Here is a 72,089-nt window from a genome sequence, read left to right as displayed (position 1 = left end):
ACCACACATTGGAGCCAATAAAAGGACACTGGATTGAGGTCTATATACCATTTTGCATTGCTTTAGTTCCCCTGTCCAGTATTTGTCTACATGCCTCATTTAGTTTGTGTTTCTTTACTTCATGTACCAACGAACTTTACTTTTATTAGAGATGATAGAACAGACTTAAATTAGGATCATAGGCTGCTGAGTGCCTGTGGGAAAAGGAAACTGAAGCCTGTACAAGAAACAAACAGTAACACTGAGCCTCCAGTCAAAACTGAGAATTGAAATTCTTCTCCACAGAGTACTGAAAAGGGCATACTTCATACCAGTGTGGCCAGAGGGAAAAAGTCAATGACCTGAGGGGTGCCAGATTTAGTTACAACATGGCTCCCGATTTTGTTGTAAAAGAATCACATGGTGCTAGAATTGATGGGAGTTGCATCTATTCCTGCTGCTACCAGTCCAGACACATTTAGGTTTTCTATTTTCTTTGGCATTTGATAAAGTGACTGTCCTCTAAATAGAGCATGTACAGTATTTCATACATTCTGTTTTACTCTGTGGCACAATAAGCAATACATTAATTTTTACAAGTATATGTGATGTTAATATTCCATATCAAGGATTTCTCCATTAGAAAACCTGGATGCAGAAAACAGGATCAAAAGGGATTAATCAATTGGTCCAGCAGGTGCTAATCAATATTGTGAATAAATAAAAACTACCATAAGAATGCCAAAGGTGAAGTCATCCAAGAATGAAATTGGTGTAATAACACAAGTGTATTGTATCCTTCAAACACATGTAAAACATTAAGTAGGTATCAGTGCCGAAATGTGTACTCTCTCAACTGCATTAATATATCCAGTTTTACAAGGCTAATGTATTTCTCTAATTTCAAGTGTTCAAATGTTAAATTCAAGTCGCATAAACAATATGCTTGTGACATTTTTATCTAATATGCACTGGATATTTGCTTTTTAAAAATGCACCCTAGATTTTAATTACTATTGTAGACAGCTTTTTTGCTAGAGCTTTGAACTCCAGCAGAAAATCCCTGAAGATTTGCATAAAGAGCTGGCATCCCCTTTTATTTGCCCATTGAACTCACATGCAGTGACAGATTGTCAGGATAGGCAATGCTTATCCAATTTTAATGTCTGAGAAAGACTGGTTTACCAAAGCAGTATTCATTTTTACAGAGCTACAATTTTAACAAAGTTTAACAATTTTAGTGACATTATAAACATTTTTACTATAGAAACTATATACAGCACACTTGCATAAGTACAGACGGCTTCTGTCACACTAACTTCTCTACTAATCTCAGCTTTTAAACCTTGAAACTTGTGATCCTTCCTTTTGGCTGACTTAGTTTTGGAATCCTGGAGAAAGTTTGTGCCAGGCTAAATAGCTCTTCAGGTTTGTCTACATGAGATTAGATGGGTGCCAGCATTCCAGAGTTTGGGCCCAATCTGACTCCTACTGGATAAGAGAAAGGCTGCCATTGACTTCAATAGGAGTTGGATTGGACCATTAGGGCGTGTCTATGCTAGGAAATTTCAAAATAACTAAATTTAAAAAATAACTCCCGAAATAACATGTCCGCACCATTAGTCTGAGGCGGGCTCCATTACTGCAGACTTAGAGCCCCAGGAAGCACTGAGGAAAAACTACTTCAAAATACTCTAGGGAGTAGCTATTTCAAAATAGCAGCAGTGGAAGGTCCATGCTAACGCTATTTCACAATAACGGTTTTGAAACAAGCATTATTCCCTGGGGAAAGCAGCAGTACAGATTTTGAAACAACCAGCCTATTATTTTGAAATAACAAGTGTGGTAGTGTGGATGCTCCACTTATTTTGAAATAAGGGGGTTATTTTGAAATAACTCCCTAGTGTAGACCGAGGCTTAGTTATTTCTAAAAATTAAGGGCCCAAACAAATGAATGTCCCTAAAGTGGAGCAGGCTGGCTGGACAATATTTCCTTTGTCCTTATACGTTTATTTATTTGATTTGCCACTCCTTGGATTATTTGTCCTACCAAAAATAAGACGCTCACTGTAGAGACTCCCCATGGACAAATTTTCCTGGAAACCAAGGAATTGAATCGACAGCTTATTAGAAATTTAAAATCGTTTGTGTGTGTCTCTAACACTGCAGGGGAAACACTGAGGTACAACCGCATATGCTCCAACCCCTCAGACAGAGACCTACATCTACAAGATCTTCAACAAGCATTCTGTAAACTCCGATACCCACACAAGGAAGCGAGGAGACAGATTAACAGAGTTAGACGTGTACCCAGAAGCCTCCTGCTACTGGACAAGCCCAAGAAAGAAACCAACAGAACACCACTGGCCTCCACCTACAGTCCTCAGCTAAAACCTCTCCAACACATCATTAGTGATCTACAACCCATCCTGGACAATGATCCCTCACTTTCACAGGCCTTGGGAGGCAGGCCAGTCCTCGCTCACAGACAACCCGCCAACCTGAAGCAAATTCTCACCAGCAATTATACACCACACCATAATAATTCTAACTCAGGAACCAATCCATGCAACAAACCTCGGTACCAACTCTGCCCACATATATACACCAACAACACCATCACAGGACCTAACCAGATCAGCCATACCATCACTGGTTCATTCTCCTGCACATCTACTAATGTAATATACGCCATCATGTGCCAACAATGCCCCTCTGCTATATACATCAGCCAAACTGGACAGTCCCTACGTAAAAGAATCAATGGACACAAATCAGATATTAGGAATGGCAACATACAAAAACCTGTAGGGGAACACTTCAGTCTCCCTGGTCACACAATTGCAGATCTAAAGGTAGCCATCCTGCAGCAAAAAAACTTCAGGACCAGACTTCAAAGACATCATGGGTGCTCTTAGGGCTGGAGCACCTACACGGAAAAATTAGTGGGTGTTCAACAGCCACCAGCAGATGAACTACCCCTTCCCTTTAGCACCTCTTACCCAGCAGTGGTTCTGCTGATGAATTCCTTCCCCTCCTATCACAAAATAGCTGTTCAGCAGTGTTCAGGAGGGAGGGGGAAGAGGCAGCATGGTGGGCAAGGTAGGGGTGAGGTGGAAGCTTGAGGGAAGGTGTAGAATTGGGGCAGGGTGGATAGTGTATCCCCCCCAGAAGGGAAGTTGGTGCACTCTTGACCTACAACGTTGCAACATTCTATTCTAACCCACACCCCCAAACCTGCTATGGGGAAGGTCAAAAAAACCACTTAGCCTCCCTCAGCCAATTTGGAGGCAAGAGAACAAGGAAAAAAGGCGAGTAGCAAAATACCCACATCAGATCATGTAGAAGCCCAATTCTATTTTAGTTCCATGGGTGCAAGAGTGGGTATTGCCAGCTCAATTCTAGTGAGAGAACAAGTCTTCAAAACTCTGCATGACAAAGACCCACCTCCAGCCACCCAGAAGGGCAGTGACCCACCAAGGCCTCAGCCTGGACCAGCCACTTCCTGCTCTAGACTTTTTTCTGTGATTGTAAATGTTTCCTCTTCCAGAGGGAGCCCTTAAAGCAGCAACACTCTATTTTCTTCCTACCCTCAGGGAACAGCTACTACACTAGATGGGGAGGAATGTGTCTCTTTAGCTAGCTTTGGAGCTATTCTGCTGTCCTTATGCAACTTGGAGATTCAGTCCAAAAGGAGGAATCCTCCATCAATGGGTTAAGCCAACATTACAGCTACTTAGTACTACAGGAGCAGCACAATGTTGCCACAGTGAGAGTTCTGTATTTACTGACCTTCTAAAATGTCCTACATACCATGTTTTTGTTAGTTGAAAAGCCTCCTATTTTCGGTATGTTTTTATCAGCAACACATGCTGCAGCAAATCTAACCACAGATATGCTATGTTGACACAGATATAATGACTTGCAGCAGGAGTGCAAATCAGCTTAGCCCTCCCACAGGTATCCTACAAGCTTTTCACAGCCAGATCTGCAGTTTCTGGACATATATAACAGGTGCAAAAGGATTTAGGATTGCTCCTGCATCCCTGCTGATGTATGGTGATTTGCTGGCTTTATGGCAGGCATTTAACAATCACTGCATGTGCTTTCTAGCCTGAAAAAGAGTAGCTGCTGGATCTTAAGCAATAAGTGGATCCAACTTCTCTGGGAGTTGTTTGTGCCCAGCATTTTGAAACTCTGCTATTTTGATGTCTAAATTTGGATTTAGAAACCTAATTTGAAACACCCTTTTTTGCTAGTGTTGGTCATTTTTCACTGATCTGATATCTAATTCTACATTATGACAAGTGAAATGGTAAGTTACCCTACTAATGCCATAGAGCCAGCAAACAATGGACAAAATATTTTGTCCAAGATAAAGATTTTCTTCCACAATGGAATTATGGACTTCAAAAAACTGGACATTTGTATCCTGGGTTCCCACGAGTTGAACAGCAAGGTTTCCCTTAAATTGCTGCTTTATACAAACTCATTCACAATATCTTTTAAACTAATCCAAACTGACACAATTTGCCATAACAGGCATAAAGAAAAATTACACATTTTTAATGCATTTATGTGTATCCAATAAACTAGTAACTGAATGTGAGATTCAAGCAGACTAGTAAATCTCTCTTTAATTGCAGCATCACATATTAAAGAAAAATATAATGGGGCCAAAGCATGTTTTCAGTCTTCTGAGGATAGTGATTTTTCTTTCAACACAGTGAAACGAAGAGATACACAAGTGCAAGCACTTTGCTCAAACAATTATTTCAAGTCTGGGTCCGTGTGGGGGTGCGTGCTCATCCCAGCATGTATCTATGGCTATCCCAAAGTGTGGTTGCCACTTGATTGGTTGCTGGACCCACAGCAGACTTGCTAATCCATAACTCACTTGCCCCATGCGTAACTCACAGTCCATAAGTAGTCTGATTCGCAGGGCTAACAGCCTGCTGGCCAAAGTCAATAAGAGTTCCTGACCTTAGGATAGTAGGGTCTAATGGTCAGAGTCAGAGAGAGTCCCTTCTTCAGGGCAGTCGGGCCTGAGAGCCAGAGTCAATGAGTATCCCTGGTTGCAGGGCAACGAGGCCTAATAGCCAGAGTCCAAGAGGCAGGGATTTGCCCCAGTAGGGTTCCCGACCCAGGGCCCTTTGAGTATAGGAGTTGCCTAACACTCACTCTCGGTTGGGACTCTGGCCGAAACACGCCAAGAATACCTGGATGGGAAGGGTGGCTCCTGCACCCTCCCTGGGTTGCTTCCTACCAGTCTCGTTGAGGCGTTGTCCCACATAGCTGTTGGGTCCCCCAGTTCCCCGGCTCTGGTTTCTCCCTGTCTCTGCAGGGGTTGAGCAGTCACTGTCCTCAGGACATTCAACTCTCTATCTGGGCGACGGATTGTAACAGCACTGGAGCTCCATCTAGAGAACCTTCCCCTTCTCTGGCCAGCCCAGACTGAACTGCTCCCTGGCCTTTTATACTGCCCCCGCACTTGGAGCATTTCCAGTCTGCTTGAAGGGGCGGGACTTCCTCCGCCCACAGAGTTTTCATCCCTCCCATTCTAGTGTGGGGTATGCCCACCCCATCAGTCAGATTTAGTTCCCAAACTGATAGACTGATTTGCTTCTCAGCTCAGCATCATTATGGATATAGTTCCATTCAGAATCAGTTTCTTCATGAGTTATTGCAATGAAATTAACCCGGGGAACCTGCAGTTTTAGCTGGAGAGACTGTAGACATTTTGACTACCCTAAGAATATTTTATGCCCATCCATATACAGTATTTTAGAAAAAACCTTCAACATTCAGCTTGATTAGTGTCAGCTTCATGTTTTCTGAGAGGTACCCATCAAAATCTTTGGGACATCAGAGAATACATTCAAAGTATTGCAGCTGCTACGGGAATTTGAATCACAATATTATGGCTTGCAGAATAACTTCCTGCATAGAAGGCGTACCTAAAAAAAATGGTAAAAAATCTTCCATTTGTATCAGTCAGGACATTAGACAATGTAACTAGAATAAGAATGTCACAGGATTACTTCAAGGAAGACTGGTGGGCTTAAGCATACCTATTATTCACTACCCGAGAAACAGGCACCAAATAACTTAGCCCAATAACTAAATCTACACAATTCAACCACAACCCATTGGGGCCTCAACTAGTTTGGAAAGGCCACTGGTACAGTAAGTATGATATTTGGGTGAGAACACTCATTCTCTCTGGCTGTGTCTACACTGCCCCCATTTTGTGCAAAAAAATATGCAAATGAGGCAAACTGTGGAATATCGCTGTGCCTCATTTGCATAATTAGGCTTCGTTTTTGCGCCAAAAAAACCCTCTTGCACAAGAGTCTTGATTACGACAAGACATCCTTGCAACAGAGATTAGATCACAAGAACTCAACAACATGAAGGGGACATATTCCTCACATCAGATGGAATGCTCCTCCCTTAAGAGCTAATTTATTAGCTTCAGATGGAACATACAAGCCAGTTGCCGAAGGATTTGGATGTACCCCTTTTCCACTGGAACAGAGCCTTACCTGGGGCCTTGTAGACACGCCATTATGGCAGATGTACATCTACTAAGTTCTAGTATTGTTTTGGTGTTCTGGCAACGATGACACTTATTTTCTGTAATGTGCACCAGCATGCAGGGTCTACTCCATTAGATAAGGATATTTAAAGAGATACCAAATACCGTACATATAACAATCAAGGTAACGGATGATGTTTGCTTCAGCTAATAGCTTAAGAAAAACACTACTACATTAAGCATTTTGTCTAAGGACCACTATGGTAGCCAGAGACACCATGTCTAGTTACACACTAGCCATGCAATGCAACTTTTAAATAGAATGAGGAAAGGCGGCCAGATTTCTGCAACAAAAGAAAGAAGTATGTAGCACTTTAAAGACTAACAAGATGGTTTATTAGGTGATGAGCTTTCGTGGGCCAGACCCACTTCCTCAGATCAATATGTGGAAGAAAATCAGCACAACCATGTATACCAAAGTGATACAAACAAGCACGTGTTCTTTTTTTGATTGTATCACTTTGGTATACATGGTTGTGCTGATTTTCTTCCACATATTGATCTGAGGAAGTGGGTCTGGCCCACGAAAGCTCATCACCTAATAAACCATCTTGTTAGTCTTTAAAGTGCTACATACTTCTGTCTTTTGTTTCAGCTAAACCAGACTAACACGGCTGCATCTCTATCAGATTTCTGCAAAGTACTGATATTTCATATGTAGTCAAACCAACTAATGCTCAGTGTTTGGTGTTGACACTGCATATGGAATGCTCTAGCTAATCCAAGTCTGCTTGCAAGAGGGTCCAGGTTATGATCCTTGTTAAATGACAAAGTTTTAAGCTGTCCCAAATGAATGGCTTAAATACTTTCCATCTTAAATATTTAGAATTGTTATTCCATGTGCCATTTTTATAGATTTAATTTATGAGGTATTTTAATATATACCGCATATGGCAACTCTATTTTAAGAGTAAAAAGAGCACTTTGGTAATAGTGCTGTTGACTATTGGAATGTAAATCTCTCATCTTCTTGTCTTATGAAGTCTTTGTGTGCATAAAATACAACTTAACATTAAGTATTTTCTACTAAACTGGGGACAAATCCCAGTGTAATTTTTATACAAAGCTCTTTTAGGTGTCTAATACCCCAGTAAAATTATAGCTATGCTTTGCTTTAGAGTTGAGGATCTTTCAACATTCCCAGTTTTAACCCAGTTTTACTCAACCCAGTTGAGTTTATAACTCAATGCTAAAATTTAGTTCATAATAAATCTTGGCCTTAAAACGCCATTCTGAAATATCTATAAATTGTTCTTATAGACATGGAGTATATTCAGCTGGAATGAGGTTCAGTCTCTGGTTTGTGCCTGGATGTTGCACTCACAGAATTTGCACTTGTATTTTTACAGAGGTTAATTAATTGTACATGAAAATCTCAATTGCACCTTTAACTCCCTGATTTGCAAGTGAGAGTCAAAGTAGTTAGGGATGCACCCATTTAGAATTTACCCTCAATTTAACTGAGGACAAAAAAAAAAATGCAGGCACCCTCAAAGGAGGGCCAACCTTTCTGAAGATTTAATTGAAATTGCGGCGCTCTAGAAAGTTATATTATGGTAAAAATAAGAACTGTGATGTGAACACTTTTAAGGTTCTCTAATTAAGAAACTGACTTTCTAAATTTAAATTTGATATGAGAAGTGAGTGGCTAGGGAGGTCAGCAAAGATCAGTCTTTTCTCCACCCTCTCCCCTCCATCCCAGGTCAGTAGCAAATAAAAGTTGCCATGATCTGAAAGTAGACAGTTGTGAGTAGTAAAGATGGAAAGTGGATAGTCGTATCAGGGTCTCTCTTCTGTTCTGTATTGCTCACAAAGGAGTGTTAATTCAATAGCCAGCCTTGTGAGCACTTTATGCTGCTCTCCAGCAAAGGAAAATGGTAAATTGCTGAGAGGCTAGATCGGATCCTAAAACTCTAGGAAATGACAAGTGACTCTGAGAAGAGCCAAGGGACTGTCTGGCTTGCTATTTTAGCCAACTGCACATGTATGTTACTGCTTTCAGCTCACAGTTGCTGAATTAGTCAGCAGGTAGAGGGAACAGACATCTTTAAAGGAAGGGGTACAAGCTTCAGCCACTGAATTCAAATTTCAAGCATCTCAGAACTCTGATAGAGCCAGAGTCAGGACTTTGGTTTAGGCACACCTGCTTTCTCTTCTCACAGTTGCAGCAATCAAATAGTGCAGCTTAATGGTGCAACACCTTTCCAGCATGGCAGCCTACTTGGTTGCAATTAGCATATGGTGAAGTAGCTTATTTGTTACTCTCTGCAAATGGGTTTCCAACAAATTCAAGTTTCTGGGATCTTCTGATGTCGAAGGCATCTTTCTGGGCTCTTCTGATGTCTAAGTTGCTTTCTAGGGCTTTACAAGATGTTATCACTGCTGTGTTCATATTCTACACAATCGCAAATACTATCTGCCACACACAGCTTCAGTCAAATTTAAGAGGCAACAAATAAGTGTAAAATCCAGCAAGAGGAAAGGAGGCAGGACAAGAGTAAGATTACACACAGACACAGCAACTTGAATAGTCAAACCATATTTTAAAAAAAAATCTTTGTTGGCAGAAAGCCATTGGTTTTTATTTAACTTTGGCCACTTTAGACCTCCTCCTCCTCCCCACTCTCCCCCCCCCACCCCCATTTCTATAGTTAAAAGTCCATTTCTATTATTTCCTGTGCTTTTTTGGGGGAAGGGATGTGATGAGGAGAGAAATGCCGATCATAATACTTTTCTATGCACCAAATGCAAGTCACTAGCAAGATATTATTTGCCATTGCTTGTGGAAATGTTGCAGTGAAGGGCATGGCCCCCAAAATAATCAGAGGAGATGCTATTCTTCTTCCTCTGCTGTGCCTGTTGGGAGGCTTCCATACTCCTGGGTGTACTGGGGACACTGCCATTTGGGTCATGTTCTGCTCTTTGTGGCTTGCAAAGGCTTTTTAATAAAATATACTCACATCTGACATTTGGATCTTACTTGTTGAGATGCATAACAATAGACAGGCCCCTACCACATCAGGAATTCTTAATCCCTTTCCAGAATTTGGGATTCTGTCAAACAAGTTATCAAAAGGAGGAGAGGCTCAACAGGGCAGTAGAGATTTTGGGACTAGAGACAGATCCAAACCAAACTCAGATGGATGGATGGTTTGGGAATTGTCTAAAGTCAGTCCAAGAACCAACTCTTATTTTGTTCCTTAAAACTCACTTCTGCTTAGCACTTGATTGTAATCTGATAATTTGTTGTATTACAGGGGCTAACCATATGCTCTATGGAAATACACTTATGAATATGAATTGGCATAACTGGAAAATACTTGATACATTACAAGGTATCATTCTGTTACAAGAGTATTTTGTATAATTTGAAAAGCTGTAATTGACTGAATACGATTTCCCATTGGTGGGCATGTATCATTCTGTCACAGGCCTGCCTCGCCCCTCGTTAGAGGGGTAGGAACCCAAGTCCTGGGTCTATCAAGGTCTACAGCCTGCCTCCACAAGCTGAAATAACCCACTGGCTCTTTAAACAGGGCCAGCGCCTCCCCATACAGAATCAAAGGCTGGCCCTTTAAAACAGGGCCCGGTGGCCCACTGGCCAGAGTCTAAGCTGAGACACTGGTAGGTCATTTAAGGTAGGGCCCGCTGGCCAGAGTTTCTATACAAAGTCAGTGGCTGGCCCTTTAAGGCAGGGCTGAAGGGCCTGTGATGGCAAGTCCCTAGTGGGGTGGGGGCTGCCCCGTGGTAGGGAGACCCAGGACCACCCTACTCCACCAGGTCCCGGCCTATGGCCCTATGAGTGGCAGGACAACCCACCACTCCCTCGGTAGAGAATCTGTCCAAAATGCACTGAGGATTCCAGGGAGGCAAAGACTGCTCCTGCACCCTCCCTGCACCACTTCCTACCTGGTCTGGTGGGTTATCTTCCCACGTGCTCACAGGGTCCTCTAATTCCCTGGGGATGCTTCTCCCTCATAGACAGCTGGGGAGATGTCCCAACTGGCACTGGAGTCTCCACCGTCTTCCCTCTAGGAGCTGGCTGGTGCTGGTTAGTAGCTCCCTTCTGAGGTCCTTCCCCTCCAGTGGTCAGCCCAGACTGAGCTTCTCCCCAGGCTTTTATACCTGGGCCACAAGCTGAGCATGCCCAGCAGAGGTGTGGGGATAGGGCTCTTTTAGCCAGGGTAACCTGGCTAAACCCTGTGGCTACGGCTACACTGTAGCCTTCTTGTGGAAAAGTTTATGCAAATAAAGTGTGGCATGGAATATCTCCACGCTTCATTTGCATAATTAATTAGCAGCTGCTTTTGCACAAGAGGCTTTTGCACAAAAAGGAACTTGTGCAAAAAGGAACAGTCTACACAGTTCCTTTTTGCACAAAAACCCCTTCCGGCACAAGAGCTGTTCTTCCTGAAAAAATGAGCATGGCTCTTGCGCAAGAGGCATTTTTTGCACAAAAAGGAGCCATCTACACATCTACTTTTTGCATAGAAGCCTCTTGCGCAAAAGCGGCTGCTAATTATGCAAGTGAAGTGTGGTGATATTCCACGCCATGCTTCATTCGCATAAGCTTTTCCGGAAGAAGGCTACAGTGTAGCCGTAGCCTGTGAGTTCAGTGCGGGGCTGGCTCGCCCTGTCTCATATTCCAGTATCTGAAATTACAAATTAAATATAAAACAGTTTTCCTAATATAAACAGGCTATTTCAGAAATTTGATGGCTCATTGATAAGGTCAGTGATCTGTAAATAGGTTTGTTTTTCCTATGGACCATAAGAGTCTCCCCACAAGGACATGTGTTTAGGTCACCTGATGCGGGGATCGATCTTGGATAGTGTATTTTTCCACCGAAAGTGAGAAAAAAAAACTTTAAATTGAACTCAAAGGATTTCTTTCTTTGGCAAAAATCTATATGAAGGTGGGAAGCCAGACAATAGGGGGATGCCAGACATCAGGGCACACCTGCTTACTATCCAAGATGACTACTTGAAACTGAACCAGAGTTGGGAGGGAGAAAAAAAATCAAGCCCAGATTGGAAAACTGTCCAGTGTTTGAAATAAGCTTATTGGAATAATTGAGGAAGAGATATTCCATATAACCCATTTCTTAGCATATTAAGCTTATCTGGTATGCTTTGTTTTGCTTAGTAACTTTGTTCTGTGGGTTATTAGTTAAAACCACTTCAGTCCTACTTTTTATGCTTCAAGAAGTCGCTTATGTTTATTCATAAACCCAGTGTAAGTTATTGTAGTGTGGAGGCAGCTGTGCATCTCTTTTATGTAAGAAAAATTGTTATACGGGGTAAGATGGATTTATCTGGGTGTTCAGGTCCCATTGGGGCTGTGCACTTGGGTACTGAAGAAAAACCCTTTAATAAAGCCGATCTCAGTGTCTGTATTACCCTGCATAGGGCTGTAACCCCATCTCTGTATCGATGCTGGAAGGCCTAGCTCAGCCAGACAGAAAATAGGAGCACAGAAAAGTGGGCTCAGTGGTATTACAGAACATCAAGTGATAGTCACAAGGGGATCTGGCCAAACCCATGAGACATTCGTTTTCTCTTTTGGATTTCCCCCCTTTTTGCCATTGCTCTGTTCATTATGTTAGATGTGTCATTTATTTAATGTCATTTCTCATATTGCAATGAGAGAAATGGTCAGGATCCCTGTAGCATCCCCCAATTTTCAGGTTCAGTATAAATCATTTTGCATTGTTCTGACATTTCATTTGAGAGCTACAATAGCATTCCAGTACTCTCATTCATCTGAAGTATCCCAGAAATGTATTCTAGCCTTCTTTATTTGGGGCTGGACACTGTGCCATTGTATTTTAAAAAGCAGAGAATTAAATTGAAGATTCCTAACTTTATGAAGCGTTAGTAGGTTTTCCATCATTAAAGATGGTCACTGCTTATTACAAAAGGAAGCCATGATAACTCTAAAATCCTTAAAAAGTGTCTTTCCATCTAGTCCACTCAGAACAAGTTTCATCGATGTCGTGCTTTAAGGGATTTGGGGAAACAGACCGTCTACACTAGGGTTATCAGTCTCAATATAGGAATCACTGGGTGAAATTCTGTGGCCTCTGATTTGCAGGAGGTCAGACTAGAGGATCCAATTATCCCTTCCAGCCATTAATTGATAGGAGTCATCTCAGTAATGAATTGTGATTTACTGTATGTTTCTATAGCACTTAGCAAATAGTGGCTCAGACCTAGTGGTCTCTAGGAGCTGCTGCTATACAAGTGCTTACTAAGAATTAGGGAAAACAGTAGACTACACAGTGTCTGAAAGTACAATATTCTTAAGCGCGATGGATAATATATACAGTAGACTTCTGATAATCCGGAACCTTTGGGACCTAGGTGGTGCCGGATTATTGGATATGCCAGACTATCAGGAGGTACCATAAGCTGGTTATATATATACACTGTATACATTATATACTGAATATAAAGTGTTCTTAACACTTTTATAGTACATACTGTATACAGTATACTATGATGTTTTCATTTTTTTAACCCATTTTTACCCTTTTCACTTGGTTCAGATGCTGCCGCTGTTGCCTTGTGACTCGTTTTTTGCCGAAGCTCACTCACTAGACTCTTGCCATTTTGATGCTGGACTATCAGGAGTGCCGTACAATTAGATGCCGGACTATTCGAGTTTTACTGTATATGAAATGAACACTGCCTCTAAATGGCGTTCCTGACTGTATGCAGGGTAGTGCAATGGGGTAGAGTTAAAGATGTTTGGGGTACGTTAATTGTGAATTCTGAACTCTAACTGAAGCATACATTTAAGGGTGGAGTCTTTGGTGTGTCTTGGGAGGTTGCGTTATTTTTTGTCTAGATGGGTTTTGAGTGGGGAGAGGAGCCAGGTTTTAATTCAGTAAAACATTTGTTAATATTTACACTGACAATAACTTCAGCTTAAATTGCCTGGGAATTGGTTCAGTGGTTTAACGATATATAAGATATTTTTGTAAGGGCTGTAACATCAGTTGTCCTTTGTACCTACCACCAAACTTCAAAATAAAAATAAAATATTGCATGAGTGGACATATTGCATAAATGACCTCTCTTCATTCTAACCCTGGATTCTATTTTGAAGTTTAAGGTTTATTCTGAGGTGAGAGTTATCAAAAGCACCTAAAGGAGGTGCCCAGCGCCTTTGAAAGCCTTTGGGAGCCCAGGGCACATTTAAAATAGCTTTTCACAACATTTAATAGTGTCCATTTAGCGACCCTAGAATTTTAATACAGGCAGTCCCCGACTTACATCAGATCCCTACATATGAAGGGGGCTTTTCTCGCCACGGAGGACATGGGCAGCAGGACCGCCCAGACGCACCGTGGTCCCACCGCCCGTGTCCTCCGTGGTGAGAAAAGCTGCTCCGTGTCTCCCTGGTCTGCTGGCGGGGGGGAGGGCCCCAGCAGACCAGGGAGACACGGGCGGTGGGACTGCCGAGACGAGCCACTGTCCCGCCGCCCGCATCCTCCGCGGCTTTGCTCCGCGTCTCCCTGGTCTGCTGGGGGGGAGGGCAGCTAGTTCAGCTAGTGCACTTCCCCCCCAGCAGACCAGGCTTTTCTCACCGATGCCTGGGGTAGAGCAGCTGGGGCGCTGCCGGGATGGTCCTGCAGCGCCACTCCTCACCGCTACTGGACCAACCCGGCAGCACCCCAGCTGCTCTGCCCCAGGCGTCCCCAAGTCAGCTGCTGCTGAAACTGACCAGCGGCTGACTACAGGAAGCCTGAGGCAGAGCTGCTCTGCCTCGGGCTTCCTGTAGTCAGTCACTGGTCAGTTTCAGCAGCGGCTGACTTGGGAACACCTGAGGCAGAGTAGCTGGGGTGCTGCCGAGTTGGTCCCCGCAGCGCCGAGGTGCGGCGCTGCGGGGACCTACCCAGCAGCATCCCAGCTGCTCTGTCCCAGGCGTCCAGATTCAGCCGCTTTTGAAACTGATCAGCGGCTGATTCCAGGAAGCCCGGGGCAGAGCAGCTCTGCCTCAGGCTTCCTGTAGTCAGCCGCTGGTCAATTTCAACAGCAGCTGAATCTGGACGCCAGTTCCGACTTACATACAAATTCAGCTTAAGAACAAACCTACAGTCCCTATCTTGTATGTAACCTGGGGACTGCTTGTACATATGCCTACTCTTTACAGTAGATAAACTTAGGGTATTGCATCTGAGAAATGTTAAGTCTTATCCAAGTAAGAAAGGTTCAAAACAGTGTCATTAGAATGTCTACACATATGCACGTCTTCTACAACTGGCATGTAATTTAGTTTACCAGTGTCACTATGTTATATTAAGGGCATATATCCCACTATAAAATAATGCTAAGAATAAACCAAACTAAGATGAAGGTTGAGAGTAACAAGAGATTAAACTGCAAAGTCAGGCCAAAGCTTCCTTCATAAATTGCAGTAAGATTGCTGGGTGACATGAACAAATGTAACTTCTGCAAACAGAAAGATTTCCCAGTAAAGCTACAGTAATTTAATTAGAAAAATACTCCCAGTACTCATGGCCATGAAATCATTTCGGCTAAACGATTGAATGTAAGAACAGGAAATTGATTACTGAGATGTTTGAATTGTAGCCAGATTAAAAAAGATATTACACTGAATTTTGGTATAAGGTGCATAATGCAACAATTATTTTATGTTCAAATCTGAAGCCCTACACTACACATAATTGTAAGTCATTATTTTCAGAGTACATAAACACATTTTAAACAGATGTATTCAGAATCTAGTTTATTACATGCCCATCAGTTTATATATCAGCTATATTGCTTGTTTTAATGATAAGCAATATATCTGATTGATATATATAAACAGAGGTGGACTGTTCCACCAGTCATTGAGGAGGACATTAGAGAATAATGATTTATCAAGTACAAATCACAATTCCTGCAGATAGCAACAACAAACTTTTCTTAACACCACAACTACAATGCCACTGGTAGCCAAAAAATTAAGTCCATGAATGCTAAGAAGTACCTGCACAACTGAACAGAGCACTAAACAATCATTGTTTAATGTACTTTTTGTATGTGGGTGTACCTCTTTTCAGCTGACGAAAGAACATGCAGTTTTATGTTACTGGGCAGCATCCAGGTTTTTATTTAAAACAGGAATGCTGCAAATAATAACTTCAAAAATGTTACATGGTTTCTATTCTGGACCATTAATTTCAGTCGGATTGAACTATCATTTAAGTGGATCCTGATGCTAAAACTTGGATTCTACATTAAGTTTGAAACTGAAGCCTATAGAATAATTTGTTAGGCTGAGCTATTCATCCCAAGATGTCAAGAGAAAATAAGCCAGTCTCCAAATAAAGTTGCCAACCTTCGGTGATGACATCAGATTAATACCAAGGAATAAATCTATTTGCCAAGAATCTAAACCATTAGTATTTCCATACTAAACTTCCAATTCATGTTTAATTTAAATACAGTGTCACAAAATGACATCGAACTTTTGTCCAGCAGGAATGTAGCACCCATTGGGACCACCTACAAAAAGACTTCCCAAGAAAGCATAGACTTTCAACATCAATTTGCAATTTTGGTGGTGTTTCAAGTTGGATGCCCTGATTTTCAAAGGCCAACTACTCTTTCTGAAAACCAGGCTCCTTTCATGGTATGTCAAGTTGTGCACCTAACAAAAAACAAAAAAACAACCACACCCACCACAACCACCGCAGTCACTAGCAGTTTCTGAAGAACTTTGCAGACATGTACACAATTTGGCAATCAAGAAAATTTCACTTCTGAGGAAAGGCTATTTTCTCGTATTGAAGTCACCCTGTCAACCTTCTGCTTTCATCTCTGAACAAAAAGCCTCAGAACCATAGCTACAATGTACCACCTCTGAAGCCTTAATTAGTACCTTGTGGATTTGGTCTTAGGTAAAGTTCAGAACCATGTCATTGGGCCATATTCTCATTTACTCCAATGAAATCTCAGTAAAGGCAATGACATCCACATAAAGAGGTTAGTCAATGTTTATTAACAGTAATGAAAAAGAACCAGGAAGCTTAGGATGCTAAAAGCTTCCTGGTTACATTAGCTGGTGTAGCTTGCAGTTTTAGAATGATTCAAAGGGCCACAGATTTTAAAGGTAAAATATCAGAAACCATGTAGGATAGAGGCTAATGCTATACATCTTGGATGCCTGGAAATCCCTGTTTCTGATGGGGGAAATCCCTCTTGATAATTTTAGTACAATAGTTCTTTCTAGTCTTGATCTTCTATAAAACACAGGAAGAAGGAGGGAATCACAATTCTCATTATCCTCTTGCTTTTCTCTCTCCCCATTATGGCAAATCTAGTCTCATTGCAGTGATATTTTATATAAAAATTTTGGAACTATAACCAATGCTGCATTCTACCAAAAGCTTATAATTCTATTTGGCAAATAGTATAAAGTATCCATCTCTAATTTTCACAATTCATATTGAATATATTGTATGTTAATAACCATGCTGGAACTGAAAGGAAATGTAGAATTGGAGCTGAAAGCAATGTAGTTATCACAATCGGATTTGAATGTATAAACTCCATAATTGATTAATTCCTCTCCTCCCTGTTTGTGTTATTGAAACCAATAGGAGCACTCAACATCTTTGAAAAAAAAATCACTTATTAGGTACCAAAATATGGCATTCATTGCCAAAAGTTAGGCACCAACATTTGAAATTTTTTGGCTGTAATTTCGGATTTTCATAGCAATTTATGAGAGACTAAAAGATAGACATTACTACTTTTCATTCCTTCCTGTAATGTCACAGGCAACACAGACCTGGAGAAGAATATATTTCAATATTTGCCTAACAGGTGATCTTTACACACCTATCCCAAAAGATGCAGAAGTCTTCAGATACCCAATTGATATTCTAGCCCAGACTTCAAACAAGATGATTTTCTAATAGCATGTGTTGAATTAGTTGTTTCTTCTATTCCTGCAAGAATATGCAGATTCTTTAGCCTCATAAAGCTTTTTTTAAGTATTTAAATTTGAATCAAAAGAATACTGCTTCTAATAAATATTAGAGGGAAATTTTACAGTTCCTAGGTAAAGGGAGGGTTTTTTTAAATAAAGTCTGAATGCTATCTTAGCATATTTTAAGTCAATTATATACTAAAATTGAAATTTACATTGCATAGAAACAATATTTCCTCATATTACTGCAAAAAGTATACTGCTTTAGCCTCAAGGGAAGAGAAGATGGGGAGGAACTTAACTGAGGTATTTAAGGTAATGGTATAATATGAATTTATGAGGATGACATACCACATTAAAATTTCCAGTTCCTTGCTTTTCTCATAAACATTCACTACCACTTTGTATCTTGATTAGTCATTTGCACAGGTGCAAATGCTATTAAATCAGAACCAGCCATGTTCCATTTAGCTTTTACAATTTTAAGGTCCTTACTACTAAAGGTACAAAAAGATAATTGAGCTGTACTCTGGGTTTTTACAGTAGGTACTGAAGAACTGAAGTTTCAGTTTTGTTTTTAAAAATATTCCACATTGTAAACTTGGGTTTATCTACCCTTGAAGATCCTAGGACAACAGGAGACCTAGAAATGGTCAAATCACAAGAGACAAAATGATAGCTGAGCAGCAAAGAGGAATGGGGTTTAGTCCAACTGTTTAAAAATCTGTTCATTCTTTGTTTTATTGATAAACATTTAAGTTGTGTACCTAATACACACTGAGGGTATATTTACAATACAGAGTTTTTTGGAAAAAATAGCGGTTTTTCCAAATAAACCTTCAATTACGTCCAGACTGCAATCGCGTTCTTTTGAAAATAATCAAGAGAACAGAGGGGGTTTTCTGACATTGGTAAACCTCTTTCTATGAGGAAGAAGCCTTTTTCCAAAAGAGTTCTTTCGGAAAAAGGCATGCATGGTTGGGGGAAGAGGGAGTTCTTTCACAAAGAGAGAAGAAAAAAAGCACAGGTGCCCTGGTGGCCATTCCGCCCATAGTAATCATAGCTTACATGTGAGACAGCGTCCATTCAGTCTGGACGCTATCTGTCGAAAAAGCAGATCACTTTTTTAATGTGCCTTTGCAGTGTGGTGCCAGACTAAAGAGGTTCATCCTGTATTTCAGAGAGGCTCTAATGCCTCCATACTTTGGAACAGACTTGAAACACAGTATTGCAGTGCCACAGGCATCAGGGATGTGCCTGTTTTAGTCCCCGTGAAAATTCACCTAACTTGGCTTAGGTATATGCCTCAAAAGGACTCTGAAGGATTGTCTCTTACTGCAAGTGAAAAAAACTATTGTGCAGAATTAAACAGAGAAGAAACTACAATCTCTGATTAAAATCTTTCAAAAAGTTAACATGTGAAAGAGAGGCTTCTAACTGAAATTTTGCAGCCTTAAATGAGACACATTACCAATTACTCAAAAACTCCAGAGTACTAGAAAGGACTCAGTCTAGCCTATTAGACAAATTATACTCACAGAAAACCCCGCATCAAGTATCTGATGAAATTATCTACAGGATTTGAAGGGGCATGTCTAGTGTAAGGCAGGATTGTTTATCTGATTGTTCAGTTACTTTGGGATATGCTCATTTATTATGGTTACTCTTCAGGGGTGGTAAGTTCTATCAATGATCTGCTTGTTACATGTGTTCTCATACGGACCTCTACCTCTACGGACCTTCTGCAAGTTCACTCCCAATGGAGCTATCCTAAAGTGACTAGATTTACCAGGGCTGCATTCTTCCTGCCTGAGACTCAGATGAACATACAAATTCACAGAACCATGTCTGAGAAGACCAGGTTAACCATTTCTCCCAAACTGACCCCTTATGTGTCCCTGGACCCAGTAGGCTGGACTGAGCAGCATTTGCAAGCTGCCACCCTCCTATACTCCAGATTTAACACATCCCTATCCCCACTTTCACATTACAAGTATTCAGGCAGCAACCCACTTGATGAGAAAATGGCACAAGATTTTTGGGTACAAGGAGCATTTTCACAGAGCAGGGGCTCAGACAGCATCTGCAGGCCCCTAGACAAGGTGGGAGGCAGGTCTAGTCTTTTGAAAGGTGAAGGGCCTCAGGCAGAAGGGACTGGGACAGCCAGCCCTCAGTACCTACCAGACCATGGCACTGCCCCCTCTCCCCTCCCTCCCACCCCCACTCCTCCACAGAGGCTATGGCATGCTGCTTCCATGGCAATTTAAAATACCCAACATTCTGGCAGCTGGGAGTCCTGGGACTTTTGCCCTCCCTGTTGGAGGGCCTGCTGCAGAGTGCATAGAGAAGCCAAAAATGCAAATAGAATGGGGAGGGAGAGAAAGAAAGAGGGAAGCAACCAGCTTAACCATGGAAGTTATTTATTGCCAGGTAGTATCCATAGAAGGAGAGCCAAACCAAACAGTTATAATATGGCATCTAACTCCTATTGGTTTAGAAAAGTTAGATTTAGCAAATTGTAACCAATAACACAAGTCAGGGTCAGAAGGCTATGCTTAGAGAGGGTTGGATTCATACCATTGCATGAAACTTGAATTGATCAGTTTTCCCCAGAGGATGAGCGTTGCTAAGGGTCTGGAGTTCTGGAGACAGGCAGAGCTCTGAGCATGATCAGTCAAGAGAAGAGTAACTCCCAATGTACCAGATGCATATGCTGGAGCCAGGCATTAGGACACCCTACTTGAGCAAGAGTAGTGGGTTTTGTAGCAAAATGAACAATGGTTTAAGCAAGAATACTAGATTGGTTTATGGGTGAATTGATTAGCCCAGGGAGTATCCAAAAGTTGTTTTATTCAGGCTACGCAGCAGAAACTGATCATTCCTAGCTATGGGAGGTGTTCCTCCAACAGAGCTCATAATTTGGCAGCTTTGGTGTTTTGGATACTAATAAAGATTTATGACTAGAATTGGTCTAGTATCTTAATGAACCTGCACACACCCAGCTCAGTAATAGCTGGAGCAGAGATTCCCATCATGCTTTCCTGTTCCTAGCATTCAGGGTAGCTCTTGCCTTAAAATCTGTTCTCCATTCTGCAAGCTAATGGAAATTCCTCCCTGTCCCATCTTTGATACAAATGAGGCCAAGGGAGGTGTCTCTAATCCTGTTACTCTTTTGGGACAGGGTTTAGTGCATCTTTCCCCCACCTTTTCATTGCTTTTTGTAATCTTAATCAGCTTTAGTTCAAGCAGGGTCTGTACCCACATAGCCTCAGTGCCCCACTGCCAGTCTTCATCTAGCCCCTGCCTTAGGAACAACCTGCAGTCTGAAATGGCCACTCATCACTGGCAAACAGATGTGGACCTGCTGCCCCTGCCTACCACAGCTGCCTTTCTACAGCCCTTATAGCATCAGGCCTTGCTTCAGGTGCTGCAGTCCAGAGGTTTGCTTGGCCAGATTTTCCCCATCCCCACCGTGCTTTCCCAACACTGCTCTACCTCTAAGAAGCCTCCTGTTTTCCTGATAGTTGAGTTCCTACTGCTCACTCGCTCTCCAGAACAGCAGTCAATTCTGCCTCTTCCTCCAGGAGTCCTTCTTCATATAGCCCCCAGCTGGGCCCTCATTAGCCAGAACAGCCTCAGGTGGGGCTTTGCTTTCAGTCCTTCATCAGGGCTGGAGTTTTGCCCTTAAAGGGCCAGTGCAGGGAAAATGCCCTGTCACAACATGCTTTAGTTAGTTACTTCATAACCTGACATTCCATTGTTCTCAAAAGTCGAGAGTCACACTAGGCATATAAGCACCTGAGTCCAACATGTGGGGACCACTCAGCAATGAGGTAGTCTGGGGTGGGTCTCAGTCTTCCCTGATAGAGCTGCTCCATCTTCCATGAAAGGCTTTGGTATACATTGGGCCAGAGACTGCAAGAGTGGCTTCCTATGTCAGTGGCTAAGGACTCATCTAGGAGGCAGGATGCCTGGGTTGAAGCTCTGTTGGCAAAGGACAGTGGTAAAAACTGAATGGAAAGTGGCTGCAAAATGCTACCATTCTGATTTATTGGGATTTGTACCTGTGGAGACGGGTGCTTCTCTCTGCCCAGCTTAGAGGGGCAAGACCTAAACCTCGCGTCTTTCCTTGGCATTTTCAGCTTGTTACCTTAGGCAGCTCCCCGGTTACCATTCCATTGTGAATCCCTCTTTTAAGTGCCTAGCTCTCCCCATGCATTATATAGGAAGCCTGTGTGCCTAATGCAGGGTACTGAATTCCACTGGGTAGCAGAGTGCTTAGAAGTGAAGCATAACACCCAGATCTGTCTGGGGCTGGCTAAATATGAAAGGCCCCTGGCAACATATCAGGGTACAATCCAGTCTAACATGTAGTTGTGCCACTTTTGCTCTATAACCTGGGTTGCTCTTACTATGCTTTGCTGCTCAAGCTTCCAACCTGGAATGCTCACTAAGCCTTCTGCATGTAAAATCCTCCCAACTTTATCCGTGTGTGCTGCAGCCAACCCTTCATTCTCACCAGCCTTGAAGACTACAACAGCGTGATTCTACACCACTCCCAGTTCCTGAAGTGTATGTCCTGTACTGCTCAACCCTCTCAGACGGTATGACTATATAAGGCATGTATTCGTCTAAGGAAACAGTATGCACACAACTTGCTACTCCAAATGGAGTTACCAGATAACTTGAACACACTGGATTAGACACAACTTTAAACGCTTTGTCATTAATAAGTGAGTATAATGAATGAGGCAGAAGTCAGAAATGGTTACAAGAAAAATAAAGACAGGATGCTTGCTGGAGACTACCTTAACCTGCATTTGATTCAAAACAAGGTTCTCACCACATACTTTCAGCAGTCTTACTGACCAAACTCTTTGGCTACGTCTAGACTGGCATGATTTTCCGGAAATGCTTTTAACGGAAAAGTTTTCCGTTAAAAGCATTTTCGGAAAAGAGCGTCTAGATTGGCACGGACGCTTTTCCACAAAAGCACTTTTTACGGAAAAGTGCCCGTGGCCAATCTAGACGCGCTTTTGCGCAAAAAAAGTCCCGATCGCCATTTTCGCGATCGGGGCTTTTTTGCGCAAAACAAATCTCAGCTGTCTACACTGGCCCTTTTGCGCAAAAGTTTTGTGCAAAAGGGACTTTTGCCCAAACGGGAGCAGCATAGTATTTCCACAAAAAGCACTGATTTCTTACAGTAGGAAGTCAGTGCTTTTGCAGAAATTCAAGCGGCCAGTGTAGACAGCTGGCAAGTTTTTCCGGAAAAGCGGCTAATTTTCCGGAAAAACTGGCCAGTCTAGACACAGCCTTTAGGTCTGTCTCTAGGGGAGAGGGTCCAACAGCTGCTTCCTCTTTCCTCTTCCCATGCAATGAATTCAAGGGGGATAGGGTAACCCTAAGGCAGAGTTTCTCAAAGTAGCCTACGGACCCACTCTGAGAAAGCTGCTACTGGGCCGCTCTTGTGGTTTACTTACCAGCTCTGCAGCCATGGAGCTTCATGGCTCCCATTGGCTCCGGTTCACCGTTTGCAGCCAAGAGGAGCCACAGGAAGCTGTGTGACCTAAGCCTCTGCAGAGCCAGTAAATAAACAATACCGAGCCACCCAGTAACAGCTGTCTCAGAGTAGGTCCACCAACCACATTGAAAAACACTGCCCTAAGAGTGTTTCTCCTGCCTTCATAGTTTGTCTCCCCCTTTTGAATAACATTTCCAGAGGAGACCCAAGAGACAAAAATCTGTGTGAAAGGACATTCCCTGCTAGGTTTTTTCCTACATGCTTGAGCTTCCTTTTTCTTCCCTACCTCTTGTTACTCAGTTTACTGCTTAAATGCAAATTAAGCAGAGCACACATTCCTTCCTTTGTTTAGGACAAACCTGACTTCTGTCTGAGCAAGACTGGAGGGTTTGGAACAGTGTTTCTCAACTTTTTTTTATAAAGTACCCCTTTTTCAAAAAAAAAAGTGTAAGTACCCCCAGTACCTACACTTTTCAGACACAAACACAATTTTTCTCTACCATTGAAACACATTTGTTTAAACAACTTAATTGTAGCTGGTTGGGTGATGAAATTTTTGGGTGTAAAAAGTACAAAAATAATAAAGCATTGTAAAACTTAAAACAAAAATTAAGGTATCCAAATTTCAGTTATGCTGACGTACCCCCAGACTTCTCTCGAGTAACCCTAAAGGTACTTATACCACTGGTTGAGAAACACTGGTTTGGAAGATGCATTAACAACATATGAGGAGAAATGTATAACTTCACATACAATGCTGACACACATTTTACCAGGACAACTGTCCAGTGAATGATGAGTTTTCAAATTATACTTTTAAAGGCTTGCTTTGTACAAAAACCACTACAATAACACAGCGAGGATGAATACTGGGGTGTGTTTCATCACACTCTTATATTTCTCCTGCTGTGAGACAGAAGTAAAGTAAAATGGGGCATGGGATAATATTTATTCTCATGAATCAGAGAGGAACACATAATCAACAATATTACCAGCTAGCAGAGAGATGTCACCAGTTATAAAATAGCCACTTAGCCTAGTCCTCCACCTTTAGCAGACAGCTTATGTCTACACTATGGGGCTTTATCAGAAAAAGATACACAAATTGTACTCCGCAATTTACATACCTTTTTCCAATAGTTTTTCAGAAAAGGCTTTTCCAAAATTTGGCCCATCTACACTGGCCCAAATTTTGGAATAAACCTTCTTTCAGAAGATCCCTTCTTCCTCATGGGAGGAGGAGGACAGAGCTTCTGAAGGAGCGCATCTGCTTTTCCACATGAAAAAAAAGGCGGAAGAGCAGATGCGTTCCCTGGACACAGTGGAGTTTTTCTGGGATACCTCCAGTATCCCAGAAAAACCCTGTAGTCTATACATAGCCCCAGGCTTCCTTGTCCTAAAAGGTATGTTAGGAAGAAAATGCTTCTTTAAGAAGGAAACACTTGGACAAGATAGTCAGTAGGCACAATCCAGAAAAAAATATTGTCTTCCTGTTTGACACTATGGCACGTGGTGAAAAACAATAGAAGGGAGAAGGAACAAAGGTCACTGCCAATGTGGAATGAGTTCAGCTATTATATTGATATTAACCAATTAGCCCATCATAAGACAGGATTTTCAGGTCTCTCCTCCACGTCGGTCTTTTCTCCTGAGCCTCCAGTCTCTCGCTCCGTCTCTCTCTCTCTCTCTCTTCTCCTCCTACTGCCTCTCCCTCTCTCTCTCTCAGCTCTCCTCTGCCTTCTGCTTCTCTCTCCGTCTCTCTCTCTTTCTCTTCTCCCTCTCCCGCCTCTCACTGTGTTTCTCTTCTCCTCCTCCTGCTGCGTCTCTCTCGCTGTCCTCTGCCTCCTCCGTTCTCCTCTCTGTCTCCTCCGCGTCCTCTGTCTGCTTCGCTTTCCTCCTTTTGAATCCGGCGCCATTTCCTGATATCAGAGATGCACGCTCGTTCAGGCCCCGCCCCCTGGCTATTCCCTCTGGGCGGCGCTGTTGCCTCCCGCTGTGGTGCTTGGCTGATTTATGCGCCACTCAGCCGGGCCGCTGCTCAGGAGCAAGCAGCGCAAGCGGCCGTTTGGGCCCCGCGTTCCCCATGCAGCACTCCCATGCTTGCGCCGCTTACTCCCATATGGCGACCCGGCTGAGCGGCACAAAAGCCAGCCGAGAGCCATGGCAGGAGGCAACAGTGCCGCCCAGAGGGAACAGCCAGCATTTCAGCATTACAGAGTCACAGACATTGGGCTACTATATATATATACTAGCCAATTAGCCCATCATAAGACGGGATTTTCAGGTCTCTCCTTCACGTTGGTCTTCTCTCCTGAGCCTCCGGTCTCTCGCTCTGTCTCTCTCTCTCTCTCCTCCTCCTCCTACTGCCTTCCCCCCTTTCTCTCTCAGTTCTCTTCTGCCTCCTGCCTCTCTCTCTGTCTCTCTCTTTCTCTTCTCCTCCCCTCCTGCCTCTCACTTGGGGGACCACGGAGCCCAAACAGCTATTTGGGCTCCGCACTCCCAGTGCTGTATGGGGAGCGCAGAGCCCAAACGGTCACTTGTGCCACTTGCTCCCATGCAGCAGCCCAGCTGAGCGGTGCAGAAGTCAGCTGAGTGCCACAGTGGGAGGTGAAGGGGGGCGGGGCAGTGACATTCACTGGGAGGGTGCGGGGCCTGGAGCCTATGTTACACCGCACATCACTGCTCCACCGCCCCACCCCTCTTCACCTCCCGCCATGACGCTCAGCTGACTTCTGCGCCACTCAGCCAGGCTGCCGCACAGGAGCAAGAGGAGCAAGCAGTCATTTGGGCTCCCCCACGGCGGCCCAGCTGTGCGGCGCAGAAGCTGTGCTAAGCCGAGCGCCATGGCAGGAGGCGAAGGGGGGCGGGGTGGTGATGTACACGGGCAGGCCCCACCCCATGGCCATGTACGTCACCCCCCTGCCTCCCTTCCCCTCCCGCCGTGGCGCTTGGCTGACTTCTGCGCCACTCAGCCGGGCCGCCGCGGAGGAGCAAGCAGTGCAAGCAGCCGTTTGGGCTCTGCACTCCCCATGTAGCACAGGCTGCCCAGAGGGAACAGGCAGCATTTCAGCAACAGCACCGCCCAGAGAGAACAGCCAGCATTTCAGGCAACTGCGCCGCCCAGAGGGAACAGCCAGCATTTCAGCGTTACAGACTCACAGACATTGGGCTACTATATATATGATATGATGAATGCATCGTAAGAGCTGAATCTGTAGTCAAATCGATAGGTTCTCCACCACAACCCACAGCATGAACTCTTGTCAGAGATTTCTGGGTCTGGGATGGGTGGTCAGAGAAGGAATCTTGGACTTATTTAGCATCACGAGCTCTTGTCAATATGTAGCAAAACCAGGGCATGTTAGTTCTGCTCTGAGTAGCACAAAGTATGACCTAGAGAAGAAAAAAAAGTATAAAAATAGCATGACTAATGGCACATAGTTCTTTTGGGAATCCTGCTTCTCAGAATGAGTACTGTAAAGCAACGTAAAAGAGAATCGCCCTCGTTGGGTTGAAGCTTGCATTCCCCCATGATTGCTGAAGGTATTAAATTTTGCCATCTCCAGGACTTTCAGAAGACTGTCACTTTGGAACAGCTTTTCTCCAAGTAAAACTTCTGCCATTCTGGATTAGGTTTGACCTCAGGCCTGTAACTCTTCTGAGAATGGAAATAAAGACCATCCCAATGTCTGTTCATGGAGTGTGTGTGATTCCATTTCATTCTGGTAGATTTTCTAACTCATTAATCATTTCAACTTGATGCTGCATTGTATTACACCACATTCAATTTCCAAATGCTTTCTAGTAAACAATCCAGGCAAGCCAGAAATATTGCTTTATCAGATTGCCACCATATCATTGAGAGCTGTTTTATCTATCATATTACATTAAACTTGTCATAAATATGAACAGCGGATCACATCATAAATTCAGTCTGCATAAATATTTTCTAAAAGCATTTACTTTTTTCCTGAAAGATGATGCCAAAACAGATTCATGTAAAAGTGTGCCAAACAGTATTCAGGTGGTGAAGTAATTTTACCATTAGGTTTACACTTTAAAACCCTGTATAATAGCAAGCCAGCTCTTTGGCATGGTATATTATAGCAAGTAAGAGCTTGGCTAAGCTCCCAGACAAAACACAAAACTATTGGCTGCCAATGGTTTTGCCCTTAAATGAGTGCTCTCCCAAATTGTCACTTAATTTTTTAACCTTTTCAAAGTGCTTTTAATAGAGCTGAGCAAGGAAATCAGAATTGCAGCATTGGCTCCCCTATCTTCTCAGCTCATTGTCATCGGTTTTAAAAATAACCTGCATAGCTTGGTGCAAATTCTAGTCACCTCAGTCAAACAAAGTATTCCCATAAAATTTAACACAATAAACACATTAAGGCAAGCAGGATTCATTCCATTAGACTTCTATCAATAAGATCAAGATTTGTCCTTTTGACACATCTCCATTAAGAGACAGAGGCATCGTGGTGCTGAGAATCTCCATACCTAATTTTTAAGTGCCAAAGTCACAGGAACAACATTGTATAGCAGCCTCAGTGCCTAACTCAGGGTTTGGGGCCAGCAATGCATAGAAGAGATAGGATCCTTAGACCTTAATCCACAGAGCCAGCATGCCAGGGGAGGGGTGAGGAGCTACTAAAGGTAGCCAATGGGAGACAGCTACCAAAGAGGCTTGTGTTAAACCCTGTCCCTCTTACAGAGATAGGAGCTGCAGAGAAACACTTCTTTGCTTGAAATCCGCACACTGGGGGAAGATAGACATTCAGACAGCCGAACTTACATGTTGGGCCCAGTTTGGTAGGTGTCTTTAGAAGCCACCTACCTCACAAAACAGCAGGAGGAGGAGGCTAGATAACCTTTATCCTGGTGGTTTGGATACTAGTCCATGGTGTCCAATTCCACACTTGAGATTCTCCCTGCCCCAGAGGGAAGAAGGGACTTTAACAAAGATCTGTCACCTAGTGTGGGCTGATACATCCCATCACACATCAAGGTGGGGGACACACACCTCACAGCCACAGGAACCAATCTAAAGGGCATCCCACATCTCAGGACTATGCAGATCAGCATCCACATCTCTATAATAATCCCTTGCCGTCAGGTTAGTCTTGTCCAGTGGCTAGAGTCAGTATACAGTAGGGCTATGTCTAGACTGCCTCTTTCTATCACAAAAAGGTCCTCAAATTGTGCTCTGCAATTTGTGTACCTTTTTCCAATAGTTTTGTCGGAAGAGGATTTTCCAAAATTTGGCCCATCTACATTGGGCCAAATTTCAGAAAAACCTCATCTTTCAGAAGAGCCTTTCTTCCTCGTGGCAGGAGGAAGACTGGGCTTCCAAAAGAGCGTGTCTGCCCTTCCACAAAAAATGTCTGAAGAGCAGATGTGTTCCCTGGACATGGAGGAGTTTTTTCAGGTAGGGGCCACGGTAGCGGAACCCAGGCACTCCTTCTCCAACAGTTCTGGCACCATTGCCCCCTATAGTCCTCTGGGTCTCTTCCTACCCAATCCCATGGCATCTGCAACATTCACAGTTCAGTAGCCTCAATAGTTACTGAAGCATCCCTCATCAGGGTGGGCAGATCTGGTCCCATTCAGCTGGCCCCCAAGCCTTAGAATGGCAGTGGTCCACTCACTGGTGCTCATGGTGCACCTCCTTCTCTTCCAGCAGTCAAGCCAGACTGAGCGCCTCTCAGGCCTTTTATACCCTGGTTCCAGTTGGAGCACACCCAGCAGAGCAAAAGGGTGTGGACCTTCTGCTAACAAAGATGGGTGAACCTCTGGTATGCCAGTGTGGGGCTGATACACCCCACCCCTTCACACCATCTCTCAGGCAAGTGCCCTGAGCTCTTGAATATCCTGAAGTGGGGTTCCCTCAATCTCTCTTATTGAAGTTGTTCTACTTTAATTCAATAACTGATTATTAGCTGGGCTCAGGAAAGTAGTGGAATGACTCTATAGCCTAGTAACTAAGCTGACAGGTGGTAAACACTTCCTCAAATCTTTTCTCCTCAGGAGGATGGGGGACTTGAACTAGGGGTGGGGAGTAGCAACCTGAGCAAATACTCTATCCACTGAATTAAAATTACAGGAGAGGGCTTCCTCTTTCTCCACCCACCTCCTAACTGTTTTGTGTGAATTTACCTGGCCCTTGGGCACACTTACCAGATCAGGTCCTTGCATGGAACTTTAAGGCAGTCAAATGCTTGTCTTCCCTAGTTTATGAATCACTCCCAAGGTTAGGTGAAAGATAGACAACTAGCTGCCTAAAATGAGGCTGTAACATCCATGCCCAGAGGCAAAACTTTAGCTGCCTGCAGTGGCAGGTAGCTGCTTAGTGGGAATTTTCTGGCTTTCAGTGGTGCCTAAAACAGGACCTAGGGGCCTAAGTAACTTTTTGTGGATCAGAACCTTTGTAATTCAGTGTGACTGACATGAAGGCATTGTTGGAAACCTCTCATTTTGACTCTTAGCCTTACTGACCAAATGAACTTGACTCCCGGGGAATGTCTTTTGTTGATGTTCTACATCTGTATAGCACCAAGTACTGTGGGGTGCTGGCCCATGATTACAGCTCTTAGATACTTTGGTAGTACAATTAAATAACAATAATATAATATTTAAATTAGTGGTTGGTTCTTTAAAAAAAAATCTCACCATCTATTTTGACCATAGCTAAATCACTTTTCTGAATTAAGAAAATGTGTCTGAGATTATAGAAGTGGGTCACTGACTCTTTTCCAATCAACTGAGGGGGCCTTTTTATGAAAACAAATGCTTTACTGTGTGTGAGATTCCTAGTGACAGGTGTCCAGAATTGAACAGCCATTCCATTTGCAGGCTAGTAGACATATTCACCCTTCAATTCAACCCATTCTTAAGACACCAGGAGCCTTGATTTTCTGCAAACTGGCTCCTTTCACTCTTTCCCAGTCAGACAATATTAATCCTTCCCCTGAGCAAGGGTCTGGGACAGTTGTCTGAGGTTAACCTCTTGTTCACCGAAAGCTAGTAAGTGCTCTTACACCTTGTCATAAATGAGCTCTCCAGAAAATAGTTCTTTATCCAACATCTCTTGGGCCGTGTCTACACTAGGAAACTATTTTGAAATTACTAAATTCAATTTAAGAACTCCCGATTTAACAAATTCAAACTAGCATGTCCACACTACGGGAAGCAACAAAATTAGTCCGAGGCAGGCTCTGTTAATGTGGATGCACTACCTCAGACTTAGAGCCCTAGGAACAGGAGCGGCCCGAGGCCGGCTGCAGCAGCTGGAACCCTTGGCGGAGGCGGTGCAATCAGCACCCCTGCCTGCACGGCCATCAATGGCCATGATGTCATCACGGGACGCCCTGGTGCCCTGTGATGTCATCATCAGGCGCCCGGGCCAGAGGTGCCCTAGGCAGCTGCCTAGTTCACCTAGGCTCACGGGCCGCCCCTGCCCAGGAAAAACTCTGGGGAGCTGTGGGAGGCTTCCTGTAGGCCAATAAATTCGAATTAGCAGCACCGGAACATGCATACTACCGTTATTTTGAAATTACTATTTCAGAATTAATATTAATCCTTGTGAAAAGCAGGAGTACAGAGTTTGAATTCCATGGCCCGTTATTTTGAAATAACAGGCTTCGTAATGTGGGCACACCACTTTTAAATTAAAACCTGGGAGGGGGCCTTATTTTGGAATAAGGTCCTAGTATAGATCAGAGTTTATGGCCCAGAGAGCAGGTAGATTATGAACCTCACTAAAATGTGAACAGGAAGAAACTGTCCTTAAAATTAGGTTTTTAATTTTAGCTTCTAATTTCTTATTCCACATGTATTACATTCCCAAATCTATGAACAGAGCTCACCATGTTCATCAATTCTTTTTAAAAATATGGATTGAGACATGTAATTTATTAAGATATTTTAAAGAATTAGTGGAGTTTATGAACATTAATAACATTTTCATCTATGTGATCTAAAAAAAAGACACAAGCGAAACTGAACTTCATGCAGCCGTGAGTAAGCTAATCAATTGCAAAGGTTTGAAATATTTTTTCCTTCCATGTAAGCGTATTGCACAACTGACCAATAGCAGATTGTCCCCCTTTCATAAAAAAATGGGAGGAGGAGACCTGGAACAAGAAAAATGTGTGAGATTTGCCTCAAATGTATCCTTCAATGGGACTGTGTATATCTCCCACCCATCCACAACTAGGATGTGCCACTCTGGAATTCACAGATCTACTGAATGCCCAGGATTTCAAGATATCCACAAGAGACACAAGGCTATATGTATGCAACCTCTGTACTTCTGCACTGACTACCCAACCCTACCACCTTGGAAACATGAATTTAGTGAAAACTTTTCATGCTTGCAGACATTCTTAGCACCCCATCTCCTCATCACAGAAGGGATTTTTCTCCCGCCCCTCCTCCCCCAAAAAATTGAAGCAGCTTTAAGCATGGACTTTTCTACAATTTCTCCATATGGATAGTAGAGGGGTGGTTAGCGTCTGTTGCTAACAAAACATTCCCACTGTATTTTAGAGTAATGGTTAAAAAAACAGCTTTGCTATTGCAGTGTTCTAGGGGATCACTGTAAAGTACTGGAGCATATTTCTTAAAACTGGAATTGGGATTTTGGTTGGGTTGAGAGAAAGAGAGAGAGAGAGAGAGAAGAAAAATATCTCCAATTTAATTAATGTATTATTTATAGAAAACCCTATTTTCCCCTCAATTACAAAGGGGCCTACTCCCCTTTCTCTGGGAGTTGCACTCATGAAACTGAGTGGAGCCAAGAGATAGAACTAATTTTTACTTCATATTGCCCTATCCTGGGTCATTGCTCATAACAGCCCAAACTAGTGACAACTTCAGAATTCAGATTATCTAGGAAGTGGAAAGGAGAGAGATTTGCCACCACAAGGAATACTGAGAAAGGCAGTAGCTAAAACTGGTTAGCCAGCCAGCTCCACCCTTCCCAATGACAACAGCAGAGGATAGATCAGCAAAGACAATAAAAACTAAAAGGCCCAACACAATTCACAAGTCCATGCTGCTCTCTACAAACCATGTTTTTGGAAAGGGAGAAAATTTTTTGGAGAGGAAGCCTCTTCTTCCTCATAGCAAAGCAAACATAACTTGGTCTGTCTTTTGAGAGTCAGGGACATTTTATTACTTTATGATCTGAAAGATAACCAAGGCTATGTCTAGACTGTAGCACTTTTCCGGGATACTGAAAAGCAATGCTGCATCCAAAGAACGCATCCGCTTTTTTGGAAAAAAATTCAAAAAAGCAGATATGCTCTTTTGCCATTTCTGTAAACCTCATTTTACAAAGAAGAAGGGATGCGTCCAAAGAAGACTTTTTTCCAAAATTTGGCACTATGTAGAGGCACCAAATTTCAGAAAAGCTTCTTTGGAAAGAAAAGCAGAAAAAGATACACAATAGCAAAGCATACTGCAAATTGTGTTTCTTTTTCTGACTTCCCTTGCAGTCTAGACATAGCCCAAATGTAGGAGAGGCACCCAAAGACACCAAGAAATGACAATACAATTGTTTCTGGGTCAAGTAATACATACCTTTTTCTTCCTCCTTTCCTTCAGGAAATGTTGAGAGAGTCATAGCTTGGTTTGGGCTTGGGAATCTTATACCAAACATTTTTAGCCTTATAAGATGGATTTGCACAAAAAAGGCAAGCGATATATAGGAGAAGGAGTTAATTGAGAGAAGCTCTCTGAAGGATGTGAGCTCAAAAATTGCAAGTACTCATAGCATTATGAATGATTCCACACACACTCATACAAGATAGAATGTGTGATATGTGCATAGTTTCCACATATGAATGATAGACAGGCCTGTAAACTGTAAACTCTCTAGCTAGCATTAACAGAAATGCCAGCCATTTGAAAAATATAATATTCCATTCAGCCTACACCTGTAGCACTATCATTTTGATAACTATTTATTAAGGGTATGTCTACACAGCAAAGTTATTTCGAAATAACTTTCCTAGCATCTATACAGCCAAACCGCTATTTTGAAATTAATTTGAAATAGCGGAGCACTTATTAAGAATTTGGTATACCTCGTTCTATAACGCCAAATTCAAAATAGCTAAATTGAAATAAGCGCTGTGTAGATGCTTATTTCAAAATAGAGGGCTTCCAGCCCTTCCCAGGGTGCCCTGGTGGCCACTCTGGGCCAAGCCAGGAAAACTCTTCTGCTCCCCGCCCCCAGCCATGGAGCCCTTAAAGGGGTAGAGTCCGTTTGGCCACAGGGCCTGTGCCAGCTCCAGGCCTGCCAGCCCAGAGCCCGCAGGCACTGCTCCTGACCCAGTTGCCAGCATGAGCCAGCCAGGCAGTGCCAGCCAGCCCTCCACTGCTCCCCAGGAGCAGTCTGCCAGCTCCCAGGAGCCTGCTAGGGGCCTGAAAAGGCGGGTGCCTTCCTGGTCCAATGCGGAGATCACGGACCTCATTGTGGTTTGGGGGAAATCCTCCAACGTCCATGATCTCTGCAATAGATGCAGGAACGCAGCCATCTACAGACGGATAGCTGAAAGCCTGGCCACCAAAGGCCACTTGTGCACCCAGGAGCCTGTGCGCATAAAGAAAAAGGAGCTGAGGCAAGCCTATGCCAGGGCCACAGGGGGCAGCTCCCAACCAGGGGCAGACCCGGACCCCTTGCCCTATTTCAACACCCTGGACGGTATCCTGGGGGGTTGGATGGTCCGTGCCCCCTAGGTGGTCATCAACCATGGAGCATAGGGCCCTGACCAGGGCACAGAGGAGGAGGAGGAGGAGGAGGAGGAAGAGGACGATGGCCAGGAGTCACAGGAGCCTGGAGGGAGCATGGCACTCACCCAGGACCCCCGAGCCACCACAGCAGCCATGTCACCTCTGTCTTCTGAAGCCGGAGAGGCCTCGACATGTGAGTGCCATCCAGGAGCGGCCCTAGACGAGCTGCCGGCAACTGGTGCCCTTGGCGAAGTGCGCGATCGACACGTGATCGGCACCCCCGCATCCAAAGCCCTCAACGGCAGTTTATCTTGGCGTCCTAGGCAACCACCTAGGTTGCCTGTATTGACGGGCCACCACTGGTGCCATCACTGTCCCCTTATGCAGTGCGGGTGGGAGGGGGGAGAGGGAACCCAGGGACCACGCATGTGGGCCTTGCTGACCACAGATCACGCAGCAACCTGTGCATGTGCCGTATGAAGGCACATGACATGCTCCTGACCCTGGGGAGGGACACTGCACAATGCCCTTCCTCCAGAAGCCCCCTCTATCCAGAGGCAGGGCACGTCACCCTTTCCCCCCACTACACCCACACTATATACAGCACAGGGGCATGGGTGCAGTCCAGGGCCAGCTCACACCCCTGGGGATAGCAGGACATGATGGTGCGGAGACCTGACATCCTTGCCTCACAGAGGTGAGCTGTGTCCCCAGGGATAACTGACCACTTCTCTTGTTTTTCCACAGCCCCACCTGCTGCGAGTGCAGGGTGCACCATCCCACCCAGGACATCCTTCCGCACCCGGGCCAGCAGGCTCACCTGGAACCAAGAGGAGTACCAGTGGCAGCACATGGGGTTACTGCGAAGACCTACAGCTGTAGCGGGAGAGCTTGCAGGAGTTGCTTGATCAGGGCCGTGCCATTCACGACCACCTGCAGACCCTGGTGCAGAGCTTGCTGCCTGCTGCCACTCCAGCCCCTGCAGCAGCCACAGCTATTGCTCCTCCTCCCACTCCTGCTCCCCCTCCCGCTTCTTCCTCTCTCTCTCTTCCCCTCCCCCCCACCGCACCCTCCATACCCACTCCCCCCGGAGACACCAAGGCCCCTGCAACTGCAGTGCTGGGAGACGGGTGGGCCAGCAAGACCCCCAACCCTGAGCTTCTGCTCCCCCTTCCTCACCTTGACTCCCCCTTCCAGCTCATTCCTCCCAGATTTCCCCCTCCCCTCTCCCACCCTCATTCCTCCCCCTCATCCCAGTTCTGATCAAGAAAGAGAGCTTGTTTTTGGCAACACGTGTTTGTACTGTACATCAGGAAGGAGGGGAAAGTAGAAGGACGTGAGGGTGGAATAAGGTACAAGGCCCCAGTGGGGCACGCCAGGGAGACTTCACTGCTCCTCCAGGTGGAAGCTGTCCTGCAGGGCCTCCTGGATAGGGACAGCCCCGCGATGGGTCTCCCAGTTGGAAGCCGTGCAGGGCTGCACGTAGAGGCCAGCCAAGTGGTTGGCCTCTGCCATCCAGGCTGGCAGGAAAGCCTCCCCCTTCCTCTCACACAAATTATACAGCACACAGCACGCTGCCACCACGTGCGAAATATTCCACTCGGAGAGGTCCAGGCCAGGGAGTAGACATCTAAAATGGGCCTTCAACCAGCCAAATGCCCCCTCCACAATGATGCGAGCATTAAAGGCTTGTCGGGAGGGATCGAGGTGTCCCGTGTAGGATTTCATCAGCCAGGATTGTAGGGGATAGGCCGCATCCTCCACCAGGCACACAGGCATGTCCATGTCCCCAACCCTGATGTGGCGGTCAGGGAAGAAAGTCCCAGCATGCAGCCTTTGGCACATGAAGGAGCTGTGGTAGACTCGTGCGTCATATGCTTTTCCAGACCAGCCCACGTTTATGTCCACAAACTGGCCAAGGTGGTCAGACATGGCCCACAGGATGACTGAGAAGTATCCCTTCTGGTTGATGTACAGGGAGGCCTGGTGGTCCGGGGCATGGATGGGGATGTGCATCCCATCAATTGCCCCCCTCCCCCCGCAGTTGGGGAAGCCCAGGTCACCAAACCCCTCGATTACCGCGTCCAAATCAGTGAGGCGGATGACTCTGTGGAGCAGCACTCTATTGATGGCCTTGACCACCTGCAGAGGGGGGTAGCTCCTGGGGAGTGGGGACGCAGGGCAGTGGCGGGGAAGGAGCATTCTCAGCCACCCTGGCATCCCACTGACTCTCAGTTTTGTGTGTCTGTGGGTCAGTGGAGTGCCAGGGTGGCTGAGAGTGTTCCTTCCCCGCCACTGCCCTGCACCCCCACAACCCAGGAGCTACCCCCCCCCCCCCCCCGCAAGCCTGGCTACCGCGGGCAGTCCGTAATGCAGCTGGGACAGAACAAACCCTCCCGCGTAGGGGACTTGCACCACCACTACCTCATTGAGGTAGGCAAGCAAGCAGGGAAAGCTGAGAAGAAGGGAGAGGGGAAGCTCAGGACTCAGGATTGGGGGTCTCACCAAACCAACTTGACTTTCATGCAAACCTGCTCCTGGGTTCACATGTGGCCTTTGGTGGCCAGGCTGGAAGCTATCCTGCTGTAGACGACCGTGTTCCTCCATCTAGTGTGGAGATTATGAACGTTGGGGGCATCCCCCCCAAACCTGAATAAGGTCCATGATCTCCACCCTGGACCAGGAAGGCACCCATCTTCTCCGGGCCCTGGCAGGCTCCTGGGAACTGGCAGACTGCTCCTGGGGAGCGGTGGAGGGCTGGCTGCCGGTGGCTTGCTGGCTCATGTTTTGGGGCCACTGGGTCAGGGTCAGTGACTGCTGACTCTGGGCTGGCAGGCTTGGAGCTGGCACAGGCACTGTGGCCAGAGTCTACCCCTTTAAGGGCTCTGAGGAGGGGGGGAGTGTTCTTGGTTGAGGCTGGAGTGTTCTTGGTTGGAGTGTTCTTGGTTGAGGCTGGAGTGGCCACCAGGACACCCTGGGAAGTCTGGAGGCCCCCATTTCGAAATAAGTGTCTACACAGCACTTATTTCAAAATAGCTATTTCAAATTTGGTGTTATTCCTCATAGAATGAGGTTTACTAAATTCGAAGTAAGCACTATTCGAAATAGCGGTTTGGCTGTGTAGACACTAGGAAAGTTATTTCAAAATAAGGGCTGTTATTTCAAAATAACTTTGCTGTGTAGACATACCCATAAAGACTAGAGAAGACAGAACACCTCCAAGTTCTGTACATTTACCAAAAGGGATGAAAGTATTGTAAAACAGAAAAGTCATAAGGGCTGGTGGCATGTACTCTACGACTTCTTTTACTTCCAAAAATCTGGGTTCAACTCCAATAAGATAATAAGAAAATGGTATATAAACAACCTATCCTGAACCAGGATTTGAAAAGCATACTTAGTGGTGAGAACAGTGGTGGTCACACCGAAGCTACGTCTACACTGGCAGCTTCTTGTGCGAAAACTCTTCCACAAGAGAGCGTCTACATTGGCATGTGCTTTTGCGCAAGAGCATCCATACCAGTGTGGAAGCTCTCTTGTGCAAGAAAGCTCTGATGGCCATTTTAACCATAGGGCTTCTTGTGCAAGAAATTCTTGTTGCCTGTCTACACTGGCCTCTTGCGCAAGAACAATTGCGCAAGAGGGGTTATTCCTGAGTGGGAACATCATAGTTCTTGCACAAGAAGCCCTGATTTTATACAGTAGAATGTCAGTTTACTTGCGCAAGAACACACGGCCAGTGTAGACAGGCAGCAAGTTTTTGCACAAGAGCGGCCGCTTTGGTGCAAGACTGTGCCAGTGTAGACACAGCCCTAGTGGCAAAAGCAAGAGTGAGAGCTACAGGTCAGAGCTGGCGACAAAGTCAGGAATCAAGCCAAGGATCAGGGTCAGTAGTCAGACATGAAGCAAAGAAGTAGGGATCTGTAACAAGGCAGGAGGGTGTAACCGGACCAAAAGGCATGTACCATGAGTCAGGCCAAAAGATATAGTCCAGTGTAGAAGCCAGGCAGGGGATCAGTGCTCATAAAACTGCCTAGGGCCACCTGATTTAAATAGTAAGTTTGAGCCAATCAGAGAAGCCAGAGGTCTCCTCCAATCAGGACCCTCTGGTGAGCTAGGGCCCACATCTTTGCTGTGGAGGGGGCCCACAGACCCCCTCATGAACTAGGGCTGGAAAATTTGAGATCATCAGTTAGAGTGATGCATAGAGGGATGAAAATACATAAAATGCATTCATAGGGAAAGACAGTTCTGGACAGCAGAGAAGTTGGGAAGTCTAGTCACAATGAAGGCATGAATTGATGAATCAGCATTGATGAGAGAGGCCCATAGGCTGGCAAAGTTTCTAAGATGCTGAAAAGGGGATGTTGAAATGATGAGCAAAAGCAAATTTAGTACCCAGATTCTGCACAGCTATAGCTAATAGAAACTTAGACTGCAAAAGGTATTCCGCTTGTCTGTCAGGCCTATTAACTATACAGGCTCATGAGAGGTAGGTATCAACCCAGTTGCTCTCAATACTTGGCTGAATTGCCATTCTAACACCAACATAAAGACTGCTGGGGAAGGGAGATGTCAAAGGAACAAGTCATGTAGATCTGAGAATAGTTTGCTTTATAGCTATAAAAGAGATTAGATTATGGTTATTTATCCACCCTACCAAGATGAAAAACAATATCCATAACAGGAAGATACAGGTTTTGTGTGTGTGTTTGAGTCTACCAAGTGAAACAAAGGTATTTTGTTTCCCTTTAGCCAAAAGTGATGCTGCCATTTCTCAGCATTCCCTCCTTCTGTGTACTGCGACTGATGTAAAATAGCTATAATTTTCATTCTAGTATGCTGGCTTTGATAATAGATTTTCCATGTTGATTTTTCTGTAGGAATTTTCCTTTTTGTCCCTCTGTTCAAACTGTATATATCTAATGATGATATTCAAACAAAGGTGATTACTGGTGAAGGGGTGGGTTTGAATTTCTGATACAATGTAACACTCAGCTGCCCCTCCTTCCCATAATTTGACAAATTATGTGCTAGTTTCAAATGTTGAAATGTACATTTCTACTTCTGTATTCCAAAATCCAGAAAGCAAGCAAGCAAGAAAGAAAGGCTTTATTTTCACTAGGTTAAAACGTGTTTTCATATTTACTGTCCTTTGTAGAAATTCTGGCTTGTTTTTATTGCATTAGAAGTGCCACACGATCTAAAGGTGTCTGAAGGTTAGTGGTATACACGCCAAAGATCAGACTGATCAATAAATAGGCCTACTAGCGAGAGGGAACATTTAATATGAAATTGCGCGTAGAGTAATGGGAGCGAGAGACAAAGGAGTTTCTGAATAATTAAAAAAAAGTTCAGAATAAGCAAAGTCTGATGCTGTCAAAGTGTTTTCCCTCAAGCAGTTGATGTGGTAATTAAGAATTTGGTGAGAGTCTGGTCAGGTCATCTAGTTCCTCAGATCAGAGCCCCATCAGAAATTCTTTCAAGTGTCCTTCTGCGTCGCCAAAGATGACAACAGCAAATCAATAAGTGCTTGAAATGAAAGGGGTTGTTGGCCAGCCCCCGAGGCTACAGATTTTCACACCGCCAGCCTGTTTCTGAACTTCTAGCATTCCTTTGCACTGTCTCTCATAAGAAGAGAGACCTTTTATTCCTATTCTCATGCGAAGGTAAGTGCTCAGTTAGCATATCTATTACATTATGGTCTCCACGCTTTGCTTTGCTTCCCTGCTCTTGGCTGTGGCTTGGGCTTTCTTTTCTGGAAAGGTGAAAGCATAACGCAGTCTCTGCTAAGGGCACCCTGGTTAAAGAGCTTGCTGCTGTACTTTCTCCAGTGAAAACCACAGATAGGACGCTCTGGATATTAGAAATGCTAGAACAAACGGGGCAATATTTGCATTCCCTCTTCTTTTTTTTCCCTTTCTTTAAAAAAAGAATTAACAGAAGAGGGGTAAGGGCTCAAAGCACAGAAAAATAAATACAGGAATTATTGTGTGAAGCTTAGATTACTTTGTGTTAACAGAGATTGCTCTGCACTGATTCACACTGCCATCCTTACCCCTAATATGCCCTGATTTAACAATCTTTCTAACGAGCAACATCCTCAGGACGTTTTAATTAGGTAATTCATTAGCGAGTCAATACAGACATGTATATATTCTTTTAGCTCAAGTGGCTAAGCACTAATTTCGCAATGATTATAAACCACAGGCATCTGCAAGGCGTAGTCATTTTAATTTATATGCAAATCAATTGGCATTTTTTTTTAACAATTATTGTATTGTAACATCGGGATCAACGGCCTGAATGAACAATTTGGAAACAAGATCTGTATAGGAAAGAAAAATTCGAGCAGCCAACAAATCAATAATGTTTGAGGCTGTTAAACACAGCTAGCCATTGGTATTTACATACTCGCTTGTTGTCAGATGGGGAGGGGGGATATCTGGGGGAAGAAGATTGCTTGCAAGGGTTGAGATCATAATCCAGGAGGGAAGAAAGTAAATGGTAGTGAATAGCCCTGTCATCACACTTTCTCAAATAATAACACTGTCTTCAAGTAAGTCCCACACTGGTGGGGTTTGGCGCAGGGCACTGAACTTTTGCCTTGGGTATTGTTTTTTATTTGATCATGGGACGGGTTGGGTTGGCTTTTCCTGTCCGTGGGAGAAGCTCTATCATCACCTGACAGGAGCAAAGCATCTTCATTCCAATTTTGGTTCGTCCAACCGCTGGCTTCAAAAATCAAAACCTAGACCCATGTATAATCAACATGCCGAGTGACTGGAAATGCGTCCCATTAATAATAATGTATTAAAATAGGCTTTTTCTGCGTGTTTGGAAAAGGCATAACTTTAGGCGTTTTCCAATCCTTTCAAAGGAACAATGCATGTCTATGGGACTGTAGTGAGGTTAGAGGCATTATCGATCCGGAATTACGGAGTAATCCGAGCCAAAGGTGTTTATGTAAAACTGGGCCGGTCTTGAAATGCAGAATTAGGATCGAGTCAGGCTTCTGCTACAAAACTGCCGTAGCCCCCAAGTATTAGACACTGGCCCCGCGGATGTAGAAATGTTGCTTACATCCACCGTCCCTTTGTTTGTTTCTTCAACGGAGGCAAATGGGAATAGAATCGCCCTCCTTTCACCTCGCCCAGAATTCTAATATTACATGGACTGCCTTGACAGAAAGGGAAAAAAACATTGGAAATCCGTGTATTAAGTCAGCGCCACCGTTTCCAGACCCCCTAGAACCCCTATTCCACAGCAGCATGTCTAATGTATTCCCTGGTGATTCTGGGCATTAATTAGTTGTTTAATAGGAGTATGACTAAAAATGTAAAAGAAGGATTAGGAGCGTGAAACGTATGTCCAGCTCCTTCCCCGCACTCGAGGAGGGAATGAAAATCACCCTGTATCTTATGTTTCTCTAGGAGCCATTTGCATTTCCCACCAGCTGCTCACTTCAGCTGTACCGATTCTGGGGCCAGTAGTAAGTGGCCCGCTCAATTCCGACATGGGGCCAGCCACAGCGCCCTGCCAGGCGGGAACCCCAGACAGAAACCGGACAGCTTCAGCAAGCGGCGGCTGCTTTCTGGGTCGGGAAAGTGGGGGGACTTGCGCAAGCCCAGCTGTGTGTGTGTCTCTGTACAGAGTGCTCTGGCGCATTCTTCGGAGGGTTCCAAGCAAACCCAGTCACAACACTGGGTATTTATTTACCTTTGTGATTGTATCCAGTACCTAAATGAATTAAGACACACAAATACTCATTGATTTGACCGAAAAATAGGACCGAAGCTTGTGAGGGACAGGTCCGAATATTTTTCACCGAAAACACCATTTTAGGTGAACCCTTGTGGATTTTCCTTTCTTCTGTCTCTTCTTCAGATGGGTTCAGAAAATTGCATTAACTTAGCATGCCAGTCCCGGGGACAGTAATGCATAGTTCCGAGAACAGCTATTTTAAAAGAAAACGCATACACATACATTTTGATGTCTTTCAACTAAATCTATTTATTTGCGGCGTGTTTAAATGGATAGCACTTCTGTCTTTAAATAGATTTTTCTACTCTCGTTATACAGTCTTCATTATTTTAGAATGCAGTTCAGTTTCTTTGGTATCCAAAGAGGATAACACTTTCCATAAAACTACTTTGTCAACTTCTAGCCATTTTCAGCTTTCATCCTCAAAAATTACTACCACATTTGCTATTAACTGAAACTAATTAAAACCATGAAACACTTCAAGAAAATTCACACAGGCGTATTTGCATCATCAGAAGTAATGCAAATATGTATCATTTTCATATAGTGCGGCTATACAGGCAAAGGCCACTAACAAAAAGTTCACCCAGAAAGTAAACCATGCGTTTGGTTTAAATATATGCTTTCCGAGTTTTGCTTTTTTTTTTTTAACATAGAAAATTTAATAAAATCGAATTTTAGTGGTTGGTGATACAAACTCTATTTAATGTTTGGGGTAATATTTTGCTTTCTTTAAACGATGTATTACGAACATCAAATATTAGAGGAAAAAATCAAATAACTTGCTTTGCTTTGCGTCAGTGTCTATAGAAGCAATAAATAAATTTAAAAAATATCCCACACTACGTTTGTAATCACCTTCCACACCTAACAGTACATATGTCCGATTTTATAGCGCTTTACAAGCGGGCATATAAAAATAAAAGGCGATAAAGTTTTAAAATACCTATGTTCTTTCCTGATGACAAACAAAATATAATATTTAAATGATCAAGCCGTTGTTTGTGCCCTCTATTATAGCGTCCTACACATTTTTCAGAAGCAAATGTAAATATACAGATAAACCCAATATTGCGGGGTGAGGCCGTTCTTGCCGCACTCTTAACCTCGTCATTTTAAAAAATGGGTTATCAGTGACCCTGCGTGAACTTGTAGGGTGCATCTACAGCCAAGGAAATTCTAGACTTAAATGAGCTTCTGAGTCTTGTACATCGCAATCCCTTCATTAAAATTGGCCAGTCTCCCCCCCCCCCCCCTTCCCGCGCCCAGCTGCACACTGGGATCTGAAATGTATGTTGCCGTCTAGTCCGAGTTGACTTTGAACTACTGGAACAGTCCTGAGCAGGAGCAAAAGGACCTGACCCTCTGCACAGACTTCACCAGCGCTGCGTTTACCATCTCTCTCTCTCTCTCTCTCTGGAGTACGCACGCACAGACCGTTCTGTCTCTCTCTCACCTCGGTTTTCTTCTTGAGCTCTCTCTCTATTCCTCTTCCTTTGCTTGGTTCTTCTTCCCTTTTCCCCATTGCTGCGCTTTCCCTACCCCCAACATACACACAACTTCCCGGGGTCCCCCCCTCCACGGAATATTCCCTCCTCCTCCTCCTGTGCCTCATCATTCCGACTTTCGTGTGTGTGTAACAGATCAATGCTCCTAGAGCACAGAGGGAGTGTAGATCCTATTCCTAATTGCTCTGCCTTCGCATTCAGTTTGTCTCCAGCCTCACTCTAGTTTACCGCCTCCCTTCTTCCCGCTTTCTCTTGTCTATGTGTCCCTGTGCCTGGCTCGCTCTTTGCTGATTTTCGCCTCCCTCCCCCCGCATCTGTGCTCAGTTTCCCCTCTATCTATCGCTGTCTCTGCCTCCCCTTCCCCAGCTCCACCAGCCCCTGCGCTCCCCCTCTGCTCTGCTCCGCGGTGGAGTTAGTTTGGTGGAATCTCTGCTGACGTCACGTCGCTCCCAATGCAGAGAGGGGGCGAGAGCGAGGGAGCCGGACTGGAGAGTAAGAGAAAGAGCGAGGCAGACACGGGAAGATCTCCGATCCCACAGCGAATACACTAGCCCTGCGTCCCCCGCCTCCCCCCGCCCTGCTCCACGGAACCTTGCGCTCCGCTTTGGAACCTTTTACTCCATCTGGCGCCGCAGTCAGCCAGCCCCCAGGATTTGGTAAATCTCGCGGCGCAGGAAGAATAACGGGCTGGAAAGCTCAACTAGTAGCCGGTAAGTGGAGGCCCATCCTTTCCTGGGATGTGAGATAATGCGAGTCTGGGAATTGGTTCCACTGTGCGGGAAGCGTCCCGCGAGGTGATTTGTGTGACTCTCTCTGATGTCTCTTTTTTTCCTCGGGCTAGTGCCGTCGCAAACGGACTCGAGCCGGGCTGGGGGCTTTACCCTGTTTCTCTGTCACGGCAATCATGATCTATGGGGGCAGTTCAATGGCAATAGAGAAGATCGGGAGTTGTCTCGGCAAACGGTGCGTCTCCCTTAGTCCTCCTCTACTTCACATGAATACATCTGGAGGGATTGGCGTGCCAGAGATAAAAGGAGTCAAGTCACTGAGCGGTTTCGGTGGTGGTGTTTTAAAAAGGCTTCTAATGCTTTGCCTAGGAGAGAGGGGGGAAAAATCCCGTCACCAGCTATTCAGTGAGGCCTTGAGACTGCTACCTGCGAGACAGGCCCCTTTTGTAACAGAGTTTAATTATTTAGATCAGCTCCAATTGCTCACCATTTCAAACCTGCGTCTATCTAAAAACGCTTTTACATTGGTGCGTTTTGTTAATTTCTTTCACTGTGAGATTATTGATTATACTTTATTTGTGGGGGAAATATTGTCTCGATTATATTCCTCACAATGCTATATTCCCTCCCTTTGCCAAATAAAATGAAAATGTTGTGGACCGTTTCCTCTGTAGCTAAGTTTACCTTAATTTATTTCCGAATTGCAGCATAGAGCACATTATTTTTTTAAAAATAAGGACACCCTTTACTGCAAAGAAACTTAAATCAAGTTAGGGGGAAAAAGTGACAGAAAGCTTTTAGATTTTTTATGTAGTTTCAGGCAATCGGGTATCTGGGAAATAAAAGTGTGTTATTCACAAAGGAATTTGTTTCTCATGAAAAAGTGTAATGTGTGTGTGGATAAATGAACAGCCTCATTCTAAGCTTCGAGAAATATTAATGCAATAGAAATAATGTAAATCGTTGTCCTGTGTTTACTAGATTGTAAGTATTACTGCTTGTTTGTATTTTCGTTATAAGGAAACATTTTATTTACACAAGTAACCCTTACTCACGAGGGCAATTATTGGAACTAACTATAGATTACTCGGTTGAATAAAGATTACAGGATTAGGCCTTAAATTAAGCCCCAATTTCGTTTATGAAACGCCTACTATAACACCTACCACATTACAAAAACTACTTCCACCAAATAATGACCGGTGGTTTTGTGATCTTAAAATGTTTTGCATGCGTCCTGCACGAAGTTTGCCACGGCTTCAGGTGAATGTGTTTCTAAAATAATATCAATGTGTAAAATTCACCTGATACGGTTTATTATTAATCTAAGTCAGCTATAGTTTAAGTGATTGGAGCAAATTGTTAATTAACTGGCATTATCAAGCAATCCGAGAAAAAGAAAATACTTGAACAGTCTGTGAATTTGCTCTTTGTTTTAATTGATGAAAATAATTGAATAGTTTGAAAATGACAGAGGGGATATAGGATAAATTAATATAATAAAAAACAAAGGGAAAGCAGAGACACTACTAAATGATTCAACATTGTCATTTCTGTACTCAACTGATAATTGCCTCTTTTGTATGCCCCCTCTCCTGTGTAGATGTATTTACAGCTGTTCTAATAAAAATTAAAAGAGAGAAAATTAAGATTAGCGGTGTAATTGGAATTTGGGCGGCTGAAGCCAAGAGGGTAATAATCCTGTCTAACAAGATATATTCATCCCAGGACAGCAGCATTTGAGGGGAGAGAAAAACTTCCCATTCGGAAAAAAAAAGTTGTGCATCTCAATTTGTTAGATAAATTAGCCATCAAAGAAAGCGAAGAGGCAGGGCAACTGAATTTGTCATGCAAGGCTTGTTTTGACAGAGCCGGTTTAAGGACCATCAGAGAGGAATTAAGGTTTACTAAATTGCCTTCCCCCAAAATTTAGCCACAGCTAAATATACTAGGCCCAGTTATGGGAAGTAGTATTTAATACAGATCGGAGTTTTCCCTCAATCCTCCTTTGACTTTGAATATCAATTTCTGTGTCACAATAAGACTCAGAAATGTCCTGAGAATCATACCTTAAACATTTTCTTTTTTTTTAATTCTCACTTCCTAGAAGAAAATCCGTGTTATTACCAGAGCTGCAGACTGCCTTGGAAAACGTGACTGTTGAATGACTTTTAGTTTGTAAACACTGGTTTGCGGCATTGTAGGCACTAACTAATAACGCACCCAGTTCAGACGCTTTTAAAAAAATGAAGGAACGAAGAAAAGATTACCGAAATGATGATGACATGCAAATTTCCCCAGAAATTATCATAAGTAAACATTTGAAGCCTGGACTAATAAAATCCCATCTGTGTTACTTCATATCGAGTTAGTAGAGAGCTGTGATAATGAATTTTGTAATATCTCACGAACAGACATCTCAATCAGGCACTAATCCTGTGATTTTACTGCAGAATCACTAAATCCAGAGCAGCCAAACTGCTGTTCTTTGGCACTGGGAGAGCGAAGGCGCACCTCCTGCCGTGTTCCCAGGCTGGGGGGTCCTACGCTGTCACAGGCCGGGGTCCCAGTGCCCGGACAGCTAGCCTAGAAGGAGGACGCTCGCATTGTCAGGTTGCCTCCAGAGCAGGGAAGCAGTACGTGTAATCAGCGGCGGATCCTTAATGAATATAAATGATCGGCTCCTTGGGATACATTTCTGCAATCCGCTGGGGCTTCTGTTATACCTGCTCTGAACCACAGCTATCCCATTTTGGTTTGAGCCTCGCTGAGTAGGGTATGAAGGTTGCCCAGGCCAAAGGGGACCGGAGTAGCCCTTAGCACGTAATATAGGAAAAGAGGAAATGAAATGAAATGGAACCAGGCGCAAGTTTGTCTTCACCCTCTCCCCCCCCCCCCCCCGTAACCTGACATTTATTTTAAATTAATGATTATTCTAAAGTACGACGTGTAGGAAGCCCCCTTTGTGCTATTTAGGGGAAAGCTAAATCTGATGTATCAAATGTTACAGTCTAATTTACACTTATGTGTACAAAAGAAAAAAACGCCATTTATTCTCTGACCTGAGCCGATTGTGAATCAACAAACGCCAGGACGAAAATATCCCACGGGGAAGTGTTGTTGCAAAACATTTTAAATGTTACACAAGCCCGTCCTCCAATCACAAATAAATAATGCGCATCTTATGGAGGAGTAACGACAGAATTGTTTGATCTCCCTGATCATCTGTCATCATTAATATTGCCCTGTAATACCAGCGTATCGCTTCCTGAGAGAAGCAACAAACAGGGAACTCGATTCTGACTTTTAGAACAAGGTACTTTGTAGACGTTGTTACGCAAATATATTAACAACGTGCTTCACACAGACTATGTCCCGGCTCCTCTGAGGTTTCATTTTCCTTAAGGAATCATGTTTTTTAAAAAGCCAATAAATTTGATGTTTTACAGGTAACGGGTGATGGAGTCCAACTGTCGTAAACTAGTATCGGCTTGTGTTCAATTAGGTAAGAAAATATTTCCGATCGATTTATATGAGCATATCTTTTATGTTAGCAGAGGAGTAGTTTATTAGACTATAAATGTGTATGAGCCGTGAGAGAGAAAGAGAGAGAGAGAGAGAGAGAGCGCGCAAAATATATAGGTATATTTTTCTAATTACATATTACATTTACAAACCCCGAGTTGCTCATTGATGAAACATTATTTCCTCTCTCTGATTTTAATAGTCAGCAGAACTGAAACAAAAAAAAACATGTTTTCTGGATCTTTAAACTGTACTGTAGTGAATTTTACGTGGACGGTCATGTTCACACTGCTGGTGATTTTGGCGGAGTTCTACGTTTGACAGCCTCTCCTCTCTGTCTTCTGTCTCTCGCTCGTTCTCTCTTTAGTAGGGGTGCAGCCTTCTACCGTTGAATGTCTTTTCTCCAAAGACTCTGACATTAAAAAGGGGGAATTCAGCGACACGTCAGAGAGCAGGAAAGAGGCCACCAGCAGCAAACTCTTCGGGAGGCAGCATCCCAGCGCCAGCGGTAAGCGAGAGCTTCCAGGCCGCTTCCCTTCGCTCCCACTCACCTTCCTATTAGTCGCCACTAGCATTCGTGAGAGGGGAGAGAGAGTCCCACGTGTTGGGGGGTTGATTGTTCCCTCCTCGTGTCTTTTTAAAAACCAGACGTCTCAGGTGTGCAGTGACCTGTCCTGGTTGGGTTCCAAAAGGTTGTTATGTGGGCAGCGAACTTGAAGAGGAAATTTCCCAGACTCCTTTCACATCCTGCACTCTCTCTCTCTCTCTCTCTTTCTCTAGCTCTTGTTTAGGGACGTAGGCCGGCCCTGAGCTAAAACGTGGTCCAACAGCGACCTCTGCTGCTGCACCTCTGCGCCACTGCACAGGGAAGCAACAAAAAGGGGGGGGGGGGGGGACTGGACAATGCCAAAAAGTGAAGTGGGTCCAGGTTTCTTGCTGGGGGCGTGCAACTCAATGAAAATGGATATTCTCCGCGAGCTGTTTTCCTCGTGCAAAAAGCACAGTGCACGTTGTGAATAACAACATTCAGGGCCCGTTCGGGCGCTGTTTTTATAAGGTAGCACTTCCCACGGAGTTCAAAGGGAGGGGGATTGGGTGCAGGCAGGATCTGACGGGTGGACTGTCTGGATGTATCAGACCATCTTTCAGTGCGCGCTTTTGCTGTGCTTTAGAATGTTCTCTTTGCGGACCTGATCGGAAGTGTTTGTGTCAGCCTTTTAAAGTGAAGTTTACAATAAAAATCACTGCTAAGAGTTCAGAATAATTGTGGATAACTAGATGCGCTACATATCGGAAATGTCTTTTTTGTTTTTTAAAAAAGCATAGGAGACCGTCTAGCTTCCACTGATAGGAGAATCACTCCTCCCCCTTTTAGTGTTTCAAATATGTGAATTCAACACGTAATAGAGAAAAACATCAATGTAAGCATGTTACAAAGAAGAAAACAAGCTCTATTTCAAGATCCTATTTAATCCAAGAGAGGCATAATTTTGTTTAAATAACATGTATTAGAGCGAATAAATAGTACAGGAAGCTGGACTGAACTTAATAATGTAAGTATTCCTGGTCTTGTGGTTAAACAGTTACTTGTAAGAATGTAGTATTTACCCTGTTTGGCTAAATAGCTTAATATGTCTCAGATACTATCCAGTGATTTGCAATTTTTCGTTCCCCATCCGCTTTTGGAAGTTTTAATCGCCGCTTGACAGCTACTTGTAAAAATAAATGATTAGACCAGAAAAAATGCTTAAAAGTCAAGATTAGAGACAATTCCAAATCCTGAAGTATCATGACCTAATAATTTGTCATCTCGAAAAAATACATGATATTAAATTGTGCACATGTAAGGTTTATCAATGTTTGGCACTTTTTAACCCACAAGTAATAGCTGCTAAATAATGTGGAGACGAAGGATGACATTGGTTTATATATGGGTTGAGAATAACAAAGGCCTTTTTACCCTTCACCTTTTTCCCAATGAACAGGTGGTCTTAATCAAAGACTATAGCACGATCTAATGGGAAAGTAGGGACCTTTCTGCTATAATAAATTTATGAGTCCTTACAAGTCAGTTTTATTCGTCTAAGTATTTTTTTAAAAAAGCAATATCCACATATGCTCTATGACATGGTAACTTTTACTTCCCTTGCTGCAAAATAAATGGTTATTTTCTTAACCATTAATTATGAGTCTGGATTATTGCATTACATGTAAAATTTCCTGCCTAGTGCAATATCGATAAGTCTATTTTTTTTACCCTTCGAACTGAAGGGGAAATTGCTATCCAAACATATTTAATACCATTAATTACAATATACCTCTCCGTTGAAGGAATGCTGAAAACCTTGAGTTTGTTGGCCATTTGGGGGGAATTTTAAACGGTACTATTTTGCGGAAGTTATTCTATATAGAGCTGTGTATAAATATGATCCGTTATGTTCATACCTAATGAATAATTATAACTCCCGAAATGTCCTCGGTTTTGGGGCTGATTTATTTGAAAGTAATACAATGAGTAGATTTATTTTAAATTCTTTTGTTTTCTTTTTCTGTTTTAAATCTTTTAATACCCCCTTGATTTTGTAACCCGTGGTGAGAAGGCAATGCAACGACTTCATCTTTTATATCATACATTTCTAACTAAATCTTTCTCTTCTGTCGTGGCTTTTAAGTTGCCGTAGGAGAAAGCCAGGTATCAGAGACACAAACCAATTGTTTACTAGGAGCATCTTCGGCTACAAGTTCCTTTCGTAAAATTCCTGTAGGGGTTATTGTGAATTTGGAGTAAAAATATATGTAATGAGGACATCATAATAAGAGAAATACAAATGATGGCTGAGTTTCTGCAAGTGCAGAACATTTTCATAGCTCAGCAGAAAATAAAGATTGTTAGAATAAATGGGAATGTAAACAGTCATATTAATATCTCTATGAAACCTCTGTGGCTACAAATGATTTCAAAGTCAAGTCTTATATTCAGCCATAAAATGGAATATAGGAAAAGTATTTCTTAGTGACAAACCACATAATTTTACTAAAACTGTGTAATGAGGGGTGAGAGACAGGCACACAAACAAACATATTGTATAAGTACTGTATATTATTGCTTTATTTTAATTTCTGAACAGGGTCCTAACCTTTTGATAGGGCATGCTGAGTATATACAATTATTACTTTTTTTTTGTAAAATCCACTGTAGAAATCGTGTATGTAATTAATAACTCAGTCAATAAATAACAGGCTCATAGTCTATAATGTTGAAACACCATATTGCATTATTCCATCACACTCAGCATTGCAAATTGATTATTTAAACTTGTCAAAACTCATTATTTGCGGCTGAATATTGAATAATTTAACGGTACTTTTACCCCACCCCCGCCACACACACATACACACTCATACAGCTTGGTGTACACATTCCCCTGCAAACTGAGGTACATAACTGTTTAAAGAAGAATATTAATCATTTTTTACTCAAGTTGAAAGCTAACTTTGCAACCCTGGTAGCCCTCTTTCACCCTTCAACTGTTTCTTGTAAGAATCCAATATCAACACTTATTCCCATGTAAGTGTGTGAGTGGGTAGATAGAAAAATAGATGGGTGGATGGATTTCTGCCTAACTATAAATCTCTGCTCTTATCAGTTCAAGAAGATCCAAATTTCAGTGATACCTGCTAGCGCAGAGATTGTGAAAGAGTCACCACATAAACCTACCAAAATGTCACTGTGGCTATGTGTGCATGCCAAGAAGTACTAGTGCTGCTTGAACAATGTCAATACCAAAATGTAGTTTAGGATGGTAACTATGTCCAAAAAGGGATAAGGGAACCATTGATATTTGGCTTCCTAAGAGTATCCTGGGCACTTAGAGGACATCAAAGAGAATAACCTTGAGAAGAAAGAAGGAGGGAAATCTGAAGAAGAAAGGCTTGAATAAGATAAGAGAAAAGAAACAGGCCTGGGAAAGAAAGAGCCCAAAGGGTACATCTACACAGGGGCATCATTTCAGAATAGCGGACATTATTCCAAAATAACAAAGAGCGCATCTACACTACAAGTCATTCTTTCAAAATAATGGCCAGCTGGAGGACTTATTCTGATTCCTGTAACCCTCATTTTACAAAGAGTAAGGGAAGAGTGTTCTTCCTTTGACTTCCTGCTGTGTAGACAGCGCCAAAAGCTGAATTAAGCTATTTCAACTTAAGCTATACAATTCACATAGCTCAAGTTGCGGAGCTTAATTTGACTTTTGCCCTGCAGTGTAGATGTACCCTCTGGCATCTTAACAGCAAGCCCATTATATCGAAATATAACAGGCTCGCTATTCCAACATTCCTGTAAACCTCATTGCACAAGGGTTAAGAGACATTCCACAATAGCGCCCTATTTCAAAATAGCATTGAGATAAGATATGCAATTTGCCCCGTAGCTCAAATTGCGTATCTTATTTTGAGTTACTGTGCAGTGTAGACACACCCAGTCTGAGAGCTAAGAAAGGCTGAGGACTAAGAGGGTATGGCTACACAGTAGCTCATACCTTGAAATAAGGTACACAAATTGCATAGTTTATTTTGAAATAGCTTATTTCAAAAGTTGGTGCTGTCTACACAGCACTTACTTTGAAATAAATCACTATTCCAATGACTTCCTTAATCTTTATACAATGAGGTTTATAGGAAATGGGAGTAAGAAGACCATTATTTTGAATTTATTTCAAAATAACAGGCTTCTTGCATAGACGGCACATAATGTTATTTTGCAATAATGGACTTTATTCTGAAATAACCCTGCTGTGTAGATGTACAGACAGGGCTGGGAGCTTAACAGTGAAGGTGGAATTCTTTGAAGGAAGAGAAAGGAGATTTCCAGGTTCTAAATGAGCAACACACGCTGGTCATATACTACATTTCATTATGTTTCCTCAGTTGATTGGGACTGATTATCTTCTAGGGGCAACGCAAATTATAGCAGCTCCTTCCCCAAACTGAAGTTTTCCTTCAAACATTCTCTGAAAAATGGGAACTAAAAGTTTACTTATTGTTCCTTTGATTTTTTTCATCGTCATCTCACAATAATATATGCAGTAGTTGTTAGACTGACTCCAGGGAAAACTAAATATATAACGAAAGCTTATTCGTGAGGAGGAATATACTAATGGAACAATCTGATGTCTTCTTAATCCTATGTAAAAAGCTTTGTCGTCTTCCTAATATTGACTGAATGGGTAATTAATGGCTCTTCATCTAGGAGAATACCCGGTAATCCAAGTTAGGCAAAAGACAACAAGCCGAAGGTAAAAGAAAACAGGACTAGCTGGAGACTCAACATAAGAACCAATTTATGCATTTAGGAGAGTATTACATCTAGAAACAATGATCTTATACTAGATGAAGACAAAAGTGGGAAAATAAATACCTGCAGTATGTCTTGCAAACACAGTAGTATCCAGCTAAGCAGGTCAACCGAGCTCCTGTTTCGAGATCTCGCTCTCTTTTCCCTTCTCTCATCCACAGACACATTTACATCTCTGGAAAATGTGTAGGGCTCTGAACACTGGCCCGTTGCAGCTGGAGTGAGGTCTCCTCCTGCCCAGGCCTAACAGTTACAGGTTATCAGGAAACAGGACTGACCAGGTATCCTGGGCTGACAGTAGCCAGCACTAGTTATTTTCAGCGGACAGTGCGAGAAACCCTGCAAAAGGCAAATTAGCCACAATAAAAGATATTGGGGTTTTGTTTAACTTGTTTGTTTGTTGCTTCCCTTCCCCCAAAAAAATCCTATTTCATAGAGGCTGCGAGAATCTGGAATCTAAAGAGTATCAAAAATTCTACCCGCATTGAAAAAAACCCCTCACTTCTGAAATTGTAATTTAAACCTTTAGCAGTAATGTATTACTTGGGTTACTACAATTAGGTTGGGTTTTTTTTTTTTGTTATTTGACAGCTTTTAAAATATTATTTCGCTAGGGAAATAAAAACTTCATCTCAGATTAAAGGTGGGTATTTTTTGGATTTATGTGATTTATTATCACCATGACAACTAATGCCGAATGTTAGCTACCCTCACGGCTGGAGGGTGGGGGTCAGGGGACGAAGCAATGGTGGAGTTTTAATCACACTATTGTAAATAAGTGATTGTAGTCTTGCCTTCTGCTTATACTTGAACATGTCTGTGTTCCTATCCTCCCCTCCCCCGCCCAACTCCAGCCCTCCATACACACACGTTCGGATAGAAACCGGTCTAGGATAGTCCATTAGATTCTGAAGGATGCGTCACAAGAGCAATGAGTCTGTTCAAATTCATTAGGAAGGTTCTATTTATTTTTTTTAATCACTTGTGATTGTTAAAACAATCCAGATTTTTACAATGGGGCCCATTTTTTATATTATCTGGAACCCAAATAGGAGGAGAACTTCACTTAAACCCACTAGAGCAAAGAAACCCAAAGGAAGTCCAAAGTTTTGTCCAAAGAATCTTGGTAGTGTTGAGGGTTCTCCCCTCTCCCCATAAGCGCCTAATATTCTAACAATCAAGGTATTCTGAGGACTATAAATTGCCTACTCCTTCAGATCAGAATTTCAAAAGCGCAAGTCACTCAAACTGCGTTCTTTTGCGCTAAAGAGATACGCGTGGTCTTGCAGTCACTTGCGTGTCTAATTATTCTTGACATACTAATAAAAACAGGAAAGAGCTGACAATAAAGACGTCAAAAGCGGGGTGGGAACGGGTGCAGAGATTGTTCTTTGATTAATTAAGAATTTGGAGCAGAAAGGGGGAAGGGAGAGAGACACGAAAGAGACAGGCATACAGACTGTTTCATCTTTACAGTCTTTTTACAAATGCCTATTAAAAAGACTGTTTTCATCTCATTCTAAGCTACAGAATGGTAGTCCCTAGGATTCAGTGTTGCAGGGCGGTGACGTTTTCAACGGGTGTGAGCAATTAAATCTGACAACTGCGGTACTGAGTAAGACTAAAATGCACAATCGGTCAAAGCAACATAGCTCTGTGTCGGACCTAAAAAAAAAATCCTCCAAACCTTTTGTCTGGAAGAGGGGAAAAGAAACCGAATTTAATCTTTTATCTGAGAACATTCACTCCCAATTTCTGACTGCAAATGGCAGCGTGTATTGGCGCGGGTGGACGTTTGTGTGCAAATTGGACTTACGTTAGGTTTTATCCCAGAGGCCAAATATCATAATGATTGATGACCAAACAAGTTAGACTTCAACAGAGCAGCTCGCAAAGTGCATAATGCGTGCCGGGCCATTTCCAAATCAGACATATGTCTTTTTCGTTTAAATCGCAGGATTCACGGGAAGGTTTGCATTCATAAACTAGTATGCTCCGTCCTCAAAAATATAAATAAAGGCTAGGTCTTCTCCCTTGGCGCACACACACACACACTGCCCCGGGTTCACGTATCAAAGGGGAAGACCTAGTTAAAACCCCTTGCAATCTTCCTTCTCCAGCCCCTCTTCTTGATTGCTTCTGTTATTTAAAGCAGAGAGATTTATTTCTTTACAAAACATGTAAAAGTAACAAGTGTCCCGTGCTTCTTGTAGTTCCCTCGTTATTTGCAATATAATCTTGAAATACAGAATTAGAAAATAACAATTGCTGTATGAACAGGGTCCACCCACTCCCCCGGCCTTCTTTTAAAATACTGCCCAGACAGAAATTACGTTGCTGAAGTTTTGAACCTAGAAATCTACAATCCCGGCTTTGAGTTTAAACTAAAGACACTGAGAATTGTTGGTTTCTTCCTAATGGATTCCTTTCGTTAACAAGGGCTTCGGGGATTGATGAGTACAGGACCGCAGTAGTACAGAGAGGTTAAGAAACTGGAATATGATTAGTAAACAAATTGTGCAGAATAGAGCTGGATTCATATTGACTTAGTTATAGGTCATCTGCTGCCGGTGCAAAGGGAGGAAATATTTACTTTGCACATATACTTTATGATCTTGGGGGAATTAGAGGAAATTCAATAAGAAAACGACTAGAATCATTTAAAACCCCCTATTTAAAAGACTTAAGCAAATTAGAGTCTTATCAGATTAAAATCCACTACAAATGTAAGAGCATTGTCTCTATCGAAACGCTGTGGGGTCTGAGGGAAGAGATTCTTTGCCAAATCTCAGGGATAAAACACGTCATTTAAACACCAGATAATGAGTAGAATGTAAATTCATTTAACCTTCTTTACCAATAGGCTGCTGAAGTAATGTGTATAATTTAGCGATAAGTAAGATTGCAAGAGATAATATTGAGAGATAGAGCATCTGCTAATAAGTAGGATCTGTCAAAAAATGAATAAAAGAAAGGGAAGGTTGAAAGTTGTGTTTAGATTTAAGAAAGGTCACATTCGTGGGAAACTCCTTATAGCTTCCCAGACATCTAGAATTGTGAAGAGTAATTATAAATATAGGAACAATCTTAGTAAATTGCACATACATCTTCAGCGTCTGGATTACTTCGTGCCATCCATATTTAAGCAGAACTCATCCACTCAACGGGTGTGGGATTTAAAAGCTCAGGGCATTGCTAGGGCCCACTCCCGAATCTATTGAAAATATTTCGGATGGGGCGTATTTTTGCAACTATTCAAAGGGCACAAGGTGGTAGGTTCAAATACATTTTGACTCTTGCTTTATCTGCAGGACAAGCCCATTTTCTGCCTGAAAAACCTTCCAGTCATGTGACCAATATGGAAGGCTACACAATCCCCACAATGTGAGATTTGCTCCCCATGTATCTCACACCAACTACTGCAGTAATATAACAAGCCATGTAAAAAAAATCAGACTGTAGCAAGGGGATTAGCTCTTGGTTGGTACTGGGGATAACTAAAGTGAGAGAAAAAGAGAGAGTTTTCCTTCGTTGTCATTGCCTCCGGATTATGGGCTAAATCCTGCCATGTGTATAAAGGAAGGATTTGGGTTTATGTATATGAGATTTATGGATGTTTTTGCACGGGAAATAGAACCCTGAAAAAATTGACCCTTGTCCTTTGAGTTGGAAGTTTCCCCCTATATATGGCTCAGGAAAGTTCCTATGGTATTCCTGTGGTAGGGTTTTGTACTGCCGGCCATCATCGTAACATCTCGGCGTTAGGAGTGTCTGATTCATCGTCCTCACTTTGTTGCTCTAGCTTTCTCTATGTTCTTTCCCTTGGATAATTTTGGTTTCACTCGGTAATTTGTTCAAGGCGGTGGGAAAAGAAAATGGTCTCTAAAAATAAAAGGAATGTAGAAAATGTCCCTGTGACCAGTTATTTGAAATCTCCTGGAAATGACGGAAGGATATATAATGCACAACAATGCGCTTTACTTGGTTTTTGCTTTCTTTGAAATTATCACAATAAAATAAACAAGAGAGCCAAAAAGAAAAGTGAGACATTCAAAGGATTACAAATATAGTGTAAGGATCAGCTGGAGAGACGCTTCTTAATTACTTTCCAAACAAATTTTAAAGGTGGATATAATTCGGAAACTACCAATTTTTCAGAAAAAAATCCATTAGTCAAACTGGTGTAATGCTGTATAATTTATTATCTACTTGATTTATGAATGGGCATTTACACTTGTGTGGTATTTTTAGTGTTGCCGTTTCTATTCAACAAATCTGTAAAACGTGACTGTAGTCCTAAACACTTGTTAGGATCACGCTCAAAGTCACTATTTCGTGTCTGACAACTTTCGGTGTTGTTTGCTTGTCATTCGGATTGCTAAACTCTTGCTCGTAATTACAGAGAAGCCTTTTTTTTAAGAGTAAGGCAATATGCGTGATCACTTGGGTTGAAATTGTAATCTGTGTTCGGCTTGTATTTGTTTCTTCGTGTTCCCCTCAGCCGCAGCCTGCTTGCTAACGTAGAAAATTGTGTAGCCAGCAGAGGATGGGGTGTCCCCGCATCACTGGGGAACGACAACACACGTTGTCGAGAAAAATGTGTGGGTATCTCTAGACCTTAACACGCGCGCCTTCACCCCTGTGTGGAATCACCTCCTTCAAATGCCCACTCTCTGGCAATTTGGGCGCAGCAGGTTCCACCCGCGCCTGGTCCCGCAGAGTGAATTACTTAGCCCAGCCCTGCTTCTCTGATAGGTGGCGGTAGTTCTAGTCTGTCTTCCGCCTCGCGCGTCCTGATTGGTCCGGAGCGACATCATTCCGGCCCTGAGCAGCGGGTCCCGGGCGGAGGAGGAGGCAGGGAAGGGGTCGGGTGACATCACTGCCCGGGGAAGGCCTCCTCTGGTTTTAAGATGTTGGGCAAACAGGGAAGCGGCGGAGCTGCGCGGGTCCATTGCTCGCCTGGGTTCTCGCTGTGCGTAGACCTGTGCATACGGGAGAGAGAGTGGCTGAGCTGGGGAAGGCTGCTGCTGCTGCTGCCTTGGATTTAATCTCCTCTACCTGCCCCTGTCACTCTGACACTTACTGGCACTGCCATCGCCTTAGCGTGTCAGTCAGGAGACTTGCGTCCTGTGGTGATTCATTATTATTAGGAATATTATTATTATTATTATAGGGTCGAATTTTCCTTTTTTTTTAATCATCTGTTCCCCCCCCCCCTTCCGGCTGCCAAGAACACCCCGTGCGCCTCTGTATCTATTTTCCTTGAGACTTTAGCTTAAGGCTGGCTGGACTTGCCCATTTGCCTTCTTAGGACTCGTTCAGTAAAAAGGGTAACAAGTTGCTTCTTGGACGCCGTCCACCGCTGCTGCTGTTCAGGCTCCCGCTGGACCAGGGAGCAATCGAGGGAGCTGAGCCGGCACCTTCTGCCACGCTGCGCCTCGGAGAGGGGGTGCAGCGGGTGTCTATCTGTACATCCGCCGCCATACACAGCGCAAGAGGGAGAGACAGGGACATATTTGGCTTCCTTTGGCCGATGAACTTCATGAAAGATCCATTAAGCCTGGAGCGGCTGGGAGCCGGGAGTAAGCTGTGCTCCACTTCACCTTCCTCCTCCTCCTCTTCATCCTCTTGCCATCATCACCCAGCGGCGCTGGTCATGGCTTCAGCTGTAGCGCCCGGGCAGCCTCGTTCTTCCCTGGACTCCTCCAAACACCGGCTGGAGGTGCACACCATCTCGGACACCTCCAGCCCCGAGGCTGCAGGTAAGACCCAGTCCATCCCCGGGCTGCGGCTACACCTTCCCTGCCCCCACCCCCACCCCGTTCTGCTGCCTCCCCTCGGGGAACTTCGGTATCACCCTGTCCCCCCAGCTCAGTCTCGCTGCTGATTCTCCCTCCGCCCTTTTCTTTTCTCTTGAGTGAAGGACAGTGAATGGGAGCCGCACTGGGGTTCCTCTGAGCGTCTCTCCTGGCAGCAGAGCCTTGGAGATGTGTGTTCATTGGGAGCACACGGAAAACCCTCCCCCGGTATAATGAATTACTTCTGCCGGGACTTTCCGGCAGGTTTGCATCGGGATTCACTGCGCGGCTCCCATTTGGCTACGGATTGCGTCCCCCATTGAGTGCATCTCTCCATTGACCCCAGCATCCAACTGCGGAGAAAGGGAGAGAGACCCCCCCCCCCCCCACGCTCGGAGGTCTTCAGCCGGGGAGGCTGTGGGGAAAGAGGGTCCACAAGGTGAAAGCTGGGATATTCTACCCGGACAACTCTTTAGTCCGATGATCAGTCAACTTTAACGCGCGGGGCGAGATCCATGTAGGGACTGTCGTGTACTTTGGTGTTTAGCAGGGCATTCGAATCCGCCTGTCAGAGTCATGGTCTATTGATAACTCTGTGGTCTCTACGTGTGGGATCGTTCTAAACACACACATACGGCCAACGTTCCATCCCCTGTCTGCATGCAAACAGGCGAGTTACATTGCGCGTCTGTATTTGTACAGCCTGTGCATGTGCTCTGTATAGAGCGAGATGGCAGATCTAGACAGCTGAGTTTGTAGGAGTCCACACGCCTCCATGATTCTCTTCACTGTGCATACAATGCTAACAAAACTCAATCAAATGAGCCGTCTCTGTGTGGGGAAATAAATTCGCCCCTTTTCTCTTAGCAGTCCGCAGCAGCCTTTTGAATGGTGGGTGCCCTTGTTTTGCAGAGAAAGATAAAAGCCAGCAGAGTAAGAATGAGGATGGCGGGGCTGAGGATCCCTCCAAGAAAAAGAGGCAACGACGGCAGAGGACTCATTTCACCAGCCAGCAGTTGCAAGAGCTGGAGGCCACTTTCCAGAGGAATCGCTATCCGGACATGTCCACCCGGGAGGAGATCGCCGTCTGGACCAACCTCACCGAAGCCAGAGTCCGGGTAGGTACCGACACCAAAAGCCCGCTGCTGCCTGACGGCGGAGGAAGCGCTGAACCGGTGGCAGCTGCTTTCGATTTCACTTTGCGTTCCAGCTTCAGAGCTTTTGCACAAAAGCACCAGGGAGCAAGAGATTTGTGTCCAAGCGAGACAGATTGCGATCTCCCTCCTTGGGATATGGTGCGTCGCACGTTTCGCCCTCACTGTGCAATGTGTCCTCTGCTCATGAAAACATTCGCCAAGAAAGCAACTTGAAACAGGCTTCAACCTGTGCTGCCTCTAATGAGAAAAAGATGCAGCGTATACAAGGGCTTTTATTTCCTCATAGGCTTTCAGGGCATGCCCTTCCTTGCATTTTCTCTTGCTTTTGGTTTCGTAGCTACCGAAGCGCTTTCCCCCTGAGATTTATGGTACTGTCACAGTTCTAAAAATTATCTATATTATGAGCCAAATCCTGATGCTATGCAATCCCATTACTGAGAGGCCCCGAAAACAAACCCAAAAATAAATCCCGAGAGCTTTACTATCTTCAAATATAACTTATGGTTCATCTATTGTTTTTTAAAGGATACTATTAAAATACAATACAGTACATTTAAAATCCTGGTGTATGCGTGGAAAGAGTCTACATACTCTTAAAGCATTTTTATTATTATACTAGACCTCTAAAATAAAATAAGAAAGGTCTATTTTACATTAGGAGCCATCTTAATCTACGGACATTTTGAAATAAAATATATTAATTAAAAATAGGCGAGCTGTAGACTTTAAACAAAATTGCACAGTAGAAACATACAGAGAGTGATTAAAAAGGGAGAGGAAAAAGCAGGCTGTATGTGTTGTTGATTAATTCGAGCAGAATGGGATTGCAAACTGAATCTGTCTAGTTTCAACGCCTTTTCATTGTTATTTTAAAAAATAGTCTCCTTCATTTAGGCTGTTTGTTATTGAAAACGATCACTTTGAATTATTTTGTCTGACATTAGTAGGCTGATGGGTACAATATCGGATTATAAACTGTTAAAGTAATTTTAGCAGCCACTTCACACTCTATATTTTTATTCATGAGCTGCAATGTAACTGATGGATGTTTTGTGAAGCTAGCTAGAGAAACGTTTGCTGCTTTACCCTGACAATATGTAGTGAATCGGAGTGGGGCACTATATTGGTTTTATAGCTGTGTCTAAGCCGCCTCAAGGATTAATTGTACAGTTAAGAGATTTGTAATGTAAAACATCATTTGTGTAAACAAAGAGGAGCCCGGGAAGGTCTCTAGTACACAAAATAACTTTGCAGGAGGCTGGCTGACAAATCAGACACCAAGATGTGGATTGGAAAGATTTAGAGAAAGGCACACGTTTTCGCCATTGTCTGGAGGAAAGGACTTTAGATCTCATTTAGCACGTTGTTAAAAGGCAAAGTTTGCCAAAAAAGCAGGAGGACACGTTTGTTTATAAGTGTTTGGGGGAATCCTGAAGATTAGTACTTGGGGAGCTTTGACAAGCTGCTGAGTCAAGATTTATTAGGGTTTTCCCTCTATTTGCAATGGGAAATATAATGTTTCTCCCGTGGCAAAACTCTGCAGCTTTTTTTTAGGCGTTTTGCATTAGCTTTGCAATTCGGTGTGGTTTGGTTTGAAGTTTTTGTCTCCCCATTTGTAAAATAACAGAGAGCAAACTCTGTAAGCGCTCTGTTTTTTGTGGCGCGAATGTGTGTTTGGGATTCACGAAAGGAAAACTGCAAAACGTGAGCTCTAAAATAAATAGTTTATGTGAGGGTTCTCAGCTACTACTATATGAACGTGACAAGATAAAAATAGCTAAAATAAGCACTTCGGTTCCTGCAGAGTTCGCTTTTGTTTTTGTTTTTTTGGGGGAAGAGAGGAGATTTTGCCAACTTCGGGGGATTGTATATGTGAAAGCCCATTTGAAATACAAATGTTTGTAGATAGTGGAAACCACAATCCTCTTTTTTCTTTTTAACACTGGTCAGTTTCCTTCTCAGAGCAGCCCGTGATATCCTTTCCATTACCTTCACCGTTAGCCAAGTGATTTGAGGGGTGGGGTTTTTTTTGTTTTTTGTTTTTTTTTTACATAACTAAACCGCGCCTGGCTTTATTTAATTTATTTATTTATTTATTTATTTAAGGTTTGGTTCAAGAACCGCCGAGCCAAGTGGAGAAAGAGAGAAAGAAACCAGCAGGCCGAGCTCTGTAAAAATGGCTTTGGTCCACAGTTTAACGGCCTCATGCAGCCCTACGATGATATGTACCCCGGGTATTCTTACAACAACTGGGCAGCCAAAGGCCTGACCTCCGCCTCCCTCTCCACCAAAAGTTTCCCTTTCTTCAACTCGATGAATGTCAACCCCCTGTCTTCTCAGAGCATGTTCTCCCCTCCGAATTCCATCTCCTCCATGAGTATGTCTTCAAGCATGGTGCCCTCTGCAGTCACTGGGGTCCCCGGTTCCAGCCTCAACAGCCTGAACAACTTGAACAACTTGAGCAATCCCTCTCTGAATTCTGCCGTGCCAACGCCAGCCTGCCCTTATGCTCCTCCGACACCTCCTTATGTTTATAGGGACACATGTAACTCTAGCCTGGCTAGTCTGAGACTTAAAGCCAAGCAGCACTCCAGCTTTGGATACGCCAGTGTTCAGAACCCAGCTTCCAACCTGAGCGCATGCCAATACGCGGTGGACAGACCCGTGTGAGATATTAAAGTATAAAATACTGAATGGGAAACCCTCCCCGTTCCCACCAAGACTGAGAATTATACTAGAAAGTAATGGGCACTATAGAGAAAGAGAAAGAAAGAAAAGGAGAGAGAAAACAAAAGAGAAAATGAAACCACTGAAATAAGATAGTTCCTTTGTTTTCAAAGGACCTCCAGCAGATTCTGACATATTTCACTAAGAGTATTTCCAACAGTTACAAGACCATATACATATATATATTTACACACACACACACACACACACACACACACAAACACACATATATATGGACAAATGTTTGACTGGATATGATATGACATTTTAATGTTACTATAAGCTTGTTATTTTTTAAGTTTAGCATTGTTAACATAAAATGACTGAAAGGATGTATATATATGGAAATGTCAAATTAATTTTATAAAAGCAGTTGTTAGTAATATCACAGCAGTGTTTTTAAAGGTTAGGCTTTAAAATAAAGCATGTTACACAGAAGCGATTAGGATTTTTCGCTTGCAAGCAAGGGAATGTATATACTAAATGCGACACTGTATGTTTCTAACATATTATTATTAAAATTGTGTGAATATCAGTTTTAGAATAGTCTCTCTGGTGGATGCAATGATGTTTCTGAAATTTCAATGTAAAACATGCCCTGTGTATAACATTTCGTACAATATTATTGTTTTACTTTTCAGCAAACATGAAAAAATGTGTTTTATTTCATGGAGTAAAATATACAGCATACAGTTTTGTCTGGATTTTTTTTAATGAACTGCGTACGGGTAACCACTTCACACTTACTGACTCATAGATGACATTGGATCCCCTTCTTTGGAGACACGGTGCACTCACTTTTTCTGTAATACTCATACATCAGTTATTTTCCAACAAAAACCTCTTACCCTAAAGTTACATTCTAACGAAACTCTGGCCTCGGAACGACCGACTTCTGCATTTCTGCAGCGTAGACAGGACACCATTATTCCCATAAATAGCTCAGCAGAAAATGGAGCAGTTGAGATTGCTCGACTAGAGCATTTCCAACGAAAAACAAAGTTGCAGAGTTCACTAGAGAGTGAATTTGAATTGCTCACGCTGAGACAGAAGCTTCAATTACATACTTAAAAAAAAAGTTTACAAACCAACACCTCCTCGTCAAATCCCAGAGTCACCTTCGTTTCTTAGAGAGATCTTTCGTTGATATTACATTTCTATTTCCAGTTCCTTTTCTGCCATTAGCAGAAGCAAAGAGCACTCCAAATAACTGCAACCTCTCAGAGCCCAAGAGGTTGAGAGGTTAGCCTAAAGTTTCCTGAGACTTGTACTGCAATATGTAGTTGAGAGAAAAGGTCGTGCTCTCTGTGTTTTGTTTTAAATTAATATTGACCCATTAATTCCAAACCTGCTTGTTCGTGAAATTATACAGGATTATAGTTTGCCATCTCCAGGACAATGAAGTAAATCAAGATGAATTACAGTTTGGCCCTCCCATCAGATGACATCTGAACTGGGACTGAGTACGTGCGGATGTGAAGAGTCTTGTGGGGACTGGCGGTGGGGGAAGGAAAGGAGAGGAGTTTCGGAGAGAACCTTTGGGGGAGGGGAGCTTTTGATTAAAAAATATCAAGAGTAAATTAAAATATAAAACTCTGGACAAAGTGGGGGAGGGGGGAATCGCGGCTTGCTTGTAGAGAGGGAATCAGCAGACTTGATGGGACCTGAGATGGAAAAGTCCTAGGGGCCTGTCTCTGGAGAAGCTAAATGTGTGTGTGTGTGTGTGTATGTATGTGTGTGGCGTTTCTTTGCGGCTGGGTGTGTTTTAGCGGCTGTAACTTTACCTATAGGCCGAGCAGACACTGTGCCTTTGTTCTGCACGGAATCACTGGCCCTTAACAGGAGATCACTTGATAATGCTCCTGCTTTATGATCGGCGCTCGCTGCACATTAACTTGTCTTTCTTTATTTTTGGAGGAGTCGCGGCCAGACCTGCAGGCAAGGATCAGGCGGCGGAGAGAGCGCCAACAAAAAGCCCTTGGGACAGCCGATCACCTTCCCCTGGTAGTCCTTGGCGGTGGCGATGGGTGAGAAGCAGGGAGCCAGGCGGATTTGTTCCGTCTGGAGCCCCCCTGACAATTCGGGGGTTTGGGGAGGAGTTGGGTTTAGCATCCATAGTCATCGGAGGCTGGGGGAAGAAGCCAAGACAGGGGGATGGGATTCTGAACAGTGACCCCCCCTCCCCAGCCGGATAAGGGTTCTGAGTGTGTCCTTGGGGGAAGAGTAAGACCACTTCTAGCTGCTTAGCCGTAGTGTTCATTAATTAAGCCAGAATCAATGGATCCCCGGGCGAAAGTTTCTAAAATGGGAGGCTGGGCTGGACAGTTTCTGCACCATGCTGGGGCCAGCCAGGACAGCTCCTGGGACAGAGCTGGGAGAACAGATGGCGCCTCTTTGGAGCCCAGAGACAGACGGATCCCCACTTTCCCCCCAGTCCAGACCGCTTCCAATCGATTGGCTGTGCCGTGTCAACACTTAAACCCTGGTGAGTGCGAGTGGAAGGTTGTTACCCTCCCCCCCCCCCGGTTTCACGAGGTCGGGGCTAGTTGTGTGTTAAAGCGCTAGAAACCCAACCCTTTTAAACGGCTGGGGAGAGACAGGGCTCCTAGTTTCCTGTGTCAGCGCTAAAACATGGCGAGTTAACTTCAGAGCCACCCTTATCCGACTTGACTTACTTCCACGCCCTCTCCCAGGACCAGTCGCATGCTATTAGAAATCTCCCAGCAGAGTCCCAAATCCCTCTTTGAGTCTCCTTCCTCCCACTAGTTCCCGTCGGGAGCGGTAGTTATTACAAGTATTCCTTGGCTTTCAGACAAATCAAACCCAAACTATTGGACCTGGGCGTTCACGTTGGTACTTCAGATCGTTAAAAAGATGAGAAATCGGCGTGCTCACCCCCAGAGGACATAAATCATTCCCGGCGCATTCTGAATTTCCTCTGCCCCTCCCAATTGAAGCCTGGAAGCTCATCATTTCTCTGCGCCACTTGACCAAAGATATAATGTTTTGAAGAGGTCGTAAATCAAAAGGTTTTTGGCTTCCCTTCTCCTTGCTAGCGATGGAGTTTGGATCTGAAATAATAATGATAATCAGAATTAATAATAATTAATGGAGAGAAGTGGGGGAGGAACCCCAAAGTCTTAACATTCCCGTTCTTATCCAAAGCTAATAAAAATAACTTATCTGATGTGTGGCTGCTCTTTTGAGGACTCAGTAAGCGCTAATGGCTGGCCAAAAGCGCTGAGTGTGAACAAACAGAGCTGTCTGGGTCCCAATCCACATCTCAATCCACAATGAGATGGGAGACCTAATCCCTCCCCCCCGCTTCCCGCAAAAGCAGGGATTCACTCTACAGTCTACCCAGTCCTTCACTCCATTTCTCTTGTGCGGATTAGGAGGGGGAGAAGTGTGGCCTGTAATCAGATCTGGTGTTTTGAAACATTTATGAATATAGACTCGCTATTGATTGACTTCAGAAATGGCAAGGCGTATTAAGCTTAACACACAATGTAAGTAAGTCCCTGAGTGGGGAATATACCTGAATGAAAGCGAAAGATTTCGGGTGTTTCTCTGCGGTTATGGGCTCAGATGTTGTGAAACTTTGCCCCACGCGTTTGGCGATAATAGTTTAACTGAACTCAACCGACAACCTGAATGGAATTTAAAGTGCAATTTTATTCCACAACGGGCACTTTTTATGAAGGTACTTTGTTTTTTAAAACGTACACTTTTAAACCAAGAAAAATAAGGAACCAGTCCATTTTTATCCAAAGTTTCTTTAAGAAATAGCTAACGCTTGGTTTCTCTTTGTGTTAGGACTCCAGGATCTCCCCTCCTCCGTTTCTACTTTTGTAATTCAGTGGATAATACATGCGTCTATTTTACTTCTGCATACATAATTTATAGTCTTCTTTTATTCAGGGTATGCCGCGCATTTTATTGAAATATTGATTTTGGATCGATTAAAGGGTTAAATAAAATAAGAATCAAAACCAGACAGTTGAATCCAAACTTGGTTATTTATTCATTATAAGAAACAAACAAACACGCGGTACTACCACTAAAAGCGTCGTTCGCATTTCAGGGGAGAAATTATAAACAATAGGTGACATTTGGGGTTAAATTTACTCTGCATAGTTATATCTAAGAGAAGCTTTGCAGTTTTATTTAGGGGAATATAAAACTCTCCTTAAAGAAATGAACTGGGGAAACAACAAAGTTGTTAGTTTTTCATAATGAATAATATAAACTCCAAATTGCTTGAAAGTATATTCATGTAATAAAGCAGTAGGCATAATTTGCGTATATAATTCAAAGCAATTACCCGTTCTTTTGTGCGCGTGCCTCTCTCTGTGTGTTTTTCAGACAAACACTGGCAAAAGCAAAAACAGTCAAACTGAAATTGTCCTTAATCCTCCCCATTGTGCTTTTTCTAGGCATAGCTGCTGTTTCTCTAGCGTGCAGCCTGATTTTTCATATCACACTCTCAATAATACCTAAGCGTTGTAAGGGCATATAATTTACCTTGCTAAATGCCTACTTTGGTACGCATATTATACATGTGTAGGTTTGAATATGACGCATCCAATAGACCGTAACAGTCAATAATCCATAAACTACGAAGGATTTACGCCGTCAGAGCTCCATAAAATGCTGGACTAATTGATTGCGAAACGTTAGGTTTCTCAATCGAACCATTTTGAATGAATTGCTCCTATATTTCCAACCGCTATTTTCTTTCTCGTTTGTGTGTTTCGCAGTCTTATAACATGGTTGTTTATTTTAAGGAAGGAAAGGACTATTAGCACTGGGGTTTTGTATCAGCTGAACCAAGTTCCATCCCAGATGAATGTGGATACTTAGCCGAGGCGCAAACTCTTGAACAACAGCCAGCGGATGACACAATCACAGCAATGCTTCCACTCTCTGTGGCGCACTAACTGGCATTTTCGACGTGTAAATGTGTATTGGCTGGCGTACTTCTGTTATGCAGGCAATCTGATGTCGCAAATCGAATTCTCTGTAGGGTCCTCCTCTGCGCGACGGGCGGAGTTCTGCGAATAGAACCCTCTCTACTCCAGAATGAAGCACTCGCTTTGAGTTGTGCATTTTGATTTTTTATATTCTTATTATTTTCAGCTCTATCCCCACACCCGTCTAGTCTTGTGGACTCTGGAGTGGGAGAATTTGCGCGCCCGGTGTAAAAATACCAATGTCAGACGGCAGCTTGATCGCTTCCTTCTCCTTGCTTGCGTACAAATACCAGGTGTTGTACAGGTCGCTTTACTAGTGTAGACATTTGACAAAATATGAGCTCCATTGACGGATTTATGTCAGTAAGTCACTAACAAAGACTGGGTTAGGGTATATATTGAATGGGGCCTGCCTTGGAGGAATTTATGTAAATAAAGCTGCGATCTAATTTATTGAAAGCACATGTGGAGGGTGAGGGGGGGCGAGGTGATCCCTGATCTAATTGAGAGGTGTTACCTAACGAGAACAAATCACGTGCATTTACAAACTAAAAAGCACAATATGGGAAGACAGCTGAGTGGCTTTATCAGATAAGAGTCGTGTTTATCTGCGCCCTTACAAAATAAACGCCCTGAAATGTTTGGGTTGAATTTGGTTACAGTCGGAGCTGGCTTTGTTGTCCAGGGTCTTGTTAGCTACTTGGAGCTTTTGGTGCAAAGTCAGTTTTCTTCACAGCTCGCCGAGGTGTAAGGCGCGCAGACTGGATTATGGACATTTCTAACTCCTAGCCCAGTTGAAAAAGAAAGGAAAGAAACGCCACATGCTGTCACAGGATTAGACTCCTTAGTAGTTGTATCAGAGGAGCAGCACCAAACAGACTTTATTGCTTCAGTGCAGATATTCCTTTAGCCTCAACCTTATGACCGGGCGGCGTCCTTGTCCCCCGCACGGTGTTTTTTTTAAAAAAAGCACAGGAACATAACAAGATTGAACATGTGGATTTACAGCGCGTGTGCGCGCGTGGACGTAGAGAGATCTACCCAATCAGGATTCGGCGCCTAATTACAAAATCCGGAGTGACTTCAATGCCGTGAAGACGGAAGGCAATGGATTTACTTCAGATTTACATTGATGTAACTGAGATCAGAATTATGCACATATTTAATATTATATATAGCTTATGTTAGGCGCACGACACAGTATATACTATATAGAATAAAGAGAAATATACATTATAGGCCCCGCTAGAAAATATATATATATATATCTCCCCATTTGGGAAAAAAATACCATAGCTTCCTCTGTAATGGCACTGAAACAATATTTTCTCTCCATCCTATATTTTTGTATCTCTTACAAAGCTTTATGCTCAAAGATCACCCGAAGGATACACTTGTCAAGTCCAGTTACTTGTGTGTTGAGTTCCTTAGCCGCTGTCCTCGCATTCATCGCCAGCGCATTGCTCTCCTCCGCCCCTTCGCTGCGGTGCAGAGAGAAACACATCCCCACCCCCACATATCCCCACCCCACAGCCCCCTTCCTTCCCTCTACAGATTCCAAGAAGGAACCTGCCAGAGCTCAAGGTGGTGAACAAATAAACAACGCAGGGGCAGGCATCAAGCGAGTAACCCGCGCGGGTTTTTGCCTCCGCACAGTCTGTTTAGATTTGGCCTTTTATAATCTTTTGCATTGGTGTCTGGTGATCATAAAAATTGCGCAGAAAAGCACCAGCGAATAAAAAGAAGCTTAGACGGATAAAAATTAGTCCTACCTATATTTAATCACTTCCTGAGCCGTGTGTTTGTGTCTAATGCACAGGCTCTCACACAGAGACTTCCCAAACCCAGCCCTGTTGAACATTAACAGACGTGCAGCTATATTGCGGTGTAAAACGTAACATATAAAAATGAATCATCTCTCAGCTTCTTGTAAAACGTCCTGCAAAGTGAATCTGTAAATCTTGGTATGCACTTAATCCTTCAGACTTGGCTTCTTCTGCTTCTGCAAAATATTTGCGCTCCCCTCCCCAACACCAAGATCCCCCTGCTGCTGCTATTCAATGACCACGGGAGGTCATCTTTTCCAGATACCACAATAACTTTGTTTTCCCCAAGGTGGCTTTCAAATAATCTCTCTCCAAGGAGGTGCGCGGCTTCCTTTCAGCTCCAAAGCTGAACAACATAGTAGATCGTGAGAGAAAAATGACTGCGATGGAAGCTTCTCTCCCCCTGAGGCAGTGGGGCTAGAGACAGAGGCGCTGGGGGGTACAAAAGCACTCTCTGACTTGCAGTACTAATTGGTTCCCAGCATCCCCATTATAAAAGTGGGTCCAGCATCTCTGCCCCAGAGGCGTGTGGAATCTGGGGACATCCAGGCAGGAGGAGGGGAGCGTGTGTGGGTTCCCGGAGCACACCGGCAGGGAGGACAGACTAGGAGAGAAAGGACATGCTGCTTGCTTGGGGGCCGGCTGAAGAATAAAGCGAGCACCCCCCACCCCCAGCTTTCCCGGGCGAAACTGGAGCCAGGGCTTTCTTGCTGTCCTGGGGGGTGCGCGCAAAGCGCAGGCAAAGCTCCCGCGCAGCACTGGCTCTTCCCTCAGTGGGGCCCTTTCCTGTCGCCGCCCTGACCACGAGCTCTTACATGTGCTGCGCCGCCTCAGGAGGCAGGGATAGGGCGCGCGAGAGGCGCCTAAGGATCAGAGGGGAGGGCGCTCGCCGCGCGGGGAACTCGCTGATCGCTCCGAGCAGGGCTCAAACCCCAGCCCCGGGACCGCAAGGGGAGCCCGGCTGCGGCTGCTGCTCCCGGGGCCCGACCCAGGATCTGGACCGGAACGGGCGCCTGTAACCCTAGGATGTAACTTTTGCAGGGGAGGTGAAGCCCCGCGCGCAGGCTGCTGAAGAAGCCAAGCCCCTCCAGATGGTGTCTTTATTTACCACTCCCAGGTCCATGGCGAGCCGCGGGGCTGCTGAGCCGCACGGCGAGGGGGCAGCCCCGGGCCCAGTGCGCTCTGCCTGCCTCTCCCGCTGTATAAACACACCACCTGGGTCTGGCCCATTGGCTGCACTCGCGGTAGGTTAGGAGGCGGGTCAATAAGCCAGGCCCCAGGCGGATAACTACACCGAAGTCATTAGCAGACACCCACGTTGTGCCATCAGCCGCTAAGAACTTTCGCTGTGGGACCCGCACTCTTTGCAGGAGGCAGCGACTCTCCATAGCTACGGAGGAAGCAAAACTCCTGTTACCAGATTTTGACCCTCTCCCTTCTTTTTGTTCTAAAGGAGCGCCGGGCCCTTTCAAGCTTCTTTTGCCCCAGGTTGCCCTGACCCAGAAGTTTTCTGTCAACACTGGAGTAAATCAGAAAACTGGGGACTTATGGGGTGAAACACTGTTCCCCGTGACAGGCTATGACAGTTCTCCCATTGATTTCATTGGGGTGAAAGATTTCACTCATAGCGCCCAACATTTACAATAGTGATAGAAATGTAGCCGTGTTAGTCTGGTGTAGCTGAAGCAAAAAACAGGACTATGTAGCACTTTAAAGACTAACAAGATGGTTTATTAGATGATGAGCTTTCCTGGGCCAGACCCACTTCCTCAAATTTGAGGAAGTGGGTCTGGCCCAGGAAAGCTCATCATCTAATAAACCATCTTGTTAGTCTTTAAAGTGCTACATAGTCCTGTATTTTGCTTCAACATTTACAAGTGTTATGTCCTTTAAAAATAGCAAATCCTTCTAGCAGTGTTTACTTCCCTCTTTTTCAGTCATTCCCACCTCAACAAATTCCCCTGGTCTTATTCTCCCCAGCTGCACCAATTTTGGGATCTGGAGCATATACTGGCAAGTGTTTTGGTACCTTGTTTATTCCATTGCTTAGAATCAAAGAGGTTCAAAAAAAGTTGATGACCTCTTTGTGCTAGAACTTCCAATCTTGCTAAGGCTGATAGAGCTGGATCACTGTTATCAAAGGTAGGAAAGCATTGCAAAATGCCCACTATAGACCAGGCTTTTGAGTCCATGAGCAGTGTGGCTATGTTTTTGTCCCCCTCCCCCTTTTTTTTGCAGTTTTAATGGATACCTGAAGAGATATTACATATGCTTTAAGTAATATAGAACTTGGCATGTCTCACGCATACAAAGATTGGAATTAATATAGATTTAAAAAAACTACTAGACAATTTCACTATGTGACACCCTCAGTATACATGTTTATCTATTTGCAAATATCAAATAGATAGTGTGACTTTTTTAAATCCAGGATCAAATGAGAAATTCCATGGACTCATGTATGTGCAAAGAAATAAAACTGTTCACAAGTCGGTTCTGACTGGGCAAAATTCTTGTCATGTGCATACCTTTCAGTACTAGTAGTCCTATTGACTTAAATGTTACTAAATTGCTTAAAGTTACACAAATATTTGAATGCCTCACTCGATGGGTGCCATTTCTATGCTATGCATATTCACTTATGCTTATAAGAAAATAATTACAATGTATATTTCAAACCCCCCAACAGTCCCATACTGTGTGTGTGTTTTTATTACTAGAAGACTTACTCAGTGTTGCATGGGTCCTTCAGGACAGGGGCTGGTGGTGGGCGGATACAAGAGTGAGACAAAGACCTGGGAGGAGTCCCATCTGGCTGGTAAGAACTTTTTCTCTTCCCCCCAGCCTTCCTGGCTGCCAGGAGCCTTCTGTTCCCCACAGCCCTTCTAGCCACCAGCGCCTTCTGTCTCTCCCCAGCTCCCTTGGAAGCCAGGGGCCTTCTGTC

At 43.7% G+C, this 72,089-nt stretch overlaps 1 protein-coding gene across 7 annotated transcripts; it reads left to right on the top strand.

Moving 5' to 3' along the window:
* Positions 1-42,833: 42,833 nt before the first annotated feature.
* PITX2 (paired like homeodomain 2) lies at positions 42,834-63,036 on the top strand. 7 transcript variants are annotated; one of them, XM_025182711.2, is made up of 6 exons: positions 42,834-43,765; positions 43,897-44,018; positions 47,233-47,288; positions 47,679-47,816; positions 59,375-59,580; positions 61,726-63,036. In XM_025182711.2, exons 3-6 carry the CDS (start codon positions 47,243-47,245, stop codon positions 62,287-62,289), a joined length of 954 nt encoding a protein of 317 aa, XP_025038496.1. In that variant the 5' UTR covers positions 42,834-43,765; positions 43,897-44,018; positions 47,233-47,242; the 3' UTR covers positions 62,290-63,036. The 7 variants fall into 7 exon arrangements, with proteins under 7 accessions (XP_025038496.1, XP_075785844.1, XP_006119334.1 ...); XM_025182710.2 differs by having other exon boundaries at positions 42,836-43,765; positions 47,676-47,816; XM_075929729.1 differs by lacking the exon at positions 47,679-47,816.
* Positions 63,037-72,089: the final 9,053 nt, after the last annotated feature.

Source organism: Pelodiscus sinensis, chromosome 5 (assembly GCF_049634645.1).
Source record: "Pelodiscus sinensis isolate JC-2024 chromosome 5, ASM4963464v1, whole genome shotgun sequence".
Lineage (NCBI taxonomy): Eukaryota > Metazoa > Chordata > Testudines > Trionychidae > Pelodiscus > Pelodiscus sinensis.
Note: the sequence above shows the minus strand (reverse complement) of the source record. Positions and strands in the feature narration are given on the sequence as shown.

Bases quoted from the DNA above. Each gene is read 5' to 3' on its own strand.
- PITX2 (XM_006119267.3), top strand. From the start codon at position 58,198: ATGAACTTCATGAAAGATCCATTAAGCCTGGAGCGGCTGGGAGCCGGG. The intron at 58,427-59,374 runs GTAAGACCCAGT...CTTGTTTTGCAG, and splicing joins CTCCAGCCCCGAGGCTGCAG to AGAAAGATAAAAGCCAGCAG. The intron at 59,581-61,725 runs GTAGGTACCGAC...TATTTATTTAAG, and splicing joins TCACCGAAGCCAGAGTCCGG to GTTTGGTTCAAGAACCGCCG.